This window comes from Schistocerca serialis, chromosome 10, assembly GCF_023864345.2.
Source record: "Schistocerca serialis cubense isolate TAMUIC-IGC-003099 chromosome 10, iqSchSeri2.2, whole genome shotgun sequence".
In the NCBI taxonomy this organism is placed as follows: Eukaryota; Metazoa; Arthropoda; class Insecta; order Orthoptera; family Acrididae; genus Schistocerca; species Schistocerca serialis.
The window spans coordinates 54,944,222-55,016,310 of NC_064647.1; positions in this window are offsets into that span (position 1 = coordinate 54,944,222).

The following is a 72,089-nucleotide window of genomic DNA, read 5'->3' on the forward strand; positions in this document are numbered from 1 at the left end:
TCTTCCCCGATGTCGGCTTCTATCAGTTTTTCCATTCGTCTGTAAAGAATTCGTGTTAGCATTTTTCAGCCGTAAGTTATTACACTGATAGTTCGATAATATTCACATGTGTCAACACCTGCTTTCTTTGGGATTGGAATTATTATATTCTTCATGAAGTCTGAACGTACTTCGCCTGTCTCATACATCTTGCTCGCCAGTTGGTAGAGTTTTGTCAGGGCTGGCTCTCCCAAGCCTATCAGTAGTTCTAATGGAATGTTGTCTACTCCCGGGCCTTGTTTCGACTTAAATCTTTCATTGCTCTGTCAAATTCTTCACGCAGTATCATATCTCCCATTTTACCTTCACCTACGTCTTCTCCTATTTCCATAATATTGCCCTCAAGTACATCGCCCTAGTATAGACCCTCTATATACTCCTTCCACCTTTCTGCTTTCACTTCTTTGCTTAGAAATGGTTTTCCATCTGAGCATTTGATATTCATATAAGTACTGCTCTTTTCTCCAAAGGTCTCTTTGATTTTCCTGTAGGCAGTATATATTTATCCCTAGTGATATATGCCACCACATCCTTACATTAGTCCTCTAGCCTCCCTGCTTGACCATTTAGCACTTCCTGTCAACGTTTGTATTCCTGTTTACCTACTTCATTTACTGCATTTTTATATTTTCTCCTTTTATCAATTAAATTCAATATCTCTTCTGTTACCCATGGATTTTTACTAGCCCTCGTCTTTTATCTACTTGATCCTCTGCTGCCTTCACTACCTCATCTCACAAAGCTACCCATTCTTCTCCTACTGTATTCGTTTCCCCCGTTCTTGTCAATCGTTCCTTAATGCTCTCTCTGAAACTCTCTACACCCTCTGGTTCTTTCAATTTATCCAGGTCCCATCTCCTTAAATTCCTACCTTTATGCAGTTCCTTTAGTTTTAATCTACAGTTCATAACCAATAAATTGTGGTCAGAGTCCACATCTGCCCCTGGAAATGTTTTACAATTTAAAACTTGGTTCCTATATCTCTCTTACCATTATATAATCTATCTGAAACCTTACAGTGTCTCCAGGTTTCTTCCACGCATACAATCTTCTTTCATAATTCATAAACCAAGTGTTAGCTATGATTAAGTTATGCTCTGTGGCTCCTGGCTCAACCTGGTGGCTCCCTTTTTCATTCCTTACCCCCATTCCATATTCACCTACTACTTTTCCTTCTCTTCTTTTTCCTACTGTCAAATTGCAGTTCCCTATGACTATTAAATTTTCGTCTTCCTTCACTATCTGAATAATTTCTTTTATCTCATCATACATTTCTTCAATCTCTTCGTCAGCTGCGGAGCTAGTTGGCATATAAACTAGTACTACTGTGGTAGGCGTGGGCTTCGAGTCTATCGTGGCTACAATAATGCGTTCACTATGCTGTTTGTAGTAGCTTACCCGCACTCCTAGTCTTTTATTCATTATTAAACCTACTCCTGCATTACCCCTATTTGATATTGTATTTATAACCCTGTATTCACCTTACCAAAAGTCTTGTTCCTCCTGCCATCGAACTTCACTAATTCCCACTACATCTAACTTTAACCTACAGTCCAACCCACCTGCCTGATTAAGGGATCTGACATTCCACGCTCCGATTCGTAGAACGCCAGTTTTGTTTCTCCTGATAACGACGCCCTCCTGAGTAGTCCCCGCCCGGAGATCCGAATGGGGGACTATTTTACCTCCGGAATATTTTACCCAAGAGGACGCCATCATCATTTAACCATACAGTAAAGCTGCATGCCCTCGGGAAAAATAATGGCTGTAGTTTCCCCTTGCTTTCAGCTGTTCGCAGTACCAGTACAGCAAGACCGTTTTGGCTAATGTTACAAGGCCAGGTCAGTAAATCATCCAGAATGTTGCCCCCGCAACTACTGAAAAGGCTGCTGCCCCTCTTCAGGAACCACACGTTTGTCTGGCCTCTCAAAAGATACCCCTCCATTGTGGCTGCACCTATGGCACGGCTATCTATATTCCTGAGGCACGATAGCCTCCCCACCAACGGCAAGGTCCATGGTTCATGGGGGGGGAGGGGGGGGGGTCTTAAGCCCATTATTCTCAACAGTTTCTTTTAGGGGTTAATCTGAAGGGTGCTTCGTATTATTTCATTCATTATCCTGTCCCTTATCGCCTCGTAGAAAGTGCATTTCTGTTGTTTGAATTCTGCTGAGATATTTCTTGGTCAAAGTACAAAATTCTTCCTAGATACTTGAAAGTTTCTACATCTTCACTAATTATTCCAGTGTAAGTTACATCCTCAATTTCTTCATTTTTTCCTGCTGATTTTCATTACTTCGCTTTCTGTTAAGCTTATTTCCATGTCTTCTTCTTCAGTTACCCTCTGCCAGGCGTTTAGTTGTTCTTGCAAATTCTGCTTATTTTCTTCCCAAGTCATCACATCATCTGCATGTGCTATGATTTTCACATCATCTGCTGTTGACTCTTGGCGAACTTTCCTCATGATGTTGCCAATGACTAAGCTCTGTTGAGAGCGCACTTTCCTGCCGAACCAGTCTGTCTCTTATAAACCTTTCTTTTTACGTCCGTCATAACACAGTTCAAGCATTTTTTGTACATGCTTCTGAAGAGTCCTGGCTTAGGGCACTTTCACAGTAAGTCAGGTGATCACACTCAGAAATCAGTTATTGACACAATCAGTTTATGATCACAAATTCTGCGATCCGTTAGTAGTTCAAATAAATAAGAAAAGCCTTTCTTGAAAATAACGGATTGAATACATTTTTATTTTACACGTCGAGTTCCGTAGGACCAAATTGAGGAGCAAATCTCCAAGGTCATGGAACGTGTCAGTACATGAAATTTCAACATAAAAGTAATAATAGATAAAATAAAAAAATAAAATGCCATAAGTTTATATAAATGTAGTCAACAATATAACACAGGAATCAGCTAAATTTTTCAAGTAACTCATCGACAGAATAGAAGGAGTGACCCGCGAGCAAAGTCTTGAGCTCAGATTTGAAAGCGCGTGGATTACTGCTAATATTTTTGAATTCTTGTGGTAGTTTATTGAAAACGGATGCTGCATTGTACTGCACACCTTTCTGCACAAGAGTCGAGAAAGTGCGATACAAATGCAGATAGGATTTCTACCTAGTAGTAACAGATTGAAAGCTGCTAATTATTGTAAATAAGCTGATATTGTTAATAGGAAACAACAGTAAAGAATATATACATATTGAGAGGCCACCGTCAAAATACGCAGGCACGTGAACAGGGGTGAACAAAAGGTTCACGAACTCACACCACTTATTGTCCGAACTGCCCATTTCTGAGCCGAAAATATCCTTTAAGAATGGAAAGAGTTATCCCAAAATATAATTCCATACGGCATAAGATAATGAAAATAAACAAAATAGACTACTTTCCGTGTCGACCTATCACTTACTTCAGATACCGTTCGAATAGCAAAAATGGCAGCATTAAGTCTTTGTACAAGACCCTGAACGTGGTCTTTCCACGACAGTTTACTATCTATCTGAACATCAAGAAATTTCAACTGTTCAGTTTCATTAATCGTATGCCCATTCTGTGAAATTAAAACATCGGGGGAAATTCTTTGACAAGTTAAATTTCTTGGAAAACAAACCGCCGTTTGTGTCTCGTACAGATTCCCGTGTGGAGGACATAGTGATAGACATCCCTGGGGTTGTGAAGCAGCTGAATGGGTTGAAAATAAATAAATCGCCAGGTCCTGATGGGATTCCAATTCGGTTTTACAGAGAGTGCTCTACTGCATTGGCTCCTTACTTAGCTTGCATTTATCGCGAATCTCTTGCCCAACGTAAAGTCCCGAGCGACTGGAAAAAAACGCAGGTGACGCCTGTATATAAGAAGAGTAGAAGGACGGATCCTCAAAATTACAGACCAATATCCTTAACATCGGTTTGTTGCAGGATTCTCGAACATATTCCCAGTTCGAATATAATGAATTTCCTTGAGACAGAGAAGTTGCTGTCCATGCATCAGCACGGCTTTAGAAAGCATCGCTCCTGCAAAACGCAACTCGCCTTTTTTCACATTATATCTTGCGAACCATGGATGAAGGGTATCAGACGGATGCCATATTCCTTGACTTCCGGAAAGCGTTTGACTCGGTGCCCCACTGCAGACTCCTAACTAAGGTACGAGCATTTGGTTCCCAAATATGTGAGTGGCTCGAAGACTTCTTAAGTAATAGAACCCAGTACGTTGTCCTCGATGGTGAGTGTTCATCGGAAGTGAGGGTATCATCTGGAGTGCCCCAGGGAAGTGTGGTAGGTCCGCTGTTGTTTTCTATCTACATAAATGACCTTTCGGATAGGGTGGTTAGCAATGTGCGGCTGTTTGCTGATGATGCTGTGGTGTACGGGAAGGTGTCGTCGTTGAGTAACTGTAGGAGGATACAAGATGACTTGGACAGGATTTGTGATTGGTGTAAGGAATGACAGCTAACTCTGAATATAGATAAATGTAAATTAATGCAGATGAATAGGAAAAAGAATCCCGTAATGTTTGAATACTCCATTAGTAGTGTAGCGCTTGACACAGTCACGTCGATTAAATATTTGGGCGTAACACTGCAGAGCGATATGAAGTGGGACAAGCATGTAATGGCAGTTGTGGGGAAGGCGGATAGTCGTCTTCGGTTCATTGGTAGAATTTTGGGAAGATGTGGTTCAACTGTAAAGGAGACCGCTTATAAAACATTAAGCGAGCGTTTGGGATCCCTATCAGGTCGGATTGAGGGAGGACATAGAAGCAGTTCAGAGGTGGGCTGCTAGATTTGTTACTGGTAGGTTTGATCATCACGCGAGTGTTACGGAAATGCTTCAGGAACTCGGATGGGAGTCTCTGCAGGGAAGGAGGCGTTCTTTTCGTGAATCGCTACTGAGGAAATTTAGATAACTAGCATTTGAGGCTCACTGCAGTACCGTTTTACTGCCGTCAACTTATATTTCACGGAAAGACCACAAAGATAAGATAAGAGAGATTAGGGGTCGTACAGAGGCATATAGGCAGTCATTTTTCCCTCGTTCTGTTTGGGAGTGGAACAGGGAGAGAAGATGCTAGTTGTGGTACGGGGTACCCTCCGCCACGCACCGTATGGTGGACTGCGGAGTATGTATGTACATGTAGATGTAGATGAAGTAAATCTCTGCGCGAGACTCTCTTCTGAAAAGTTCTCTTGCAAACGAAACGGACTGTCTTGTTAGACATCAATAGTACGCAGAAAATTTAAGTCCCATCTTACAAACAACACATAGACTTCCAGGCTCAGAATCCACGGCTGGAGCAGATGCGCGGTGGTGCCGGGTTGCAAGGGCGATGTCGGGTCCGGGCGGCGAACTTCTGCTTCTGCTAGCAGAGAAGGCACTGCCTGCTGCTAGCCGGGCGAGGGCGGCTGACTACCAGATAGCTGTCGGTCTAGCAGTGTGTGCTCGGACTGACTGAAGAATATGGAGCCGCGGATGTAGCGAAAGGTCCGTAGATGTGCTTTCTGCAGGTCAGGCGAGGTTCGGTTGACTTCTGTCGATGCGCCTGCCGCGCTGGAGCGATGACCCGCATAGCGACTCTATGTTGCGGGTAGCCGCGTTGCAGGCGGCCCAGGAAACACGCCACGTCTGATTCTACGAGGGCTATCCGGAAAGTAAGGAACGATCGGTCGCGAAATGGAAACCACAGTGAAAATCAAAACTGTTTTATTTGCAACAGTTAGCTACAACTTCCAGCTACTTATCTCCGTAGTCACCGATCCGACTTAGACTTTTAACGTAGCGTTGTACCAACTTTCCAATACCCTCGTTACAGAAGGCAGCCGCCAGTGCTTTCCGCCAATTCTCTACGCCGGCCTACAGCTCATTGTTTGTGCCGAAATGTTGTCTTCATGTGAGCAGACATGAACCTCATGGGGAGACAAAAACAGGCTGCATTGTGGGTAGCGAAACATTTCCAATTGAAAACGATGCAGGATCATCTTCAATGCCCCTGCGGAATGCTGCTGAGAATTGTCTTGAAGAAGAAAACTCACGACACTTATGTAATGTTGGCTGCATAGCTTCAGGCGAAATTTGTCACCAGGTCCTCGTACTTGGCGGGAGACACTATTGTTCTAGGTATCTTTATGTGCTCCCTGTGCGCTCAGAACTAAAAAGAACGACGTAACCCGATCAACCGGCATACTAGGGACACTGCGCAACAACACATCTGTGAAAAAATTCATCGGATTTCCACTGCGGTTTCCATTTTGCGACCGATCGTTCCTTACTTTCCGAACAACCCTCGTAAGTTCCATTCCTTGTGAGAGTTCCAGTCCGTTCAGACGTTACCATGTCTCTGCCTTTCGAAAAATGTCGTAGACCTTTTTTATATCTCTGAATACCACTACGATGTCTTTCTCAAATTACCATTTCTTTTCTACAACCTGTCTGGTAGTAAATACGGCATCTACAGGCGATCTTCCAGCTCGAAATTCTTGTTGTTCCTCTCTTAGTTGTAGTAGTGTCTTATTCCTGATTTTCTGCAAAACTATCATTTCGTGAAACTTCGTGCAGTGGCACAGTAGTACAAACCCTGTAATTCTCACAGAGCGCCTTGTTACCCTTTTTACAGATTGGTACAATAATTGCCTTTTGTTATATTCCTGGCTCTTACCACCAGCATTTTATTTTGCTAGAAGCTCACCTTGATGCAGCTTGATACACGTGAAGTAGCATGTTGTACAAAAGTGGAGTGAGGTACAAGCGACAGATGGTACAGTATGTACCACTCCCGTGGGTGAGTCCGCCAATTGTACTGAACTTGCTTCTGACTGGTCGGCATATTCGGCGCTAGGCGCCAAAACGCCTAACATCTCTTATTGATTACTTATATACTTTTCATTGTACAAGGCCTGTTCAGAAAGTAAGCTCCGATTGATTGCCAAATTGAAACCACAGTGAACATCAGAAATGTTTTACTTGTAACAATTAGCTACACCTTTCAGCTACTTCTCTACGTAGTCGCCGTTCTGACTTAGACTTTTGTCATAGCGTTGTACCAACTTTTCAATAGCCTCATCATAGAAGGCAGCCGCCAGTGCTTTCCGCCAATTCTCCACGCTGGCCTACACCTCGTTGTCTGTGTCAAAATGTTGTCTTCAAAGACAGCGGTTCATGTGACCAGAGATGAAACTCAGGGGGAGACAATTGCGGACTGTATTGTGGGTAATCTAACATTTCCATTTGAAAACGATGCAGGAGCATCTTCATTGCCCCTGCAGAATGCGGCTGAGAATTGTCGTGAAGACGAAACAGCACGACAGTTATGTAATGTTAGCTGCATAGCTTCAGGCGAAATTCCTCACCAGGCCCTCGTACTTGGCGGGAGACACTATTTTCTAGACATCTTTACGCACTCACTGTGAGCTCAGAAATGAGAAGAGCGACGTGATGCTAACTGGGGTTATACTAGAGACACTACCCAACACATCTGTGCAAAGCTTTATCGGATTATCATAGTCGTTTCCATTTCGCGACCGATCGGAGCTTACTTTCTGAACGCCCCTCGTATTTAACCCAGTTTTCAGTATGAAAATCTCTCGTGCTTTTTTTATTAAATTTCACTAGTTTCGAGAAACATAAGGGTAACGATATTGCAACCGAAGTGCTTCGGACACCTTCGGGTCGCTTTGGCGCTCCTGGGAGAAAAAGTACTTCAGCTGCGCTAGTCAGACTGTTTTGTTATACCCTTTATCGGAAATTGTCAGAAAAGTTACTGTACAATTAAGAAAGCTATGTCGACTGTTGTAAAAGACAGTACAAAATGTGTGATTATTTAAAATATAACAAAACAGGATAGCGTAATGTGAAGAGTCGCCTGTCATCATTGTCAGTACTACAGATCTTGCCCTCTGTAGATACGGACACTAAGCTCGGCAGGTGGCATCCCATAAACGCACAATCACAGTTTCACGTTGGCAGCCTAGCAGCCTGCGCCAAAGAAGATCCCACGACTGACGAGCTGTCTTCTGCGCTGGGGACACAACCTTAGAAGGCGACAGGTTGGTGAAAAGAACGGTTAGGGACTCTTATTCAGTCTCTCCAGCTTCCAGATATGACTTCCAAAGGACACGCATAATTTATACTTTGTCCAATCATCAGGAATCTTTCCATACGTCCATACTATCCCCACTGTTCTATACAGCTACTGAATTCCGATAGGTTCTGCGGATTTCATCATTTCCACTATGATGTCATCTACTCCAGCAGCCTTGCCATTTTTCGTTTCTAATACAGCTTTCTGTACGTACAACATCTGCGCATCTGTTTCTCTTTCCTTTGCGATTGTGATATTTCTTTCGTCTCTGTTTCATCCCGTTTTGTTTCATCTCGTTCTTCATATAATTTTTGGCCGTATTTGAACCGTGGCGCGCCTTTTCTGGAACACCAGCTCTTTGGCACGACTATCTGTTACCCGACTGCACTACGACCTTTGCCCCTGTTGTGATCTGGCGGCGGTTATTTGCGGTCGGCGAGATGGTCGTCTACTTCAGACATTTGTCACTACACGATTTGCAATGGACTCAACTAATGTCTGAAGTAGTGCTGGAGGGAACTGGCCCCATGAATCCCGCAGGGCTCTCCCAAAATCCATAAGAGTACGATGGAGACCTCTTCTGAACAGCACGTTGCAAGGCATCCCAGATATGCTCAATACAATTCACGTGCGGTGAGTTTGGTGGCCAGCGGAAGTGTTTAAACTCAGAAGAGTGTTCCTGGACCCACTCTGAGCAATTTTGGACGTGTGGGGTGTCGCATTGTCCTGCTGGAATTGCCCAAGCACGTCGGAATGCGCAATGGACAATAGTGGATGCAGGTGATCAGACAGGATGCTTACGTACGTGTCACCTGTCAGACTCATGTATCTAGACGTATCAGGGGTCTCATATCATTACAACTGCACTTCCCTCACATCATTACAGAGCCTCCACCAGCATGAACAGTCGCCCGCTGACATGCCGGGCCCATAGATTCATGAGGTTGTCTTCTTATCCGTACTCGTCCATCCGCCTGATACAATTTGAAGCGAGACTCGTCCGAGCAGGCAACATGTTTCCAGTCATCAACAGTCCTATGTCGGTTCTGACGGGCCCAGCGACTTCGGAGATTTGATGTTTTACCGGATTCCTGATATTGACGTTACAGTCGTGAAATTGTCGTGCGGGAAAATCTCCACTGCATCGTTACCTCGGAGATGTTGTGTCCCATCACACGTGCGCCGCCTATAACAGAACGTTCAAACTCACTTAAATCTTGATAACCTGCCTTTGTAGCAGCAGCCACCGGTCTAACAACTGCGCCAGACACTTGCTGCCTCGTATAGGCGTCGCCGACCGCAGCGCCGCATTCTGCCTGTTTACATATCTCTGTATTTGAATATGCATGCCTGTACCAGTTCCATTGGCGCTTCAGTGTATAATCTTCCCATCCTCAAAATTCTCTTCTATTTCTTTTCAGAATTTTGCTCAAGGCATTTTCTTAGCCAATACTATCATTTTTCTTGCTTATGTCTCTGTTATGTTCCGTTCTGTGTTTGAGCCATTCTCGTCATCCGTTATTTTATTGACATCCTTAAATCATTTCCCCTTCTGAATGGGGATCGTTAGACCTTCTTTAAATTCGTTGGGGAGAAGTTCATCATTTATTACTTCGTTAAGAATATATGTTAATTTTCAAATGATAATCTGCCAGAGTTTTCGGCGTAATTCTACAGGACTTCGTGTTTTTGTCGATTCTGTCGCAACTAATATTTCTAGTAGGTTCTCACTTTCGAAGCCTATCATGATACCTCTGCTTTCTCCTTCTGGTCCTCGTGTCATGTATCCCATCAAGCGCTTCGTCAACAGATTGCTCGTCGCAAGTACACCCTAAGACAAAGAAAAAAATCGACGAAGTAATAATCCGAATGGGACGGAAATGTGTACATGTGAACTACCTGTGCAGACAAACAAATAATTACAACTTCAGAAAAATTGGACGATTTATTCAAGCGAAAGAGCTTCACAAATTGAGCATGTCAATAACGCGTTGGTCCATCTCTGGCCCTTATACAATCAGTTATTCCGCTTAGCATTGATTGGTAGAGTTTTTGGATGTGCTCCTGAGGGTTATCGTGCGAAATTCTATCCACTTGGCGGATTGAGTCGTCAAAGTCACGAGATGAGTGGAGAGCGCTGCCCATAACGCTCCAAACGTTCTCAGTCGCGGAGAGATGCGGCGACACCTCGCTGGCCAAGGCAGGCGTTGACAAGCACGAGCAGTGGAAACTCTCGCCGTGTGCCGGACGTCGTTATGTTGCTGAAATGCAGCCTCCAAGACGGCTTGCCAAGAAGGGCAACAAAACAGGGCGTCGAATATCGTCGGCGTAGCGCTGTGTTCTAAGGGCACCGCGGATGACAACGAAAGGGGGTTTCTATGAACAGAAATGGCACTCTTTGATAACAGGATCTCAGTTTCATGGTATTCAAGCTAAATTTCTCGCCTTTTCCAATTGCATTTCACGCCAGTTTTCTATTCAATGTTCAGCCACAGACGACCATGAGAAGATTTTACTGAAACATGCCGCCGAAAAAGACTGCGAGGACTCATAGAATATTGTTGGTGCACATGCATGTTTTACTTTTTGAAAGTGTAACAGTTGTATTCAGACTTTTCAAAAGTTCAGAAAAGCGTTAAATGCCGCGCGGGGTAGTCGCGGTGTCCAGAGCACCTTGTCATGGTTCGCGCCTCTCTCCCCGTCATTCTCAATGGAGAGAAGTCTTCCGGAGTGAGAGTGATTTCAGGTGTGCCGCAGGGGAGTGTCATAGGACCGTTGCTATTCACATTATACATAAATGACCTTGTGGATGACATCGGAAGTTCACTGAGGCTTTTCTGCGGATGATGCTGTGGTGTATCGAGAGGTTGTAACAACGGAAAATTGTACTGAAATGCAGCAGAATCTGCAGCGAATTGACGCATGGGGGGAATGGCAATTGAATCTCAATGTAGACATTTGTAATGTGCTGCGAATACATAGAAAGAAAGATCCCTTCTCATTTAGCTACAATATAGCAGGTCAGCAACTGGAAGCAGTTAATCCCATAAATTATCTGGGAGTACGCATAAGGAGTGATTTAAAATGGAATGATCATATAAAGTTGATCGTCAGTAAAGCAGATGCCAGACTGAGATTCATTGGAAGAATCCTAAGCAAATGCAATCCGAAAACAAGGGAAGTAGGTTACAGTACGCTTGTTCACCCACTGCTTGAATACTGCTCAGCGGTGTGGGATCCGTACCAGATAGAGTTGATGGAAGAGATAGAGAAGATCCAACGGAGAGCAGCGAGCTTCGTTACAAGATCATTTAGTAATCGCGAAAGCGTTACGGAGATGATAGATAAACTCCAGTGGAAGACTCTGCAGAAGAAACGCTCAGTACCTCGGTACGGGCTTTTGTTGAAGTTTCGAGAACATACCTTCACCGAGGAGTCAAGCAGTATATTGCTGCCTCCTACGTATATCTCGCGAAGAGACCATGAGGATAAAATCAGAGACATTAGAGCCCACACAGAGGCACACCGACAATCTTTCTTTCCACGAACAATACGAGACTGGAATAGAAGGGAGAACGGATAGAGGTACTCAAGGTACCCTCCGCCACACACCGTCAGATGGCTTGCGGAGTATGGATGTAGATGTAGATGTAGAGGTTCGAGTAGTTCCTCGGGAATGTGTGTGTGTGTGTGTGTGTGTGTGTGTGTGTGTGTGTGTGTGTGTGTGTGTTGTCCTTAGCGTAAATTAGTGTAAGTTAGATTAAGTAGAGTGTAAGCTTATGGACTGATGAGCTCATCAGTTTGGTCCCATAACACTTTACTACAAATTTCCAAAAACGTTAAATAAGACAGTGATTCAATATACATGGGACAGACATGTAAAAATTTCAGGATAAGATACTCAGAACATTTAAGAGAACTGAAAAGTGATAGCACACATTCCACATTTGCAGACCACCACATCAAAAACAACCATCAGGCCTCCAAAAACTAAAACACAGTAACCATCTGTACCAATTTTTAACAATAAAAGAAAAACACCACATCCTGAAAGCTGTCACACAGGACAAAAAAGTTATCAGAGACCAAACAGTACTACGTGACAAAACAGTATTCAGTACTCCAAAGACGGCTGCTGTGGTCGAGCGGTTCTAGATGCTTCAGTCCGGAACCGCGCGACCGCTATTGCCGCAGGTTCGAATCGTGCCTCGGGCACGGATGTGTGTGATGTCCTTAGGTTAGTTAGGTTTAAGTAGTTCTAAGTCTAGGGAACTGATGACCTCACATGTTGAGTCCCATAGTGCTCAGAGCCATTTGAACCGTTTGAAGTACTCCGAAGAACACACATACATACACACAAACACACACACACACACACACACACAGACACACAACGCAGATTGGAAACAGTTCAAAGTTCGCGGATGTCAAACCCAAAGAAAACAGTAAATAAACGATAGTCGGAAGCACGTTAGAGACGTAGATGTGTGCAGTGCAACGCGAGTCCAAGCCACAGCAGCACAACATGGCGCAGTGTTTACATACGAGCAGGGGAAAACGAGAGTAAACACTGTCAAAGTGCGAAACGTAAACCTTGGACAACAAACTACACGAAATAGTTCGCCATACCTAAGCTTTACAAAATTTTTATCGATGTCCGCAGGTTCAGATCAACTACACAAGAACATATTTGGTACATAAAAACAAACTTGTTACAGCTAAGGACGAGCAAAATACTACAATGGTAAGATCGCAAACGTGCAAATGCCACGAATTTCTCCAGAATATAGATTTTAAAGGTTGGATAATAAACAAAAAAAACCAATGCAGACGATTTTCTAATTTGCTTCATGTTTGTAGATGACGTGGTGTCCTAATTTAGACCTGTGGCTGATTTTCGTTGACAGCCGCAGGCCACACACAGTGTAAAGTAAAAGGTTAAGTGCACGTACAGTTTAATGGACAACTAAATGTGACGTATCATATTTCTTATCCCGAAAAAACCTGTATTTCAGGAAAATAATAAAATACCTACTGAGGCTCCCATGGCTGTGCTGCAACATTTAAGTAATAAAAGAAAACAATAATTTGTGTACTTGCAAGGAACCGGATCCATCTTTAACTCATTGTCAAAATGACGTTTTAAGAAGGTTAATTTCAAAAACACAGGCTAGAATGTAACGGCACCGACACTCTTTTTTAAAAAAATAAAGCACTTATCATTATTATAACGCATGTTTTGCAGTACGTTTAGTATATGTTGTACCAGATGTAAGAGAGGACCTTAAAGTTTGTCAAGTCTCTGAAACACTTGAGGACATAGCGATAAATTCTACCATCTTACCAACTCTTGCTGTATTTAACAGGTTTGCCACAAAAGTTCCCATATGTATGGATACTGTATACAAACATTCATAGTGATTTTTAAGTAAAGGTAACAATGAAAGCCGAAAATGTTGCCCTTCAAAAAACATCACTTGACTCTGAAACACAAGTCACAATTTATTTTGCTACCAGGTACTGTAATGATTAACCAAATGGGTTGCAAATGGGGAACTTGATCACTGTTTACATACTAGAATATCGGGAGAGCCGGCCGCTGTGGCCGAGCGGTTCTACTCGCTTCAGCCTGGAACCGCGCGACCGCTACGGTCGCAGGTTCGAATCCTGCCTCGGGCATGGATGTGTGCGATGTCCTTAGGTTAGTTAGGTTTAAGCAATTGTCAGTCTAGGGGACTGATGACCTCACATGTTAAGTCCCATAGTGCTTAGAGCCATTTGAACCATTTGAACCAATATCGGGAAAATATTACCACCTTTTAATCAGCTTTAGAACGAGATGATAAAATTCAAATGGAAAAAAGAAAAAAACAAGAAAGAAAATTAATTCAGAATTACATGTCTAATAAACAAAATAAATACTGATTGTAAATGCTGTCATGAGAATAAATAACAGAGGCAAGAACGTTCCTGGAGATAGCATCAACAGATGTCACAAGATCCTAGGACAGGTTAAAATTTGAGAATTGGGCTGAATCGGGATTGTGAACTTTTATTTATGTATTAGCTGGTGCTGCCTCAAGCACAACACTACGGAAGGCCTGAGTGGAAGGGGGAACAGTGACAGCAGCTTCGATGAGTGCGGGGAGGGGAGTGGCAAACGTGCTGCCAACTGTGGAAATCCATACATCATACTTTGACTTTCTATGAGCATCTACAACGTTTAAAATGTAGTTCGCCTGAATCCATTTGAACTGAGTTTCAAATTTGTACAACTACACAACAACGGAGACGGTAAAAGTCTAGATAAAGGCCAGTGGCGTGCTTATGTGTTGAGTGTAGCAAGGTTGTCGATGCGCTCTGTGAAGTGTGGCGGGAATGGAAAGCTGCTGGTTCTGCGTAGCCAGTGACTGCGTGGCGGGTAGGTGACACATTTGGAGGCAAGGGACATTGTAACATTTCCACATCAGCACAGAAATGAAATCAGATAAGTATTCGGCAAAAACCTAGTATGTTCTCATGTTCCACTGTAACCACAACCTCAAAAATCGCAACGTACTCGGAAGATCCAAATCTCACAAGTGTGTTATTAGGATGGTGGTGGTGATTAAAAATAGTGATATCAAAGACTTAGTAAGCAAAAACGGTAGAGAAGATAAAATTTAATGTAAACAATTTCTCTTCTATAAAAGTTCTCCTCGTATTATCAAAATGTAGAGATACATAGTGTCGATAAAACAGTTTGTAATGTTGACTATGCTCTATATGACGAGAGAAGAGCTCTTGACAGTTGACACAGCCTTGGCGCACGTGCTTTGCGCATCCACAACAGCCAATCACATCGTGGGCTTTTGTTTACGTTGCTGTGGCAACGCCCCAGTGTTGCCATAGTGCTGGGCGACCGCTGCTTTCAGTCAGTTGCGCCACGTGCTACGTTCAGGTTCGTGTGTATACGTGTGCATTCCCCTACTTCTGTGAGTTTCTTGCCATGTGTAGAAGTGGAAAAGTGTGTATAAGTGGAAAAAAATGGTTCAAATGGCTCTGAGCACTATGGGACTTAACATCTATGGTCATCAGTCCCCTAGAACTTAGAACGACTTAAACCTAACTAACCTAAGGACATCACACAACACCCAGTCATCTATGTGGAAAATGGCTGCCTGTAGTGCAGAGAAGAGGGCATTTGGGAAAGGAGCTACGCTGAAGTGCCAAGCACAAGAATTTATATACAGATTGCGTGTTTACATTGAAAGGGAAAGGTACAATGGTGCACCTTTGATATCAGTGAGTAAAGTGATGGACACAGTGGCAGAAGCATTGAACATCTCTACAGCGACTGTGAAGAGAGTCACAAATGATAAAGAGGCTGCCAGTTCAGCTCCAACCCGTGTTATTCTGACGTCTGGAAAGTCAAGGAAGAGATCGTGTCGTGTGACTAAAACAGACAACTTTGACGGAAGTGCAATCAGACAACAACAAAAATGGTTCAAATGGCTCTGAGCACTATGGGAGTTAACATCTGTGGCCATCAGTCCCCTAGGACTTAGAACGACTTAAACCTAACTAAGCTAAGGACATCACACACATCCATGCCCGAAGCAAGATTCGAACCTGCAGTTCTACACTGAAGCGCCTAGAACCGCACAGCCACACCGGCCGTCGCATCGCTGTCGAACAGTGGTTTGTTCACAGGTAGAACGACATGTCTCGCCATTGTTTTGAAAAAAAAATTGGCTTCCGTTGCAAAAAGTTCTCTGGACGAAAGGAATTAATGGAATGCGGAGACATTTTAGCATGGAGATGTCGTTTGCTGCGCGAGTTACTAGCAGTGAGTCAGGAAAACGTAATACGGATTGACGAAATATGCGTCGTCGTGCGTCATACACGTTCCGTCGCAAGGACTATGAGTGTTCCAACTGGTGAAGGAGGGCGACTAATTAGAGTTCATGCTGGCTCTATGAACGGTTTTGTGCTCGGTGCTATGATGATGTTACAGTTAGAAGAAAAAAAAGACTGTCGGCTACGACGAGGACATGAATGCAGTTACATTCAAAAACTGGTTCGTTACTCGTTTGCTACCAAACGTCAGTTCTGGTAGTGTTTTTGTAATGGAGAATGCGCCGTACAATTAAATAAGGCACCAACCGCTGCTGCAAGGAGAGACGAAATAGTCAGCTGGTTGACAGATAATCAAATATTCTTTGAACAGAACATGCGGAAAGTGGAACTTCTGGAATTAGTGAAACGATACAACCCACAGAAGACGCATTATGTGATTGATACATTTAGCAGAGAACCACGGCCTCAAAGTTATACGTCTTCCACCGTATCACTGCCATTACAACGCAATTGAACTCATCTGGGCTCAATTAAAAGCAGATGTTGCGGAGCGAAACAAAACCTTTCCGTTGCGAGACACAGAGATGCTGGTAAATGAGGGTGTGACACGAATAACGCATTCGGGAGGACGACGGTTCAATCCCGCGTCCGGCCATCCTGATTTAGGTTTTCCGCGATTTCCCTAAATCGCTCCAGGCCCTTTGAAAGGGCACGGCCGACTTCCCTCTCTGTCCTTCCCTAATCCGATAGGCCGATGACCTCGCTGTGGTCTCTTCCCCCAAACAACCCAACCCCCAACGAATAACGCCTGAAAATTGGAAGGACGTCGTGAACCACAAAATGGTTCAAATGGCTCTGAGCACTATGGGACTCGACTGCTGAGGTCATTAGTCCCCTAGAACTTAGAACTAGTTAAACCTAACTAACCTAAGGACGTCACAAACATCCATGCCCGAGGCAGGATTCGAACCTGCGACCGTAGCGGTCTTGCGGTTCCAGACTGCAGCGCCTTTAACCGCACGGCCACTTCGGCCGGCCGTGAACCACATGTGAAAAGAGATTACGAGGTCAAACACAGAAGAAGGTGTAAGGGAAGAATCCGTTCATAATATTATAATTTCCTTGTCAGACGATGAGGACAGCATCAGCGAAGATGCCGCAGACTGCGTGGTCGTGACGAGACGTGACCAGTCAGATGACGACGATCTTGGGGTTTCCGTTCTCCCGCACCACAAATAGAGGTAACGTCCTTATTCGATATTTCAAATGTAACATCTGTGCATCTTGATCTACCTTGTTAATGTTGAAAATCTGATTGTGTGTAGTTTTTATTTTGGCTGGAACCACAGTCGTGGTAATTCTTTTAATGGTGATACGGCCGTTTGGCGGTAACAGTTTTTGTTTTATTATTATACGTTCCAGAGTTCGCCGATAGGCCGTTTTCAAGTACAGAAACTTGTTGCAAGAGGTATCAAACTGGTATAAAATACAGAGAAATCTGAACCGTATAACAATAAAATAAAAATTGTTGCCGTCAAATGGCTGCAATATCGTTAAAGAAAATATTTTTATGTGTGTGTAAGGTAACAAACACTGGTAGCGCATGTGAAAAAATATTCCATAAAGGAACACATCGGTCAGCAGAATATCGGTCAGCAGAATGCTGCCCCCACAGGAATGCTGCAACAATGAATGACGCGGCATTGTTAGGTTCTGAACGAGCCGAGTGTTGTCGCGTGCCGAGGGGGGGGGGGGGGGCGGGGAGAAAGGTCTGTCACGCCGCTCCCCGCTTCCCCCCCCCCCTCCCCGCCGCCCACCATCACTGACCGCCCGTGTCGAATACTGGCAACTGCTGTCAGAGCTCTTCTGTCCACGTACGGAGTATAGTCAGGATATGTTAAAAATAAATTTTTCTCAAGGAACCTCTTAAGAAAAGGGGGAAGGGGTAGTCGCTCGTCTTATACTCAAGTAAACACATGGTGTATACACGGAGAAAGAAAAAAATTCCCGGATTTTTTCCGGTTAAAAATACACTTTTACCGGCGTTCTTCCATGTTAAGTCACAGTATACTTTCGATCGGAACTGTAAAACTTAGCATTCTTGTGAATGGTTACGGCCCTAATCTGGTTATGCTAAATAAGCAATAAATAAATACGAGGGACATTCCATAGATAATGCACAGGTTCGTATTACGGTCGATTGTTTGATAAAACAGCAATCAAAATTACGTCAGATATAGGTGGGAGCTTCAGCAAGCAGCACAAGTTTTTGTTTTTTCGCTGTGCACTCTACCATAAAACTGGCGAGAGGTAGAACAGGATTCTGCAGAGGTCTCGGGTACTGTGACTGTTGAAGACCAGAGGTCGTAAATCAACGTCTAAACTTTACACAGCAAAAAGCCGACAGAAGTCCACAGTTGCGCGAAGTGAAGTTTGTGGTGACTTTACAGCAGACCGTAGTACAGTTTCACGTGGGTTAATCGTTTTCGTGGTGAACGTATGAGCATAGACGATAGACCAAGATCCGAAAGGCCAAAAACGTGAAACGAAGTGAGAAAGTTGTAGCATATGTTCTTCAAGAACAACGCAGTGCGACTTTAGAGAAACACTCTGAAGCCACTGAAAATCCTCAACATTAGTATTTCGTGTTCTGAAGAATGATGTGAAGAAGAGAAAAATTCCTACAGTATGGGTCCTACATTGTTTGACTGCTGAAGAGTAGCAGATACGCCTGGAGACTGCAACCTTGGTCAAACAACGGTTCCACCGTGAACGTCAAGGATTCTTTGGTCGATTTATCGCTGTTGATGAAACGTCTATTGCGGACTTTGAACAGGAATTGAAAGCACAGTCCAATGAGTACAAAGCGTCAGATTGTCCACGTCCACAAAAATTTCGACGCGCTCAATCAAATGACGATTTTTGATTATGATCATCAAGGCAGATGGAGTCCAATGTGGAACAAGTGGCACAGCAATGTCACATCGTATCTTCATGGAAAACCTGCGCAGAAAAATGCACAAAACCCGACCTCAGTTGCTCGAGGCTAGGCCATTTATTCTCCGCGACAGTGGTCGCCCGCATATCCGCAATGATGTAGCCCAAAAAAGTGCGCGAATTCGGGTGGGAAGTGTTTTCGCATCCTCCCTACAGAACGGACATAAGTCCACCCGAGTTCGACTTGTTCCCTAAACTGGAAAAGCCTATGTTTGGATGTTGCTATCTTTCTCTGGAAGAGCTTTCAGTCATCATCATCCGAGCCGTTCGACAAATGAATAGAACTTTTTTAACTATTAATTCCTGCACCTAAACGGTGGGGCGGGTTTATGGAGGCCTTGATGCCGCTTAGGAGCGCTGATTTGTTCTTGCGTTCTGTTTCATACCTTATTAGCCAATTAGGGAAGGAGCGTGCATCGCATAATTTACTAGGCTTCCTCAAACTTTCCTTTTTCAGAAGTTACCGTGTATTATCCTATAAGATGAGTGGCTGCACAAGACATTATTTGAAGCGTAATTGCGCGCAACTGACTGCGAGAAATCAGCATTATCGCTGACGCTCTCTCTATTCCTTAAACTAAGAGAAATTTGGTTCGATGTTAACTATTGTGAAAAGATATAGCCTAGCTTCTGATCTTAAGTAGTATGGATGAATGTATCACGACTTAAGAGAGAAGGCATTGTTGCGAGACCACCATTTCTAATTGAAAGGCATTTTTTGATTTTGTGCGAGAATAATAAGCCAATAAACCAATTTTTCGGCAGCATAGAAAAGGTGTGTGTTGCGTAAATTATTCCCCATCTTATGATTTCACATTTTCAGATATTTGTGCACGCCCACGAGACATTTCTTTGGACTGTGTATGCTCGAACCTGCAAACTCTATATGGTCATTAACTCTTTAAGTCTTTAGACTTTTAAACAACTCCACTTCGGCGGACAGGCTTCCATAGAGAGGAGAATTGGGCCGTAGTTAAAGTAGACTACAATTCCTGCAAATCCAGCACGCAGTCCGACGACCGGATGAGACGCGGAGTACAGCTGAGTCAGCGTGCAGGTGCACATCTCCAGTCTACCATGCACAACCCCTGAACACAGACGGCGTCCAGTGAAATCTGTTTCGTTATTTATTCACTTCAAAAATCTACACTCTTTTCTTAGAGACACTGAATACTAAAGAACTAATGCCAGAATGAGATTTTCACTCTGCAGCGGAGTGTGCGCTGATATGAAACTTCCTGGCAGATTAAAACTGTGTGCCGGACCGAGACTCGAACTCGGGACCTTTGCCTTTCGCGAGCAAGTGCTCTATCAACTGAGCTACCCAAGCACGACTCACGGCCCGTCCTCACAGCTTCTGCCAGTATCTCGTCTCCTACCTTCCAAACTGGAAACATCCCCCAGGCTGTGGCTAAACCATGTCTCCGCAATATCCTTTCTTTCAGGAGTGCTAGTCCTGCAAGGTTCGCAGGAGAGCTTCTGTAAAGTTTGGAAGGTAGGAGACGAGGTACTGGCAGAAGTAAAGCTGTGAGTACCGGGCGTGAGTCGTGCTTCGGTAGCTCAGTTGGTAGAGCACTTGCCCGCGGAAGGCAAAGGTCCCGAGTTCGAGTCTTTGAATCAGGGACGGCCGGAGTGGACGAGCTGTTCTAGGCGCTACAGTCTGGAACCGCGCGACCGTTACGGTTGCAGGTTCGAATCCTGCCTCGGGCATGGATGTGTGTGATGTCCTCAGGTTAGTTACGTTTCAGTAGTTCTAAGTTCTAGTCGACTGATGACCTCAGCAGTTAAGTCCCATAGCGCTCAGAACCATTCGAACAATTTTCTTTGAATCAGTAATCACAATAATAATTAAATCAAAGCGGCAATTAAATGAATAATAATAATAATAATAAAAGCAGTTCATCGAGGTTATTTTTTTTCTCTGAAAGGAAATCTTCAACACAAATCTCCATGCAGTAACTGAGTTCAGGGTGAAATAATGGCTCCACTCAGGAAGCATTACATCTCAGTAAAAATATAACAATTTACCTTTCATGTGAGGGGGAGTTACACCTAGATGGCATAAAAGAGTTTCAGAGACGTTGGGATACAATCATAGAGAAGGAGGAAGACAATACTGAAGGACTGTAAAGAGAGACAAAAAAAAAAATAAATGTGCACGTAAAATAATTGTGTACATTAGTTTTGAAATGTCCCTCGTGAATACAGTTGGAAGATAACAGGTGAAGCAGCATAAAGAGCGCTGTCAGTGTAGACAAGTATAGTGCGCTTAAAATTACACTACTGGCCATTAAAACTGCTACACCACGAAGATGACGTGCTACAGACGCGAAATTTTACCGACAGCAAGAAGATGCTGTGATATGCAAATGATTAGCTTTTCAGAGCATTCACACAACGTTGGCGCCGGTGGAGACACCTACAACGTGCCGACATGAGAAAAGTTCCCAACTGATTTCTCATACACAAACAGCAGTTGACAGGCGTTGCCTGCTGAAACGTTGTTGTGATGCCTCGCGTAAGGGGGAGAAATGCGTACCATTACCTTTCCGACTTTGATAAAGGTCGGATTGTAGCCTATCGCGATTGCGGTTTATCGTATCGCGACACTGCTACTCGCGTTGGTCGAGATTCAATGACTGTTAGCAGAATATGGAATCGATGGGTTCAGGAGGGTAATACGGAACGCCGTGCTGGATCCCAACGGCCTCGTATCACTAGCAGTCGAGATGACAGGCATCTTATCTGCATGGCTGAAACGGATCGTGCAGCCACGTCTCGATCCCTGAGTCAATAGATGGGGACGTTTGAAAGACAATAACCATCTGCACTAACAGTTGGACGACATTTGCAACAGCACGGACTATCAGCTCGGGGACCATGGCTGCGGTTACCCTTGACGCTGCATCACAGACAGGAGCGCCTGCGATGGTGTATTCAACGACGAAGCAGACTGCACGAATGGCAAAACGTCATTTTTTCGGATGAATCCAGGTTCTGTTTACAGCAACATGATGGTCGCATCCGTATTTGGCGACATCGCGGTGAACGCACATTGGAAGCGTGTATTTGTCATCGCCATACTGGTGTATCACCCAGCGTGATAGTATAGGGTGCCATTGGTTACAGGCCTCGGTCACCTCTTGTTCGCATTGACGGCACTTTGATCAGTGGACGTTACATTTCAGATGTGTTACCACCTGTGGCTCTACTCTTCATTCGATCCCTGCGAAACGCTACATTTCAGCAGGATAATGCACGACTGCATATTGCAGGTCCTGTACGGGCCTTTCTGGATACAGAAAATGTTCGACTGCAGACCTGGCCAGCACATTCACCAGATCTGTCACCAACTGAAAACGTCTGGTCAATGGTGGCCGAACAACTGGCTCGTCACAATACGCCAGTCATTACTCTTGATGAACTGTGGTATCGTGTTGAAGCTGCATGGGCAGCTGTACCTGTACACGCCATCCAAGCTCTGTTTGACTCACTGCCCAGGCGTGTCAAGGCCGTTATTACGGCCAGAGGTGGTTGTTCTGTGTACTGATTTCTCAGGATGTATGCACCCAAATAGCGTGAAAATGTAATCACATGTCAGTTCTAGTTTAAAATATTCGTCCAATGAATACCCGTTTATCACTTGCATTTCTTCTTGGTGTAGAAATTTTAATGGCCAGTAGTGTAGTTGAGACTTTTGACGCTTGGCACACCAGTGGGGGGCCGGCTCTCCCCGCCACGCTGCCAGCGATTCGGTTGGTTCGGCGCTCCTGGGGCCACGCCCACGTTGTGTCGCACGTTAGATGCTTATCTGCGTTCGTCAGCTCTCACTGTAAAATGGCATTTTCTGGCTTTCAAGTGTTCTGCAGCCGTCAGGTTTTGTGAACATGTGTTTGGTGTTTGCGTTGCATTAATAACAACAGTGCAGCACGTCTGAACCCGAGGTTCGCGCTAAAAGCCGTCGTCCAAAACACGATTACCAGCTGTGAAGATGACGTTCTGCTGCAAAATATTCCTCCGAATTCGACAATAGTAATGGACAATGCGCACACCACTCTGTTGTGCTTCATAAAGCTCCAACAATGCAGTGGACATAAGCGGATATTTTACTGTGGATAGAGAGAAATGTTCCATTGGATAAAGTTGAACGTGGCATGTATAAGACAGAGTGAATGGAAATTGTGGTGCTGCATAAGCCAAATAAATACTCCACTCCACCAGGTCGACGAGCTAACTAATACTAAAGGGCATAGTTTCATCAGTCTTCCTCCGTATTATGCTCCTTTAAATCCTATTCGGGATATATGGCCCTAGGTGAAAAGTAATGTAGCAAAAAACAAGAAGAAATTTACCTTCAGTAAGGCAGTAATACTGACAAAAGAAGCCATTTCAAATGTTACACCACAGGACTGGCCTCGAGTTGTCGACCATATAAAGAAGGTACTTGATAGAGACAGTAATACGTAACTCCCTTTTTGACATGTTAAAACCGGCTTCTTTTGCCGAAAGACAGCACAGCGTCACCAACATTCTAACGCAGTTTATACAGAAATTGAGACAGAATCTTGAAACAGAATAATATTAAACTAGCAATTTAATGCTAGACGATCAATAATTTATGAAAAAGGCCCTTCTCTTTATAAGAATCAACTTGTAAAATCAACGTGCAACTTCTTCACTTATATTTTTGCAAAACACACAAAGCCTCGCTCTACCAGCATCGACGGTCCTTAAAAATTGCATTATTTCACTGAAAAAATCTCTAGCTGCTTGAACATCGTGTCAGGTAGGGAAATTTCACATATTAATCATATGGCAAAATACTCTCCTCCTTGCGTGCTATCATTTGGCAAAATTTTGTTTTGATATCTCAGACCGTTTAAGAGATGTCAGGCATATTCCATTTCCTCGAGACAGATAGCGATACCTTTCACAGTTTAAAGAATACTCAATGTGTTATCTATGTTTCATGCGCAGCAACTTAAGACGTAACATGCACCAAAAGCAAAGTCATAACGACCATTATTTTTGACTGTAAACTTAAGAATTTCATGCACTAGTTTACCTGATATCGAAATATCACAATAACTACACTGAAGAGCGAGAGAAACTATTACACCTGCCTAATGTCGTGCAGGGCCCCCGCGAGCGCGCAGAAGTGCCGCAACACGACGTGCCATCGACTCGACTGATGTCTGAAGTAGTGCTGGAGAGAACTGGAACTGATCCTATGAATCGCTCACGGCTTACCAAAAATCCATAATAGTACGATGGGACGGAGACCTCTTCTGAACATCAAGTTTCAAGGCATCCCAGATATGCTCAACAGACTTTATGTGTGGGGCGTTTGGTGGCCAGCGGAAGTGTTTAAACTCAGAAGAGTGTTCGTGGAGCCACTCTGAGCAATTCTGGACGTGTGGGGTCTCGCATTGTCCTGCTGGAATTGCCTGTCGGAATACACAATGGACATGAATGGCTGCACGTGATCAGATAGGATGCTTACGTACGCTTCACTTGTCAGACTCGTATCTAGTCATATCAGAGATCTCATATTACTCCAACTGCACATGCCCCACACCATTGCAGAGCCTCCACCAGCTTGAACAGTCCCCTGCTCACATGCAGGGTCCGTGGATTCATAGGTTGTCTCCACGTCCGTACATATCAATCCACTCGATAAAATTTGAAACGAAACTCGTCCGACCAGGCAACATGCTTCCAGTCATCAACAGTCCAATGTCGGTGTCGACGGGCCAATCGAGGCGTAAAGCTTCGTGTCGTGCAGTCATCAAGCGTACGCGAGTGGGCCTTCGGCTCCGAAAACCCATATCGGTGATGTTTTGTTGAATGGCTCGCACGCTGACACTTGCTGATTGGCCAGCATTAAAATCTGCAGCAATGTGCGGAAGGGTTGCACTTCTGTCACGTTGAACGATTCTTTTCAGTTTTTATTAGTCCCGTTCTTGCAGGATCTTTTTGCGGCCGCAGTGATATCGGAAATTCGATATTTTACCAGATTCCTGATATTCTCGGTACACTCGTGAAATGGTCGTACGGGAAAATACCCATTTCGTCCCTAACTCGAAGATGCTGTGTCCCTTCGCCCGTTCGCCAAGTATAACGTCTCGTTCAAACTCACTTAAATCTTGATAACCTGTCATTGTAGCAGCAGTAACCGATCTAAGAGCTGCGCCACACACTTGTTGTCTTATGCAGGCGTTGCCGACCGCAGCGTCGTATTCTGCCTGTTCACGTTGAGGCGTAGCGCCGTATAACGATCCTGCCTTGGAGGCGGTAAGTGGGAGATGTGTCTCAGAGCTGGATAGTGACAGATGGTGACGCGAGACTGGACGCACACGTAGTTTATGTATCAGCCGATAGAGGACAGTGTTGGACAGGGGAACTGTGATTTTGGTTTCGATTGTGCCCAGTAGAGTGCTCTAAGGTAATAGAATGTTTTTCATAGACTGTTCTAGTATTTTCATAAAGTGTTATTTGTTCTTTTTGTGTATGTAAAACGTTCTAAATGTGTTTTAGCACTATCAATGATGCGTGAGTGTGGTTAATATGAAGATAATTGTTTAACGAGTTATGTAGTAGGATTTAGTGTGGGAACATTTCGAAGAAGGATGGATATGGACAAAGGGGATTTTTGTAGAATAGATTTGTAAAGTAAGTTTATGGTAAAGGGAAAGTTAATTCAGGTATAAGTAACAATAGTAAATAACTTTATGCATACGCAAAACTTCAGCATATTAGATAATTACGTCGGCAAAAAGTGCAGTCATTAGGTTTACTACTTTGCAATTGGTTATTGGTGAAATGCGCGGACTGAAGCGGGAGAGTGTTGTTTTGCGATTGGGTGTTGAGTAAACAGACCAATGGAAGAGCAGTATTCTTCGCGCGCCTTTCTCTGCTGGTAGAGAAGACAGAGAATTCTAGAGAGGAGTAGCCGGTTGGGGTGGCCGGGCGGTTCTAGGCGCTACAGCCTGGAACCGCGCGACCGCTACGGTCGCAGGTTCGAATCCTGCCTCGGGCATGGATGTTTGTGATGTCCTTAGGTTGCTTAGGTTTAAGTAGTTCTAAGTTCTAGGGGACTGATGACCTTAGAAGTTAAGTCCCATAGCGCTCAGAGCCAATCTAGAGAGGAGTCAGAAGCCTAGCCATGAAAGAGATCGGACATGTGTAGTAGTAGTTCCGATGGAAATGACAAGTTGCCGGATCTATCAGTGTTTCATACATCAAAAGTGTTGGGAAGCGACGGCATAATTATTGCAATGTGTGTGTAGAAATTTCGCAATTTTTAAGTGAATTTTGTGACGAGAAAAGACGTATATTCCGCGTGGCGTATAGAGCAGGTCGGTGGCTAAAAACTGTGACTGCATTAGGTACCGACAGACTTAATATTTGGCGAGCATTCTCAATCAAAAACAATCAGTATTTTTGTAACTATTACGTTTTCGGGAAATGCAACAACATAAACTTGCTAACGTGAGTGAAAGGGATTGCGAGTGACTGTGTTGAGACTAGCGCGGGCTTGGCAGTGATACTTGTTCACCTAAGTTTCAGAATATATTAATTGAGGACAAAACTTCTAACCTTTCATTTCGTGTGAAAACTTTCTCCCGAAACGTAGATTAGTGACTTTAATTGCAGCCTGGTTCACGTCGAAGCACAGTAGGTCTCACTCGGCTTCCCTACTGATGATCTGCTGAGACAATGTTCACAGGTAGGTGCAGGTCCGTCGTAAAGGGACGGAAAGAACCGCACCGCCGCAACGTATCTCTGTATTTGAATAGGCATGCCTATACCAGTTTCTCTGGCGCTTCAGTGTACTTTTAAACGCGCTGTAGAGCTGACCTGGTTGTGGGCGGCGGCGCCTTCCCGCGCCGCGGCGGCGACGCCTGGACGCGCTTGGAGGGCCGCAGCGGCGGGGGCGGCGTCTCGGAGGAAGTGTCGGTGGCGACGCTGCGGCAGCTGACCACCGGCGCCGCCTCCAGCGCGCCGCGCACCGCCTCCAGCTGCCGCCTGGCGTCCTCCAGACGCCGAGCAGCCCCCTCCGCCTCGGGGGGCGGCGTCGGAGGCGACGGGGGCGGGACCGGCGCCCGCGGGGGCGAGAGGGCGCGCACCGCCTCCAGGTCGGCCAGCTGCCGCCGCTGCGCCCGCAGCGCCACCTCGGCCTGCTGCAGGGCCGCCGCCGACAGGCAGCGCGGGGGCGGCGGGGGCGGCCTCGTCTCCTGCGGCACGCCACACAGCCGCCAGTCACTCCAGTGCGCTCCACATTCGCTACGAAATAGGATGTCAAATCAAACACCTTTCAGCCGTCAATTTTCAATCTTATTTTATTTGGCAACCAGTTTCAGCCTTTTACTACGCCATCTTCAGGCTCATGACCGACGCGTTGGAAGAATCTACCTCGGTTGTGATCAAAACAGGGGCCAGCAATACTGGTATTAGTAGATATTTGCTACAGTGATCACTTCAGCCATCATCTACCGACCGTTGGCCCCTTTTTTGATCGCCGGCCGGAGTGGCTGAGCGGTTCTAGGCGCTTCAGTTTGGAACCGCGCGACCGCTACGGCCGCAGGTTCGAATCCTGCCTCGGGCATGGATGTGTGTGATGTCCTCAGAAGTTAAGTCTCATAGTGCTCAGAGCCATTTGAACCATTTATTTTGATCACGACCGAAGTAGATTCTTCCTACACCTCAGTCAGGAGCCTGAAGATGGCCTTAGTACAAGGCTGAAACTGGTTGCCAAATAAAATAACGGTGAAAATTGACGGCTGAGAGATGTTTAATGTGACATCCTCTGTCGAACAGCCGAGTCCCGCAACCATCCTTAATAAGACGGAAATACAGAGACTTGCAACGAATGGCTTAAGTCGCAACGTAAGGCTCACACCATACCATGCGATTTACTCTGATAGATAACATTCGAATAATAGTAGCAAAGGAAACTGCAAAGTTACAAGAAGCGATAAACGATATGGAAGATTAGCGTGTTGAAGAAGGATTCGAAATAAATGTGGCGAAAACAGAAATGATGGTAATCCGAAATCGAGAAAGAACACCTGCATCAGCCGAGATTTTCATACGGGAGGGAAAATTGAAAATCGTACTAGACTTCAAATACCTAGGGGTCACAATACAAACAACTGCAAAATGTTTCACAAAACATGGAACAGAGAAAGCAATGCAAGCAATAATGGCAGTACATGAAATACAAAACATCAGATCGCTTAGCGTAGAGATACCAATGGCACTATCCAGAGCCAAAATCTTCCAAATACTGACGTACGGCATAGAAATTATCGGACCGTGTCTTATAGAGGAAAACCTAACGATCTGCCGGCCGCTGTGACCGGGCGCTTCTAGGCGCTTCAGTCGGGAACCGCGCTGCTGCTACGGTCGCAGGTTCGAATCCTGCCTCGGGCATGGATGTGTGTGATGTCCTTAGCTTAGTTAGGTTTAAGTAGTTCTGAATCTAGGGGACTGATGACCTTAGACGTTAAGCCGGATAATGCTTAGACCCATTTCAACCTAACGATACTAGAAAGAGTGAAGGCGGACTATATAAAGAAAGCAATAGGAATGTCCAAAACAACACGATCCAGACTTGTGCACCTGCTGGCGCGGGAACCTTTCCTCACTGAAGACCTACGGACAAACCTGATGCTACGCATGAGCAGCGCTTTGGAAAGTCTACTTAAAACAATGAAGGAAAAAAGGGAAGACGTACCTCCAGAATTTTACAGCACAGGCTCCATGACTGACCGAACATGGACAAACGACAACTTCAAAATGTGACACGTGACCATCACAACGGCAATCCCATGGTTTCCACCGCCTTATTGGCAACGACACTTCGTATCATGAACTAAATGCAATGTGTGAGTGTTAACTGTGTCATCAAATATGCAAACGTTGCGATATAGAACCCTGTACCAAAAGGACACGGTCAACAAGTGACTGTGCAATTCACAGTATTGTCGCAGAAGAAGCTGAGTAGCAGAGTCACCGTGGTGTAGTGGTTATGATACTACACTGTTGCAGTGTCTCGATATGCTGGCACCATTTTATGAAGTCCTCTGCTGTCGAAACCTCCTTCAGGAGTAGGGCTTGATACATGTCCTCAGGAACACGCTTCATGTGATGTGCATCCTTATCTTCCTCCTTCATCCTAGGATCCACTATTTTACACACCTCCAAGACGTCTTGAATGAAGGATGCTGTAGTTTCTCCTGGACGCTGTGCCTGCACTTTAATTTATCTTCAGCCTTGCACTTCTGTCGTTTAGTGTCGCAGAAATACTTGCGCAGTTCCGCCTGGAACACTTCTCCTCGTTGTTCTTATGCCGTTGTTTGGCAGTGCCCTCCAAGTAGAAAAATACGTTAGCCAGCGCACAGTGTCATCCCATTTGTTACATTTGGCTATACACTCATATACTTTCAGCCACTTGTTTGGGTTTTGGCCATCGTCACCAGAGAACCCGGATGGATGCCTCATGTGGTGGCACACAGATTCTGTCAGCCTAACTTCCTCTTCTTCTTCCGTCTGCAGTAGATTGCGATCTCGGGTTTCTCGCCACGTAAACGGCGGCTCTGTCGTGGCCTGGTGGGAGCCACTGTGTCGTCGATAATGTGCGCTATCACAACTTCCAGTACCCAGCGCCTCCACCACAATAATGTCACGTAGAAGAAGGTGTAATTAGATGAATGACGAACACTAACTTCACTTAACGAAAGCTTATTCAGCTCTTCCACGTACAAGAGCGCGGAGCGAACTGCCTCTGACCAGAATACATAATGTATATATACAGTTACAGAACATTCCAGTACAATGATTCTTGACGTTTTTGGATACTTCTAGAAGGTACTCGAATCGCATATAGAAATTAAAATTTTATAGTTCAGGTGGGTTTTGAACTTACGACCCTCCATGCAACAGTCTAGTATCATAACCACTACACCACAGTGACTATGCTACTCACAAGGCAACTTCCCCATCACACCCCCCTCAGATTTAGTTATAAGTTGGCACAGTGGATAGGCCTTGAAAAACTGAACACAGTTCAATCGAGAAAACAGGAAGAAGTTGTGTAGAACTATAAAAAAATAAGCAAAATATACAAAATGAGTAGTCCATGCGAAGATATGCAACATCAAGGATAATCTGAGCTCAAGAGCGCCGTGGTCCCGTGGTTAGCGTATGCGGCTGCGAAACCGGAGGTCCTTGGTTGAAGTCTCCCCTCAAGTGAAAAATGTTTCTTTATTTTCGCAAAGTTATGATCTGTCCATTCGTTCATTGACGTCTCTGTTCCCTGTAATAAGTTTAGTGTCTGTGTTTTGCGACCGCACCGCAAAACCGTGCGATTAGTAGAAGAAAGGACGTGCCTCTCCAATGGGAACCGAAAACATTTGATCGCAAGGTCATAGGTCAACCGATTCCTCATACAGGAAAACACGTCTGATATATTCTATACGACACTGGTGACGGCATGTGCGTCACATGACAGGAATATGTTGTCGACCCACGTAACTTGTACACTTGGCGAATGGGTAAAAAGATCCTTCTACATTGCCCGATTTAGATTTTCTTGTGGATGTGATAATCACTCCAAAAAAAGTGATGAAAACATAAGAGTTTGTCACATAAACTGCAACAAATAAATCCAACAGTTTCACAGTCGCACAATTTTCCCTGTGCTCTGTCAAAACATGTTTTTAACGTTTTCAAATTTTCCCGTGTGTAGACCGTCAAATCCTGCCTGCATATGTCCAAGCAAATCTGAACATGTCCTGGAATTTTGGAGAGCGAATTTGATTATGTGTGAGTGCCTGAACTTTGATAATTGCCTGAAAATAAAAAATAAAATTTTACGCTCGAAGGAAGACTTGAACCATGGACGTCTCATTCCGTAGCTGCTCACGCTAACCACGGGACCACGGCGCTCCCGATCTCAGATTCATCCTTGATGTTGCCTATCTTCGTATGGGCTACTCAGTTTCTATATTTTGCTTATTTTTTTCATAGTTCCACACAACTTCTTCCTGTTTTCTCGATTGATCTGTGTTTAGTTTTTCAAGGCCTATCCACTGTGCCAACTTATAACTAAATCTGAGGGGGGTGCGATGGAGAGGTTCCCTTGTCAGTTTCTTCTGCATCAATAGGTAAAATTTCTAGTTTCGTTTGTTATTATCACTGTACTTTGCATTTCTATGCCTATTTGGTTGCTATAAACTTATTATAAGAAGCTGACAGGTGGTGCCACACTTCAAACTGCAAGGCCAACGGCCAGTCACATTTATGTGACCAACGCCTATACTCGGCGTCAACGTGCGATAAGCACTCAGAGACAGCAGGCGGCAGCGCTTTTTTTTTTTCCTTTATTGATTTTCAATTCCCCCCGAAGGGGGCGAGCTGGCAGCAGCTTAGTACGCTGTTCTACAGCCTACAGACTTTTATTTTAAAAATGGAAGAAGAAAAGAAACAAGAAAAACAGGCGATAAAACGGTGACGTAAAGTGTAAAATGACGGAAAAATGCGGAAAGTTAAAACAGAAAGCAAAAGGGGTTGGCAACGTTAATAAAAGACACAGGAATCAGACAAGTAACATAGCACACACACAATTAAAAAACACGGCGACAGTCTGGTTTCTGTTCGCAAGAGATAAAAGGCACACTCAGTGACAGTATGATGGCCATTCGCAACACTTCCCAAAAAAAACACAACACCGAACACCCACTGTAAAACACTCATTGTAGAACACTCAACGCAGAACACTGCACGAAAGTGGCGGCACAAAGATGACACTCCCGAGCCAAAGGCAGATGGGGGGGGGGGGGGGACCTGGAGGAGGGGGAAGAACAAGGAGGGAGGAGGGAAAAAAACGAAAAAGGGGGGGAACCAAGGAGGGAGAGGACTAATAAAGGGGGAGAAGGGCAGACGCGAGAGGGAATGAGAGGAGGCAGAGGAGGGAAATGTAAAAGGACTCGGGGGAGAGAAGGGGGCAAAGAGAGGGGAGGTGGGGAAGAAAGAGGATGGAAGGGGGGGAGAGGGAGCCCGGGAAAAGGACAGAGGAAAGGAGGGGGAGTGAGGATCAGAGTTGATAGGAGGGATAACTGGAGGGAGAGAGGGCAGCATCCGGGAGGGGGAGTTGATGGAAGCCACCTTGGGAAAGGAGATGTAGGGTGTAGAGATGGAGGGTAGGGGGGACAGCGGCAGCGCTAGTAGTAGAGGGTATATAAATGAGCCGGGGGACGCGGAAAACACTGCAGTCGTTGCCATAATGCGGTCACGGAGCGATTATCTGTCATCTAAAAGGGTCCGCAGCTCGTGGTCGTGCGGTAGCGTTCTCGCTTCCCACGCCCGGGTTCACGGGTTCGATTCCCGGCGGGGTCAGGGATTTTCTCTGCCTCATGATGACTGGGTGCTGTGTGATGTCCTTAGGTTAGTTAGGTTTAAGTAGTTCTAAGTTCTAGGGGACTGATGACCATAGATTTTAAGCCCCATAGTGCTCAGAGCCATTTGAACCATCTTAAAGGGCACCATCATTCGCTTTTCGGCGAAGGGTAGATGTTCGTAGTAACTGATTGAAAGTCATCGAGTAAAACAAAAGTGATTTCTGGCGTTCCGCAAGGTAGTGTTATAGGCGCTCTTCTGTTCCTCATCTATATAAACGGTTTAGGAGACAATCTGAGCAGCCTTCCAAGGTTGTTTGCATATGATACTGTCGTTTATCGACCAGTAGTCATCAGAGAATCACAACAAGTTGCAAAACCATTTAGAAAAAATACACTACTGCCCATTAGAATTGCTACACCACGAAGATGACGTGCTACAGACGCGAAATTTAAACGACAGGAAGAAGATGCTGTGATAGGCAAATGATTAGCCTTTCAAAGCATTCACACAAAGTTGGCGCCGGTGGCGACACCAACAACGTGCTGACATGAGGAAAGTTTCCAACCGATTACTCATACAGAAACAGCAGTTGACCGGAGTTGCCTGGTGAAACGTTGTTGTGATGCCTCGTGTAAGGAGGTCGGATTGTAGCCTATCGCGATTGCGGTTTATCGTATCGCGACACTGCTACTCGCGTTGGTAGAGATCCAATGACTGTTAGCAGAATATGGAATCGGTGGGTTCAGCAGGGTAATACGGAACGCCGTGCTGGATCCCAACGGCCTCGTATCACTAGCAGTCGAGATGACAGGCATCTTATTCTCATGACTGTAACGGATCTTGCAGCCACGTCTCGATCCCTGAGTCAACAGATGGGGACGTTTGCAAGACAACAACCATCTGCAGGAACAGTTCGACGACGTTTGCAGCAGCATGGATTATCAGCTCGGAGACCATGGCTGCGGTTACCCTTGACGCTGCATCACAGACAGGAGCGCCTGCGATGGTGTACTCAACGACGAACCTAGGTGTACACATGACAAAACTTCATTTTTTCGAATGACTCCAGGTTCTGTTTACAGCATCGTGATGATCGTATCCGTGTTTGGCGGCATCGCGGTGAACGCACATTGGAAGCGTGTATTCGTCATCGCCATACTGGCGTATCACCCGGCGTGATAGTGTGGGGTGTCATTTGTTACACGTCTCGGTCACCTCTTGTTCGCATTGACGGCACTTTGAACAGTCGACGTTACATTTCATATGTGTTACGACGCGTGGCTCTACCCTTCATTCGATCCCTGCGAAACTCTACATTTCAGCAGGATAATGCACGACCGCATGTTGCAGGTCCCGTACGGGCCTTTCTGGATACAGAAAGGCCCGACTGCTGCCCAGCATATTCTCCAGATCTCTCACCAACTGAAACCGTCTGGTCAATGGCGGCCGAGCAACTGCCTCGTCACAATACGCCAGTCACTACTCTTGATGATCTGTGGTATCGTGTTGAAGCTGCATGGGCAGCTGTACCTGTACACGCCATCCAAGCTCTGTTTGACTCAATGCCCAGGCGTACCAAGGCCGTTATTGCGGCCAGAGGTTGTTGTTCTGGGTACTTATTTCTCAGAATCTATGCACCCAAATAGCGTGAAAATGTAATCACATGTCAGTTCTAGTACAATTCATTTGTCTAATAAATACTCGTTTATCATCCTCATTTCTTCTTGGTGTAGCAATTTTAATGGCTAGTAGTGTATCTGTATGATGGGAAGATTGGCAATTGACAGTAGACAATGAAAAGTATGAGATCATCGACGTGAATGCTGAAAGGAATCAATTAAACTTCGTTTATACGTTAAATCAATCAAATCCGAAGGCTGCAAATTCAAATAAATACCTACGAATGACGATTACGAACAAATTATATTGTGACGAACACACAGAAAATGTTGTGGGGAAGGCAAATCAAAGAGTTACATTGGCAGAACACTTAGAAAATGTAACAGATCTACTAAAGAGACTGCCTACGCTACGCTTGTCCGTCCTCTTTTGGAGTACTGCTGCGACGTGTGGGATCCTTACCAGACAGGATTAACGGAGTACAAAGAAGAGCAGGACGTTTCGTATTACCGAGAAATAATGGAGAGAGTGTCACGCGCAAGACACAGTGTTTGTGGTGGACGTCATTAAAACAAAGGCCTTTTTCTTTGCGACGGGATCTTCTCATGAAGTTTCAATCCTCAACTTTCTCCTCCGAATGCGAAAATATTCTGTTGACGCCGACCTGCATAGAGAGGTCATCATAATACAGTAAGGGAAAACGAAGCTCGCACGGAAAGATTCAAATATTCATTTTTTCCGCGCGCTGTTCGACAGTGGAATAACAGAGAACTATTGTGAAGGTGGTTCAAGGAACACTCTGCCAGGCACATAAGGAGGGCAGGACGTCAAACGGGCCGACTTGGAGCAGGAGAGGCACCACAGGACATTTTAATTTCCACAGTCTATACTTTTACAAGTGAATTCATAAAACTTTGTCAGCACGACTAGGAAGGATTCAGGATTCACACTCGTAGCAGCGGAAGTTCAGAAACAAAACAAAATAATTTTTTTTTACATGTGAAATTTCATCATTTGTTTCAGTTACTATTGGCTGCATTTGTTGCTGTAGGTACACTTTTCTTCATAAGTAAAGAGACTGTTCGATGAATTTTGCACAGCATACAAACCATACTTACAGGTGTCTGAAACTCTAGAACCTATTAAATTTATGAAAAAATGAATGAGCTGTTACGTTTTAAACTTTATGTTTAGAAAAAAATCAAATTTTGTAGTTAATTATCTCAATTTTTACCACAGGTTTTAATAGATTTGGTAAATTCTAGAGTTTCATACACCTGTAAGTATGGTTTGTATGCTGTGCAAAATTCATCGAACAGTCTCTTTACTTATGAAGAAAAATGTAACTATAGCAACAAATGCAGCCAACAGTAAGTGAAAAAATGATGAAATTTCATATCGAAAAAAAATTATTTTGTTATGTTTTTGCACTTCCACTGCTATGAGTGTGAGTCCTGAATCCTTCCTGGTCATGCTGACAAAGTTTTATGAATTTTTTTGTAAACGTATAGACAGTGGAAATTAAAATGTCCTGTGGTGCCTCTCCTGCTCCAAGTCGGCCCGTGTGACGTCCTACCCCCCCCCCCCCCCTCTTAAGTGTGATTCGCAGAGTATCCATGTAGGTGTAAATGTAGATGTGGAAGCATTTCCAAAACGGCTGAGTTTGTGAACTGTTCGAGTGCCACTATGGTTAGAGTATACGGCTCGTGGTAAAAGCCGCTATCCAAAATCGGCGCCAAGGCAACTGTGTTTCACAACAGGTGACAGATGAAAAGCTTTAAATGTTTCCGCAGTTACGAATACGAGCAACCATCAGCTGTCTAATGGAATGTGCCGGACTGGGACTCAAACCCAGGGTTCCCGTCTATCTTGAGCGGTCGCCTTACCTTTAGGCTATCCGAGCAAGACTCAGCGCCAGACCCAAACATCCTCATGTCGTCAAACTACATGTCCGTGAGTCGTGTCGGATAGACTAATGGTAAGGCGACCGCTCAAGATAGACGGAAAACCAGAGTTCGAGTCTCCGTCCGACAATTTTGGTACTCGTCGTTCCATTATACAGCTGACGATTCTCCATATTCTCAACTGTGAATACAGTTCACGTCTTACACAATGGACGTAGCCGCTGCGGTGGCTGTTCCTTTACATATGCATGGATGTCCGAACGAACACTGCGCCGTAGTCCTGAACAACAAAGGCATTGCAATACTGTACAGATGACAGGGCTGAACGATGGCTGTGGCCTACGGGCGAACAGTCGTGCAACTGCAGACCAGCTGACTTCCCAGATAAAGCAAGAGGCTGCCAGCAGGGTCTCCCCAACGACCGTTCAGCAAACGTTGCTGTTTATGGGCCACCCCGACGGGCGACTGGTTCGTGCACTGACTGTTGTTCATCGGCGACGAAGGCTGTAATTTGCACGCCAGTGCCGCAAATGAACGTCCACCCAGTAGCGACACGTGACCTTCTCATATGAATCGTGTTTTAGGCTACATCGGACTCTGTAACAATCGTGTCAAGGGCCCAGGCCGCAGGAGGGCGCCTTACGGTCCGGGGAATGCTTTCGCGGAATTCCTTGGGCGATCTCGTCATTCAGGAAAGGACTATGGGCCAAAACGAGCATTAATTCGTCCTCGGGGACCGTGTCCACCACTATATGCAGTCTGTTTCTTCTTGGAATAATGGCATCTACCATCAGGACAACGCAACGTGTCACACAGCTTATAACGTTCGTGCGTTGTTCCCAGCTCAGTTTACGGTACTACCCTGGCCACCAAACTCCCCAGAGTTAAGCCGAATCGAGAATGTGTGTGGCCAGCTGGTTCAGGCTGGTCACGGCCCTGGAGCCGGCGGCTTCCAGCACCTCACTGACCCTCTCCCTGCACGGCTCGCGGCGGTCTGCGCTTCAAAAGGCGGTCACCAGTGTGTGGAAGACCTCCGTCCGGGCCTCTGTGCTTCTCTGCCGGCTCCGCTACTGTTGTGTTGGCAGAAGAGCCAGCACCGTATTACTACAGGAGGCCGAAATGCACGGGTCTTAGCTCATGCAGGCTGGCGTGAGGAGGGAAGAACTATACTGACGTGAGGTCTGGAACATGACAAGGAATGAGAATTCAGAGAGCGGACGTAATTAGTTTGATATTCAACTTTAATTAATAAACGATGAACGTCGCTCTTCACGGTACATGATTCACGATATTATCTGTTTAGAATACATTCTTGAATATAGTAACTGAATATGGCGCCTTGCTAGGTCGTAGCAAATCACGTAGCTGAAGGCTGCAAATGAGAGCGTATGTAGGCAGTGAAACATCGCTAGCAAAGTCGGCTGTACAACTGGCGCGAGTGCTAGGGAGTCTCTCTAGACTGGACCTGCCGTGTGGCGGCGCTCGGTCTGCAATCACTGATAGTGGTGACACGCGGGTCCGACGTATACTAACGGACCGCGGGCGATTTAAAGGGTACCACCTAGCAAGTGTGGTGTCTGGCGGTGACACAACAGCTACCTACCCTGTCACGAGGACCCACCTCGGTGTCACTCTGGCTCTCATATGACTGTCGTCCACGTCTTGCCGGACCGCCCACTTTTAGCCGCTCTGCGGCAGACTTCTAAATTTGCCAGCACCCTACATTCGGTGTTGGGCGGCAATGCCTCAACAGCAGATTTAGTTCTACCTTTTATTCGTGAGCGGGGGTTTTTAACGTACCATCTAAGGGAGGGGTTTTAGCCTTCTCTCTGAGGTCGCCACCTCCCTCCATTTTAACTCTGTCGCACTTTGCATTTGTTTCTCTTTGTGGTCGTCTTTTCCCTACATGTGTTCCCCTCGCCTTGTCTTTTTGGGATGGACATTTTAATGTGTTGCAGAGTGGTTGGCTCATCCTCTTTTATTATTGTGATCAGCCAGCCCAGACCATCTGGTCTCTGGTTTTAATACCTTCTACTTTTCCTTGTGGTGTATGTTTTTCCCATTTTTGTTCATTCCATTCGTTTTCTTTTTACGTGTGGTGTTGGATGTTTTTGTACCTCGAACCTTGCTTGCGTCAGGAAAAAAGGAGAGATGACCCTGTAGTTTGGTGCCTTTACACCCCGAACTAGCCAGCTGGTTACCGTAGATTTCAACTTGGTAGACGAGGACCGCTCACACCTCTAACAAAAGGCGTGAAGAGTCCACGTCTGTCGAGTAGTAGTCAGTGGAAACCAGTTGCATGAACGAGTCCCTTAGTCAGAAGGTGGTTGTTCAGGCGTTCGACTGGTGCTCGTATAAACGTCACTGGGCAGTGTACTATACTCTGTTAGAGTGTAGGATGTGAGGTACTGGCGGAACAAGACTCCACCCAAACAAGCCATGAACCCCAACAGTACCAGTCTCGTAAACTGACATACGCCCAGGAGAGCGGTGTGCTGGCCACATGCCCCACCATATCTGCATCCCGTGACGTCTTTGGGCCCAGGATGACACGGCTGCCGGTCGGCACAGTTGGGGAGAAGAAAAGCTTGAGAAGAATCTGACAGACTAATCAACTGGAGCCGGCCGTTGTGACCGAGCCGTTGTAGGCGGTTCAGTCTGGAACCGCGTGACCGCCTCGGTCGCAGGTTCGAATCCTGCCTCGGGTACGGATGTGTGTGATGTCCTTAGGTTAGTTAGGTTTAAGTAGTTCTAAGTTCTAGTGGACTGACGACCTCAGATGTTAAGTCCCATACTGCTCAGAGCCATTTGAACCATTTTTTAATCAACTGGAGAGCGACTATACGTTTTACATAAATTTTTATGCAACTGTCGTGATGGCCAAAGTTTTTTGAACAAGATTAACGGCTTCGGCTATGGAATAACCATCTTCAGAATCTACAATAGAATTAAAAGACGAAAGCATTACAGTCTACTTGATTAAGAGGTTAAAAAACGAAACAGAAATTATAATATAAACGTAATATACCTCTCATTATGCTGCAGTGTGGCAAGTCATAAAGATGTAGATATCTCAGCAGTTTGGAGGAATTTAAAATTGTGGGCAATAAGAGACAGCATGTAAAGTGGCAACGGCCTTTCACCTTACATGAGTCCATTTAACGTGATACTTTAAGTTTTGTTGGAGTAATACTCTAAATTACGGTGTAGGAAATCTATGTGGAAACGCGTCAGCACGCGAGAATTCAGCGATTTTATAATTATGAGATTTTGCGGAAAGGCAGTGCGCGAGACAGAGCTCGGCCACCTCCCCGGCTAGCCGCCGAAGGCCACAGCCTGACGGTATGAATGGCCAACTGGGGAAGTTCTGTAATCCGTTTAGAGAGGCCACACTGCGGCTGCCAGCCTCTGAGGGACGCGCGGCTGCAGGTGTTTACCAAAACAGAGCAGTGGGTACCTGGACGGGCTTTCCTGTGCTTGCTCTCGCCTGTGTCCCACTAATTTTACGCCTTCGAGTCACTCAAGTAGGGCAGGCCAGGAGTTCCGAATAACAAACTTTCGATGCAAGAATCTGTGTTTGCTACGACGGGGAATCTTGCCGGGAATATCTCGAGTGGTCTCTTGGGAGAAAACTTCCAGTAAACGTGTTATTGGCCACATCTGTAGTTCTTCCCAGCCGGCGAGGGCGGAGTTTACTTGTGAAATTTTGTAGAAATAAAAGATTTGTGGAAAAGAGCTCTGTTCCCAGGCCGTGCATTGGTCGGCACTAGCAAACTGCGTATTTGGAGAGCATGTAGTGATTTCATTCGTTCGGTAAAAGTTGAGGGGAGAAAACAAAAGGTGAAGAGCGATCTTGCTGGACTCTCGGTAGAGGTCTTCCGTTCTGGGCTCTCGTACTAAGAAGACGTCAGCCAAGTCGTCTCCCCTCTCGGTCTTTCGTTCTGAGAGGACGTTAGCCGCGACAGCTCATTGCTCACGGAAACATTGTTGCAATTGGAGAAGTTTATGGACAGCAGACTGTTGTTCGAGTATTGTAGGAGTGTACTTTCCGAGACGCAGCACGCCGACCGTACGGCCGCGCCGTCGCCGTCGGAGACCGCCGCCACAACAGGAACATTACGGTGAGATGGCTCCCGCTTCGGCCTGTGTTAGGAGTAACGTTAAACAGTTGGATCAATTGCAATTGCTGTTTACACAGAGATCAGAGTGGTCCTTCGTATATAAGTTATAAGAGACCGCGTTTTGGACCGATTTTATCACAGTTACTGCCAATGTCAGTTAGGAGGATAATTTGTAAACTGTTCATTGTGTTTTATTCAGCATTGATCTGAAGGTTATAATAAAACTGTTGTGATTCAGTAGAGCCTTTACTTTCAGTACTGGATCCTGAATTCACCTCTTGCTTTATTTTATTTTTGTGTATGTGTCTGAAGTCATGTTTGGAAGTAAAAATAGGTGTGATTTATCGACAACACTACCACCGCAGATTAATTAGGGGTGACAGGGACACATTTAAATCTAGCGTTATCCGTTCTTGCGTACGGTTCCACTCCCAATTTCTCTGTGTTTGTCAGGGGGAACACACGCAAAAACCAGACAAGCAACGGATGGGGTGTTACAAGCATTCCGGTCGTGTCCTTAACGGGCAAAGTGATTTCAACCATTTATTCGGAAATTTTTGAAGAATTTAACTCCTCACGTTTGAGCTCCTAGTGTGAATTGTCAGAGAATGTCGTCGCAGGGTCGCAGAGGTCAACCTCAACTGGCGCGCTGTGTGAGGTCAGGGCGCAGGGGTCAGCGCGCCTCTCCCTGGAAGGACGGCCGCTACGCTGAACGGCACATCAAGCACTGCAGCCGAGATAGACCGGCACGGACCTGCGGGCAGCCCGCGCTATCTACCGATGAACGCTATACTTCACTGTCGTACCACCATAAATTATGCTATCTCCTTTATTTATTTCTTGAAACTTCCCTGTAATTCACTCTTTTCTGTCATTGCACGTCCGATTTCATTTCCATTTTCATTTTTATTACTTATTTTCCTAACCGCAATACGAACTGGAATATGTGAAGCAGACTAATATACGAGGCGTGTGAGAAAAGTAATGAGACTGACTTTCCTATCTGGGAATTTTTTTTAAAGAACAATTCTGCCCCCTTGAAAGTAATTTCTTCCGGCAGCTATACACCGGCAGAATCGTTGTTCCCCGCCTTGGTGGCAGCGCTCAAAGACTTCAGTTCACAGGACCTTTAACATGTCAGTCACAATTTTTGTATGTACTGGATAATTCTAAAGTGGCGTCCTTTTAACAGATCTCTCAGTTTCGGGAAAAGAAAAAAGTTACAGGGACTCAGTTCAGGTGAGTGTAGTAGCTGTGGAACAACAGCTATACCTTTTCAGGTGAAAAATTCCGATGGCAGTGGCCGAATGACATGGGGCGTTGTCACGATTCAGCATCCTCTTGTCTGCAATGTCCGGCCTCACTCGATTCACCCTTTTCCTGGGCCTTTCAAGGACATCTTAGTAAAACGCTTGATTAAGGAGGGTTTACTATTTTTGACCCGAAAAAAGCATGTTCTTTGAGAATTTTTTTCTCGTGATGAGTTATAGATATCAAAGTCAAATTTGGTCAAAATGTTTAATGGTATTTCCTCTACAAACTGGAATTTTTCGAGCGGAAATGTCGAAGAGCAAAGGCAGAAGTGCCGTCGAAACGAAACAAAATTTCGATGTAGACTTCCACGCGCGGTATGTCACAGGTTAGCCGGCTCGTCTGAAATCAGAATTGAGTTGACGTTAGCGAAATCTGTAAGATTCTTTAGGACTTGTACCTCGCTTAAGTTATTTGGACCATAGGAAACAAAATGGCAGCCATTTGAAAAAAATAGGTATTTTTCATCGATTTTTCGACTTCGTCGGCCAAGCAAAAATATTTATAGTTGATGGATCCGAATAAAAGTGGTACAACTCCTAGACAATTTCGTTAACTTCGTCGGAAACTAAGAATCGTGCCAATCGGTTCAGTAGATTTGTAGTTACCATACCGCGCTATAAAAAAAAAAAAAAAAAAAAAAAAAAAAAAAAAAAAAAAAAGAAGAAGAAGAAGAAGAAGAAAGTCATTTTGAGAAAAACGCGTTTGAAGTTTAGACTACATATAAATGCAATATTATGCAACGTACATTCAATCTGCTATTCCGGATCCATAAACTAATCCTTCCTCTTCCTCATAGAGGGCGTTCTGGTCGATCTGGGCCATCCTGCGCTACTCCAGAGCCGCTCGTACGGCCGGTGACAAGCGGTTTTCGGCCGCTTGAATCCGGTGGTCGTCCGAATGCTTGGTGAACTGCGTCGAATAGTCCCATGGTGACGTCCATCGTTGTCATAATCTTCAGAATTGCTGACTATCCTTCGTTGAAGCTGCTCACTGCCAGAAAAGTCGCAATCTCCACAGTCTTCGCACCAGAATGCAAATGCTTGGGGGCTAACTTCCAAACACAAGCGTTCAAACTTTCATTTCAATTTTGTGCGTTTCCTCCCAAGCACCGTTACAATAACTCGTCCTTCGAAAGAAAAAAACTGGTGTATGAAAAAGGCCGATTTCAGGCAGGTGCATTTTTTTGTACAACCGCGAATAACAAACATTTCCGTTCCGTATTCGGAAAAACCGTTTCAGGGGTGGATTCTAAACACTTTTATGGGTCCAAAAATGCAATTTTAAAAAAGTCGATTTTCTGAACCGAAAGATAGTAAACTTCCCCTTAAGAGCACGCACACACACAACGTTTCTTAATTTGAACGTCTCCGTGAGAGAGGTTCATCTTCAGCGTGTTCTCGGCCTTCCAAAACTGATATGTGCCAGTGAAAACTTATGCTCTTGATAAGAAACGTTTCCCATAAGCCTGTTTCAACTTTTCGAAGGTCCCACTAGCGGATTCTCCAAGTTTGGCACAACATTTGATGGCATAACCTTGCTCTAAATTCCACTGTTTCACTTTTATAACATACAACAAAAACACAACTTCACTGATGGCGCACTCAAAAATCACATGACGGCTTTACGGGGCTGAATCTCGGACTGAGCATTTGGAAGGGATGAAGACATCGGTCTACACAAGGAGGACAACATAGGGTTGTCAGTCTCATTACGTTTCTCACACACCTCGTACATGTCCTCGAAGTTTCTTCCCTCTTCTTCCTCTATAAATACCAATTAAAGTCATCACAATGTATGAACAACCACCTGGATTTAGTAGTTTGAAATGCCCTTCGGATTAATAATGACATTGGACCCACTCGCCTCGTCCGTGTTTTCTCTGAATCTGCCCTCCCTAAAGAGGGAGCCCTGATACACCACCATCGACACAAGGTCGAGTCTTCCAGATCCCATCCTCAGTCCTACCTCTGCCAGAACTGCCAACATTACAATGATCACCATACTGCAGATTGAAAAAATCCACCTACTTGTCCACACTGCAAAAATTCTCATTTTCTCAAACACTGGCCTAGCATCCCCTCCTATCCGCAGCACTTGCAACTCCCACCCTACTTAATCTGTGAAATGCAAAGGTAAGCCACAACCTGCCAAATCTGAGCTCACTGTCCCAATCCAGCCCACTGATAGCCACATTGATCCCAACAATTCCCTTCATCCAACTCCCACTGTTGAAGACATTATCAAGCTTATGACAATCGTCATCCAGAACGTCCATCGACTCTGACGTACACACACACACACACACACACACACACACACACACACACACACACACACACACACACACACATACCAAAAAATCTCCCTTGCTGCCTGCCCCATCTTCCATCCCGACACCCAAGCTACCTCCTCTACAACCAAGTCCACTCTGTCTGCAGCCGCCTCGATGCTCTTGTATAAACCTCCTCTAGACCTCACCCACACAAACCAATTTCATCCTTTATCATGGCGCGACAGCACTACAAACTACTCTACCACAACATCCACTCCCTCTTCCTCATCCTTAAGTTCATCCTCAATGAAACGTTCCTCCAACCCTATCACACCATCCAAACCTCTCCTCCAAACAGATAACCTCCTTCCCCTGGCCAGAGGCGGAGATGCAGTTGGCTTCCACAAGAACATCCCTGTTCAGCTGAAACCTTCATACAATACTCCCATCGAAAACCTTATCCTTATCCTCTTCTTAATTCTAACCATTACATGTGCCACCAAATATATCTAACCTAATCATCCCATCCCCTAAGTCTTCCTCAACGACACAAACCATAGCTTTTCCATCTATATTAACGGCGTTGACCTCAACATCGATAGTAGCTCCCCTCAGAACTCCAGCGGTGACGTCAGTTTACCAGCTTCCAGCGAGGCGTCATTTTCCCATCCCACACCACACCTGTCATGAAAGCAACACAACCCCAGATGTCGTTTTAGTATCTCAAAACCTCCTTGGATACCTCACTGCAGAAGTCCTCAGTCTGACTGGAAGAGGCGACCTTCCTGTACTCTTCCAACATCCCTTACACACAGCCTCATGCCCGTGGCCCCATCCCAATCTCTATCCAAGACTTACCAAGACCACTCCCGTGCCAACTGGAATGCTTACCAGGAACCCACAGAAACTATGACTGGAGGACATCCCCTAACCCTCCAGCAACATGCCGATATCTCCCACGCAGCATTCTTCCTGTAGCAGAACTTGTGAGATGCTATACCCACCCACATTCCTACCAAGACCGTGTACTGTCTCTGTCCCCCTCCTCCCCCCCCCCCCCCCACAAGCCCTACCATTCTGCCGAGACTCCCATTCATGTACTGTTCCTTCTTGCAGGCTCAGGATTGGGATATATTCATACACCACCAGCAAATACGGAAACATGTCAGTAATTTATTAAATGTAAAAAAGGTGGGACAGACATGCACCAGTCTCAAAACTACACTCCTCATTAATTCTCCCAAGTACTGGAAAGCATTCCATCTTCTCATTGGCAATAAAACCATACCTCACTACCAGCTTCTCCACAACAATTGTCCCTCAACCATCAACCTGAGCGAAGCTTCTCGTTTTGCATTCTATCTCACCAACATCTTCTCCATCCCTGATGACCCTCATTTTGATTACTCATTTTTCCCCATCATCCATACCGCTGTCACATCCCTGGCTCCCATCTTCCAGTATTTGGACAACATACCATACACAAAATTAAATACACCAACCACAGCACATGACATAAAACAAGTAATCCATAAAAAACGCAACACTTCATCTAGTCATGACTGCATTACTTATCGACACCTTGAAGAATTCCCCATCTCCTTTCTAGTCACCCTAGCAACCCTTTACACTGCTATCATCTCCACAGATTTCTATCCTCAACAATGAAAAACTTCCAAAATCCTACTTTTCATTGAACCGTACAAACCTCCTACTGATACGTTCTCCTACTGCGCCATCTGCCTCACCTCGGTGTTTAGCAAAGTCTCTGAGTCCATCGTCTCCCGACGCATCCATCAACAGCTGAACCAACACCACCTCCTTCCCATTAGCCCGTGTGACTTCCGCCTCCATTTCTCCTCTGATGACGAGCTCCTGCACCTCACCCACTTCCTGCCCTACCAGCGCAACTCTCGTAAATCCGCTATTTTTGTCTCCCTCGACCTAACGACAGCCTTGAACCCCTAGAGCACTCTCGTTTCCTTTTCAGACTCCAGTACATGTTCTTCCCATTAACTATGTCCGCCTTATTGCATCCTTCCTCTCTGTCCACCCATCCTTTGTCACTATTAATAATACCAGCCCCCGCACCTTCCATCTCAGTACAGGAGTTCTCTAAGGCTTTGTCCTCTCTCCTTTCTTTTATCTCCTCTACAGTGCCGATAAGTCCAAACCAAACTTATCAGTTCATCTCTTTCAGTATGCTGATGACATCGTTTCTCTCATCCTCTACCACACACTCCAGAAATCCCAACGATCATTCCAAATTCATCTCAGTTAGTTTATTTCCTGGTATAACCAATGGCTTCTCAGCATGAACTCCGCCAAAACCCAGGCAATAATTATAGGATGAAGTACCTGCACCTTCCCTCTCCATGACTTCTGCCTTACGATTTATGATTGTAGTATCCTGTTAACTAATACGCTAAAATATCTTGGACTAACCCGCAACTGGCTACTAACCAGTGGCGTAGCGTGAGGGGAGACTTAGTCTCCCCTGTATTCGTGCCTAAAAAAGATGCAACAGTAATTCATAACAAAAATATAAACAACTCTCTACTAAGAGCACTGAATGTGCGAAGGCATCAGTTTTGTAGCCCGCGTCGCCGCACTCTCTGAGTATTGGTGTGCCTGCCTGCTTGAGACTCGACTGCTCCCAGTCTCTGCCTCCCTTCCCTTACCTGGCTGTGTGCGCCTGCGCGCTTTAGTGGCTTTCTCGGCTCCCCTCCACCTTCCCTCCTCCACGAAGGCCGGTGCGCTGCACTTGCTAGCAGGTATCGAGACTAGTCTCTGCCGCTTCTATGCTGGCTTTTAACACGGAAGTGAACAGTCGCACAGTTTGTGTTCATAGTCATTCTTGTGTGATTTTAGTGCATATTTTCGTTGTGTCGCCAACATGAGTGAGCCGGCAGCTGAACATCTTATAGAATTTTTATTAAAAACGCCTTTTTCTACATTAACGTACGAAAAAAAGTGCCAATTGAAGGACAAATGACCTACTCCTACAGAACACTCAGTGTAGTCTTAAGTGAAGCCAAACAGAGACGCACTTTTCAGACAGCCTGGTACGAAAAGTATGCTTGGCTGACTGCTAATGCAATTAATAACAAACTATATAATTATACATGTCTTCTGTTTGGTGCTGAAACGGAATGATGCAATGAGGGCATTTGTACAATAAAGAACTTTGACAGGGAAGCACAAAAGCATCAGATTCAAAACATCACCTGCAGAACAAAGAATCATTTCAGTTTTTGGGCAAAAGTAGTACGGAGAGGACATTTGCCACACTTGCTCCTTCGCCAGGTAGCTTGAGTAGCGATCCCTTAGGTAAGGGACGCCTTTCCTCGACCTTCTGTCCGCTTTCAAACCGTCGTCTCCACATCTTACTCGATACAACCAGTACGTAAGGGACCTTCTTCTTCGACATCTTGTCGAAATACGGAGCTTCTTTTCCGAAATCGAAATATTTATAACTTTTGGGAAACGAAAGCAATACCGACGATTATGTCAGTACGTAATTAGTTCTGCCAAGAATAAATACAGATCCCTCTGTCCGTACGGTACCTTCCTTTCACGCTTACTGATTGGGATAGAAACAGTCCATCGGCTGGGGAGCAACAAGAAAGGAACGATGTTAAGAGAATGCGAATGTACGCTAATCATTTCTTTCTGATCACTGCATTTGTGCCTACTTTAATTACTACAACTGCATGCCCAAAAGACAACAAGGAAAGAAGAAGTGGGACTGTGAATGTTTGAAAAGAAGAACGACATACTCAATATTAATTTACTCTCTAAAATCCGATATCCCTTGCGGCGAAATATTAGTTAATAAAGTGTAGCGGGACAATGTTCAAAACATGACTGAAAATACGTTCACTAAATAGAGATAAGAACATGTATGATTGACAAGTCATCTAAAGTCGACGTACAATTTTAAAATGTTAGAAATAAGGAAATGAAGTAGTACAGAACGCTATGCTTGTAACGTACGTTGTTGTTCTACATTGTTCAGCTCTGGTATTTACAGGGTCACAGAGAAAGCATCCTAGGTTCTGGAGGGAAAAGCCGTAATTGTAATGATCTGCACTACAACAGAAACAAGAAGCACAACTTAAGGAAAAATAATGTAATGTGTGTTTCAGCTCACAAGTGACATTGAAGCAGATAGTTCCTGTGACTTAGTATGGGCAGAGGTTATATTGGACAACCGGAATAAATTAATGACTGGCTCCTCTTACCGACCCCTGGTCTCAGATGAAACAGTTGGCAGTGACTTCAACCTACCTTCCGTATGTTGACAAAAATACATTTTCAGACCCTATTGTAGATAGAAAACAACTTCCGTAATTGTTCTAAATACTTTTTTAAATTATTTTGTACAATTAGTTCACGAGACCATTCAAATTGTAAATGGTTACGAAAATACACTTGACCTCTTAGCCACAAATAATCCTGAACATCACGACGGATACAGGGATTATTGAACACACAGTCGTAGCGAGGCTCAATTCCGTAACAAACAAATTCACCAAACTAAACGCGAAATATATCTATTTGTAAAAGCAACCAAAAATTCAGTTCACTTCTTTCTAAGAGACAGTCTCCAATCCTTCCAAACTATGTAAGAGAAGACCATATGTGACTTAAGTTCAAAGAAATAGTATCAACAGCACTCGAGAGATTCATACCAAATAAATTAATAAGAAACGGCACTGATCCCCCATGGTACACAAAACACGACAGAAAGCTGCTGCAGGAGCACCGAAAAAGGCACGTGTAATTTAGACGAACGCAAAATGTCCAAGATTGGCGAACTTTTACTGCGGCTCGAAATTTGGTGCGAATTTGAATGCGAGATTCATTTAATAGTTTCCACAACGAAAGTCTCTCTATAAATGTGGCGGAAAATCCAAAGAGATTCGTGTTAAGTAAACCAGCGGAAAGCTCAGTAAGCGACGGGGAGGAGGAGGAGGGGGAGACAAGGGGCCCAACCCTTCGGAGCAGGTAAAATCGTGGCAAATGTCCGGCGTGGCAAATGTCCGCACACCGAACTGAGCACGCCCTTTCTCAAGCCGCGCGTCTGACGGCAATAAAAAACAACAAACAAGTTGCATCCAGCAGGAGAGTATTGGCTCGTCTTATTCAGGCAATTGTCTTAATTGTCTTTCTTTGTAAACAAGAACCGGCCTTTCGCGGCCACCGAGAAGACGAATCCTCCAGCAACAAAGGTAACTATCTGGGATTGTTGCATTTACTAGCTGAAGGAGAACAGTTAATCCGAGACCATCTGTCATCATCGTCAACCTTTAAAGGAACTTCTCCAGATACACAGAATGATGTAATAGAAATGATAAGTCTGGCAGTTAATGAGAAAATAAAATCTGAAATTCAGAACTGCAATTTCATTTCGATTCAGGCTGATGAAACATTAGACGTGTCATGCAAGAGTCAAATGAGTATAATATTCAGGTACTGTATTGCAGACAACATTGAGGAAATATTTGTTGGATTTTACGATGTTTCTGAAGATAAAACTGCTGAAGGTTTGTCAAACATTATTCATTCAGTATTGAAAGAATGGAGTGTGGAAGGAAAAGTGGTTAGTCAAACATATGATGCCGCTTCAGTAATGACGGGCAGAGAAAAAGGACTACAACGATTGGTGAAGCAGTTCTGTCCCTATGCGTTGCTTATTCATTGTTACGCACACCAACCGAATTTGGTACTGTTACGGCCGTGGGAGAGCCAGTCCTGACAAAACTCTACCATCTGGTGAGCAAGATGTATGAAACAGGCGAAATACCCTCAGACTTCAAGAAGAATATAATCATTCCAATCCCGTCCGCCCCAGTAGCTGAGTGCTCAGCGTGACGGATTGCCGTCCTCTGGGCCCGGGTTCGATTCCCGGCTGGGTCGGAGATTTTCTCCGCTCAGGGACTGGGTGTTGTGTTGTGTTCATCATCATTTCATCCCCATCCGGCGTGCAGGTCGCCCAATGTGGCGCCGAATGTAATAAGACCTGCGATATGGCGGCCGGACCTGCCCCGCGAGGGGCCTCCCGGCCAATGACGCCAAACGCTCATCATCATCATCATTCCAATCCCAAAGAAAGCAGGTGTTGACAGATGTGAAAATTACCGAACTATCAGTTTAATAAGTCACAGCTGTAAAATACTAACACGAATTCTTTACAGACGAATGGAAAAACTAGTAGAAGCCGACCTCGGGGAAGATCAGTTTGGATTCCGTAGAAACACTGGAACACGTGAGGCAATACTGACCTTACGACTTATCTTAGAAGAAAAATTAAGGAGAGGCAAACCTACGTTTCTACCATTTGTAGACTTAGAGAAAGCTTTTGACAATGTTGACTGGAATACTCTCTTTCAAATTCTAAAGGTGGCAGGGGTAAAATACAGGGAGCGAAAGGCTATTTACAATTTGTACAGAAACCAGATGGCAGTTATAAGAGTCGAGGGACATGAAAGGGAAGCAGTGGTTGGGAAGGGAGTAAGACAGGGTTGTAGCCTCTCCCCGATGTTGTTCAATCTGTATATTGAGCAAGCAGTAAAGGAAACAAAAGAAAAATTCGGAGTAGGTATTAAAATCCATGGAGAAGAAATAAAAACTTTGAGGTTCGCCGATGACATTGTAATTCTGTCAGAGACAGCAAAGGATTTGGAAGAGCAGTTGAATGGAATGGGCAGTGTCTTGAAAGGAGGATATAAGATTAACATCAACAAAAGCAAAACAAGTAGAATGGAATGTAGTCGAATTAAGTCGGGTGATGGTGAGGGAATTAGATTAGGAAATGAGGCACTTAAAGTAGTAAAGGAGTTTTGCTATTTGGGGAGCAAAATAACTGATGATGGTCGAAGTAGAGAGGATATAAAATGTAGGCTGGCAATGGCAAGGAAAGCGTTTCTGAAGAAGAGAAATTTGTTAACATCCAGTATTGATTTAAGTGTCAGGAAGTCATTTCTGAAAGTATTCGTATGGAGTGTAGCCATGTATGGAAGTGAAACATGGACGATAAATAGTTTGGACAAGAAGAGAATAGAAGCTTTCGAAATGTGGTGCTACAGAAGAATGCTGAAGATTAGATGGGTAGATCACATAACTAATGAGGAAGTATTGAATAGGATTGGGGAGAAGAGAAGTTTGTGGCACAACTTGACCAGAAGAAGGGATCGGTGGGTAGGACATGTTTTGCGGCATCAAGGGATCACCAATTTAGTATTGGAGGGCAGCGTGGAGGGTAAAAATCGTAGAGGGAGACCAAGAGATGAATACACTAAGCAGATTCAGAAGGATGTAGGTTGCAGTAGGTACTGGGAGATGAAAAAGGTTGCACAGGATAGAGTAGCATGGAGAGCTGCATCAAACCAGTCTCAGGGCTGAAGACCACAACAACAACAACAACATGCATCCAAAATCATAACACAAGTACGCATGTTTGTAAGTGATCTTACTGCATTCTATTCGTTTCTCAGCAAATCATCAAAACGAACTGTATTGCTAACTGAGAAAGGATTTAAAATGCCACATGCAAGCAACACTCGCTGGAACTTTCGTTCCAGGGCAGTTTCAACAACATCTGGTCATGTCTCAGGGCTATACAGTGTTTTTGATCATATATTTGATGATACGGGCTCTCAGTGGGAGCCGGAATCTCTGAGCTGTGCTGTGGGAACGAAACGACGGATGGATGATCCTACGTTTGTCTACTTGCTTTGCTTCTACCGAGGGTGCTTCGTTTATGTTGGTCATCTCTTTAATGTTCTTCAGTCAAAATCTGTCAGTATAACTGCTTGCCACGACGAAATAAGAACTGTTTTGAGAAACTTAAGACAATTAAGAACGGAGACATTCGTTGAGAATGCATGAAATGCAACCTGTGTTTGAATGGCAACTTATCATTCTGTGACAGTCAAAAGACATCTCTCAGGGCACTAACTTACCAGATATTGGATTTGCAAATTGTTCAAACGGAAAGAAGATTTCAAGACTTTCCCCAAATTCAGTTTGTTGAACTTTTGAACGAAAAGTGTTTCCCGAACTATCAAAAAGAATTCCCAAAGTTGAAACTGCTTCAATTATTAGAACAGTGCCCTTTTTTCAAACAAGAACAACTTGAAAATGAACTGTGTAACATATACGCTGATGAGAAAAAGGCACTTATCTCCAAGAATCCTCCTAAAGTACATTGTCAACAATGATTTAGACTCCTGCATTTGGTTTTGACCCTACCCGCAACTACAGCAAGCAGTGAACGAAGCATGAGTGCTCTTAAAAGAGTGAAGAATTATTTAAGGAATTCAATGTCCAATATCCGGCTGTCGTGTTTCAGCACTTTAGCAATAGAAAAGACTACTTGGAAAGCTATCCAGTGATCAGATCTTTGTAGACCGAGTTACAGACTTATTCGTGGAAAGAAAAGACATGCGCATTGCATTTGTGTACAAGAAAATACAAGTGCTTCTTCTCTTGCTGCTGGAGTTCTACAAATTTGTCATCTTTTCTTGAACAAGTTATTATTATTATTATTGGCGGTGGTAGAGGTAGTGGTGGTAGTAGTAGTTGTTGTTGTTTTATTTGATGCATATTGTTTCATTTGTTGAAATTATTGTTTATTGTACTGTTTTGTCTCCCTATAATAACTGCAGAGTCTCCCCAACATTTACAACCACGCTACGCCACTGCTACTGACATGTAAAACTCACCTACTGAACATCCAACAGCAAGCCCACAATAGAATAAAACTACTGAAACTATTAACAGGCTGAACCTGGAGATAATACCCCTTCACTGTCCTCCACACCTACAAAATCCTAACCTGACCATTCTCTACCCTGTAAATGTTGCATCTCCACTCCAACAAAGTTCTACAAATTCCTCCAAATAACCAAATTCCATGCACTCCATCTCGCTTTCCTCATCTGCTTACCTTCTCCCACATGGATACTCTGCCATCTCATCACATTCCCATCCTTCTTCACCGACATTCAACACCTCTGGATCTCCCATACTATTTACAAACTATATTCATGCTGCCACATTTTTATAAGCGTGTCCCACAGTCTCTAAGCCTACCGCCTCTCCATATGCTACCCAAACGCAGCTTCAACCAACTCCCTCTCCCAGACAATGAGACACGCTCCGATGTTTACCCATACTGACAACTACAGCTTTTCCCACCTAACTCCACTCCACATTAGAGCTCCCCCATCTTCCCCCCTCTCCATATCATTCCCATCTGTCCTCCCATGGCCCCGCCCTCCCACCAGACTTCTCCTTCATTTTCGCCTTTCCCAATACCCACCTTACCGCCTACCCTCTTTCTACAGATACGACCTATAAATTTAAAACCAGCATCAGGCAAACGCTTAGTCTCTCTACAGCCAATGCAGCTACTTGAGCTGCTTAGTGAAAGTGCAGCGCTTCTTTTTAACGAACTTTGCAGTTTCATTTTCAGTTTTAAATGTCCATTTTATCTTTACCTGTCAGAGTTTTCATTTCCTTTTAAACTTTCAGCCAAACCCATTCTGTACATATGTAATCAGCTCTACATTGTATTTAAAAGCTTCTCAAATTTTTAATCCATGAATATCTTTGCTAGACTGTACCGCTGGCAGCCCACTCCCGCCCCCTACCCCCTCCCTGATCATATGGGGCGGCGGGGGTGGGGGGGGGATGAAATAACAATAAAGAAAGAATCATGAAATACGCAATGTTAGCATAAATTTTGTAAACAAATTTTACTGTACGAACAATTTGCTACAATGCGATCAGCTATAAACTGTGAGAAAATAATAGCACTTTATATTGTTAGATAGAGAAGTTTTGTGCTTACTTCCATACAACTTAGAACACTTTTAACTGTAACTCTAAATGAATCTTCTTTTAATTATTTTGTACAATTATCTGTACAATATGCATGCTTCAGAGACCTCTATGATTCAGTTTGTATCCTATACAAACTGGTTGAAACATGCACGACAACCCTCGCATGTGTTACTTCTACGTGTTAAGGATTTGTTGCAGTGCATCAGAATGAGAGGTATACCATGTTTATAATTTCTGTTTTGTTTTATTAATCTCTTAATGTAGCAGACAGTAATGTTTTCTTCTCTTACTTCTACTGTAGATTCCGAGGACGAATATTGCATAGCGGAAACTGGTAAGCTTGCTCAAAAAACTTTGCAATCAAGACAGTTGAATAAAAAATAATGAGAAGTAAATCTACGGGAGCGGTCATGAGTCGTGTCTGGGTAGCTCAGCCGGCAGAGCACTTGCCCGAAAGGCATAGGTCCCAGTTTAGAGTCCTTGGCTAGTAGGCAATTCTAATCTGCCAGGATGTTTCAGAAATGGCTCTAGACTGAATAGTTACTGGTGCGAATGTTGCAGCATGTAATGTTGAGGTATGTTCAGGCTTTCCCGACGAAAATGGGTGTGGACCCTTGCTGTCGATCTCGTATGTTAATAACCTAGCACACGATATTAATACTTATCTCTGACTTTTTGTACATGACGCAGACATCTGTGATGAGACACTACCTGAAAAATGCTGAACATATATTAGGCCACATTTTTGTAAGATCTCGAAGTGGATCAAACAGTGGCGCTTTGCCGTAAATGTTCAGCAATGTAGAGTTGTGCACTGCAAAAAAATCACAAAACCAAATATCCTAAGACCACACTATCAAAAGCACGATTGCAGTCAGTAAATTAATACAAATACGAAGGTGTCAAAATTTATGGGGATGTGGAATGGAATAATAACAAAGGCTCACTCATAGATAAAGCAGGTGGCAGACATCACCCCATTGACTGACGCTGCAGCTGGTCTGCATGGATAGCGCTCACAAATCACTTGCGTAGCTCATCTTCGAATACTGCACAATTGTATGGCGCTCATACTAATCGGGACTAAGAGGATATATTGAACGTATATAAAATAAAGACAGCTCGAACGGTGTCACGTTACTCTGACTAACGAACACCTCGCGAATATGCAGAAAACCTGGTTTGGCGGATTTTTTGAGGTAGACACCCAAGATCGAATAAACGCCGTCTTATAAATTTTCAGTGACCAGTAGGGTTGTAGTATCGTCCGAAGATCACGGTGCCACACCACAGTCGGCAATATGTATCAACGGCGTAGACATTAGCAATGTCTCACTCCAATCCATCAATCCCCTGACACAGAGGACAATACAGAGCCGATCATTGAAGCGCTTTGCCCCTCCTCGCAACCTGAGCTGAAGCAGTAAGCCTCATCGAATAGGATTAAAGTGTTATTCAAGACTCAGACGGAAATGTACTTTTGTAAATGTTGAACATTGTACTTCAAGAGAAGTGTTTGTGAACTAACGCATCACGTGCGTTAGTAGTCAATGACAGTTGCGAATTGTCAAGCACTCCTGTGCCAAATGGTTCTGTCAAGTTACGTAAACATTTTTATCATTCATGTAATAAAATGAATTAATATTTCACATTCGCAGTTGCAAATATGAGCTACCTTTAGCTGTATAATGAACCCCAGTTTCCCGCTTATCACGAGCGGCCGCCTTACCATTTGGCTATCCGTACACGACTCACGGCCAGAACCGAACTTCCATACGTCGTCAACCATGTGCCCAATACCTGTACTCGTATATCCATTACGTATATGCCCATACCGGGGAGACATTTTACTTGAAAGCTGCTTGCCCGGTATCGATAGGTAAATACGATGCTGCAGTGCTTGCGTTATTCCGATTTACGATGCAAATTTGCTTCTGACTTGCATTCGGAATAATACAGGCACTGCAATATCGTAATTTTTCATATGTCATATTTCCAATGATCCAACTCCCAGAGTAATCAAAAAAGCCAGAGCTATGGGTGGACTATCGTAGTTTCATGGTCATAACAACGGGCTATTTAGTGAAGAAACTATAGGGAGCGTGGGAATGTCATGCTACCCACAAAGCAGCTTCAGGTTCTAGGAAGGGTAACTGCAATCGTTCTGACGTTGGCTCTGACTTCACATGTAGCAGCTCTCCTTCTGAAACTAAATTCTTCTCCTTTCCAAATGCAAAGCAACACGCAACTAGAAGAAAATCTGGGACCAAAACTGATGGTACGCAATGATTTCCTGCAAAACTTTCTCGCGTTTGTAGTCATCATTTCATCAATGAACAACTCCAGACTGTATAACAATTAGGTTCCTTGCGGAGTATGCTGATACATTAGCTCCATACTTGACAATCATACACAACCGTTCGCTCCACGAAAGATCCGTACCCAAAGACTGGAAAGTTGCAAAGGTCACACCAATATTCAAGGTAGTAGGAGCAATCCACTAAATTACAGGCCCATATCTTTAACGTCGATATGCAGCAGGATTTTAGAACATATATTGTGTTCGAACATTATGAATTACCTCGAAGAAAACTGTGTATTAACACACAGTCAACATGGGTTTAGAAAACATCGTTCCTGTGAAACACAACTAGCTCTTTAATCACATGAAGTGCTGAGTACTATTGACAAGGGATTTCAGATCGATTCCGTATTCCTGGATTTCCGTAAGGCTTTTGACACTGTACCGCACAAGCAGCGCGTAGTAAAATTGCGTGCTTATAGAATATTGTCTCTGTTATGCGGCTGGATTTGCGATTTTCTGTCAGAGACGTCACAGTTCGTAGTAACTGACGGAAAGTCATCGAGTAAAACAGAAGTGATTTCTGGCGTTCCCCAAGGTGGTGTTACAGGCCGTTTGCTGTTTCTTATCTGTATAAACGATTTGGGAGACAATCTGAGCAGCCGTCTTCCGTTGTTTGCAGATGACGCTGTCGTTTATCGACTAATAAAGTCATCAGAAGATCAAAACAAACTGCAAAACGATTTAGAAAAAATATATTAATGGTGCGAAAAGTGGCAGCTGACCCTAAATAACGAAAAGTGTGCGGTCATCCACATGAGTGCGAAAAGGAACTCGTTAAACTTCGGTTACACGATAAATCAGTCGAATATAAAAACTGTAAATTCAACTAAATACCTAGGTATTACAATTACGAACAACTTAAATTGGAAGGAACATGTAGAAAATGTTGTGGGGAAGGATAACCAAACGCTGCGTTTTATTGGCAGGACACTTAGAAAATGTAACAGACCTACGAAGGAGACTGCCTACGCTACGCTTGTCCGTCCTCTTTTAGAATATTGCTGCGCGGCGTGGGATCCTTACCAGGTAGGACTGACGGACTAAACCGAAAAAGTTCAAAGAAAGGAAGTACGTTTTGTATTATCACGAAATATGGGAGAGAGTGTCACAGAAATGATACAGAATTTGGGCTGTAAATCATTAAAAGAAAGGCGTTTTTCATTGCGACGGAAGCTTCTCACGAAATTCCAATCACCAACTTTCTCCTCCGAAAAGATGTTACTGCGAGGCGGAATTGCCAACTCTTTCACAAGTGAGTAGGATATAACCTTACCTTCACTTTCACATACTCCTCGTGACATATGACAAGAGGCACACTCAATTATCTCCTGTTTATTAAGACTGCTGATCCGTTGCTGAAAATTGAATAGACTGTGTGTGTTCTATAACCGTTTCGCCTTCGTAGTACAAGCTGCAGTGAGAGCGGCCTAGATTCTCACATTGTTCCAAAACGGTTGTTTAAAAAAATTCTCTTTCACTATTAATGAAGCAGTAAAATGCAGCAATATGTTTACAGCGTCCGACAGGCTGCTTTACACTCACATTCGCCTTCGATTACCTTTCTTTTGCAGCTTTTCTGGAAAAAGTGAGATATTGCGCGTACCGCTTATTAACGTTCTACAGATAACATTCTCATCTTACACAATTACAACGAACGTATCTCGGAAATTTACTCTGCTTTTAATCGCAAAAGGAGGCTACTTAACGCTAGTTTTTGTTAAAAACTTGTGGGACACTTCCTCCCCCAATATTTCCTTAACTTCAAAAACATGGTTACTGTTTCGAAGGTTTATGCCTTTCTTTATGTCGGAACATCTGAAATACGATGACTCGCATTTCACATTCTGGAAGCTTACATGAATTAGACTCGTTGTATCGAATGCCATAGGGTAGGTGGGAGTGAAGCCCCGCAATTCTCGCTTTTCTAATATTTTGGTAAATGAGGAGAAGATTTTCCCCTCGATTTCAAATTAAAGTCATAGTTTCGGTTGTTACCCATAATACCTCCAGATGCCAGCTCTGTACGATTAATTCTCAACGAGATATTTACAATTTAGCTAAAACAAAAATTGCGGGATTTTACCCCACAAAATAGAGAAAAGACCCTCTTTGGCGGTCTGTGCCACAATTGAGATAAAGGTCAATAAAATGGAAAAAAACCTTGAAATGGAGCTCTGTAGCACTGTTGTATTGCAGCCAAAAGTTAGCCAACACAGCACTGAACTGAAATGTCTTGTAAATTTGATTATAATGCTTAAAAGTACTTGCACAAAAACAGTGCTTTCTTCTCCACGAAAGGACGATTAGTAAGGTACAATCACAGAGACTAAGCAATCTAGGTCCCTAGTAAATAGCGTGCTTTTTTAGCTCCTCTGATTCTTAGTTGATGTCCTAGGCTACTGTTCTTCTTCGGATACTTCCTCGCCAAAGAATAAGTCCATATCTGCAGGGTGACAATTATTAAACAATATGAAATAAAATCGCCATAACTTCCGAACGGTTTGCGTTAGGACGTTCAAACTGCACGGTTGGTCGCGGGGTATGACGAAAATTAGTACGCACATTGTTGTTTGGCTTAGTGATGAAGCCCACTTCCATTTGGATGGGTTCGTCAACAACTAAACTGGTGCATTTGGGGGACTGAGAATCCGCATCTCGCGTCCGAGAAGTCTCTTCACCCTCAACAGGTGACTGTGTGGAGTGCGGTGTCCAGTCACGGAATAATGAGTGGGGCATTCCTTGATGGTATGGCGACTACCGAACCGTATGTGAAAGTTTTGGAAGATGATTTCATCCCCATTATCGAAAGCGACCCTAATTTCCACAAGACGTGGTTCATGCTAGACGGAGCTCGACCCCATCGAAGCAGGAGAGTGTTTGCTGTCCTGGAGGAGCACTTGGGGAACCGCATTCTGGCTCTGGGACGCCCAGAGGCCACTGGCATGGGTCTCCATTGGCCGCCATATCCTCCGGATCTGAACACTTGCGAGTCCTTTTTATGAGGCCATGTTAAAGACGTCGGCAGCTCGTGGTCTCGCGGTAGCGTCCTCGCTTCCCGAGCACGGGCTCCCGGGTTCGATTCCCTGCGGAATCAGGGATTTTCACCTGCCCCGAGGTGACTGGGTGTTGTTGTGTCGCCTTCATCATCACCATTCATCCCCATTACGGTCGGAGCAAGGCAACGGCAAACCACCTCCATTAGGGCCTTGCCAAGTACGATGGTGCGGGTCTCCGGCATCGTTCCCCTACACTCCGTCAAGAGCATGGGACTTCATTTCCATTCAATGTTAAAGACAAGGTATACAGCAATAACCCTAAAACCATTGTTGAGCTGAAAACAGCCATTCAGGAAGTCATCCACAGCATCGATGTTCTGACACTTCAACGGGCCATGCAGAATTGTTCGTCTGCGTCACATCATCGCCAATGACGACAGGCATATCGAACACGTCATAACCTAAATCCGAATACCTGTAGTGACGATTACATATTGAATAAAGTGTGTGCCCCGTAGTTTGTAGCTAATTTGAGTTTTTTCTCATATAGTTCAGTAACTGTCACCCAGTATATCTGAGCTACTCTTATGGCGTGCTAAGTGTGGATCTGACTCCGGAAAAAAAATCAACTGCCTGTTTGATCTGTTTTCTTCCTGTTTTGGCGTTGATGTAACGAAATCTAGCTTACGTTATTTTGTTTCTATATGACACTCTTCCTTTCTTTGGTACGTCTTCCCTTCACAGTAGCCGGCCGGGGTGGCCGAGCGGTTCTAGGCGCTACAGTGTGGAGCCGCGCGACCGCTACGGTCGCAGGTTCGAATCCTGCCTCGGGCATGGATGTGTATGATGTCCTTAGGTTAATTAGGTTTAAGTAGTTCTAAGTTCTAGGGGACTGATGATCTCACATGTTAAGTCCCATAGTGCTCAGAGCCATTTGAACCCTTTCAGTAGCAATCTTTTCCTTTCCCATGCATCCTTCTTCCTTTCTTTCTTTCTTGGGTAACGATGTTGGAAGCACAGATTTCAATGGTTCGCTAGAAAGCTTTATTTTCGACAGCCGAATCATATCTTCAGGTGAAATAATCTCGCGCAGTGTGTACTGAATGTTATTTTTCGCGTGTTTTATCATTGAAGAATTGTCGTCGCTTTACTGGAACTGAGGGGATTTAGTCCAGAACACCTACAGGTATTTTGCAACATTTAGCCATTCTGTGATAAAAGCATCGTTGTTAATTTTGGAGACGAAACGGAACAATTATTTTATGCGAAAGTGAAGCTTAAATGGAGTAGTGTAAACGAGTAATTCACTGATCCCTCTTTTCAAACCATTCATCACAGAATGTTCAAGTAAAACATCATAAAAGTAGTAAGAAACAGACTTACTTCATTTCCTCACCTCTGCAGCGACCTACCGAGGAAATTTCATAGAACAATAAGTTATAACAAGACAAACCCAAAGTATTGCACAATCAGCTTAACGGCTCACGCATCCAAGTTGCTGACAAGTATGATATACAGAATAATGGAAAAGAAAACTAAGGATATGTTAGATGAATATCAGTTTGACTTTCGAAAAGGTAAAGACACCAGAGAGCCAATTCTGACGTTGCGGTTGATAATGGAAGCAAGATTGAAGAAAAATCGAGACACGTTCATAGGATTTGTCGATCTATAAAAAGCGTTCGACAATGTAAAATCGTGCAAGATGTTCGAAATTCTGAGAAAAACAGGGGCAAGCTATAGGGAGAGACGAGTATTACACAACATGTGTAAGAGCCAAATGGGAATAATTAGAGTGGACGACGAAGAACGAAGCGCTCGGATTAAGTAGTCTGTCACCCCTACTGTTCAATCTGTACAGCATAGAAGCAATGATGGAAATAAAAGAAAGATTAAGGAGTGGAATTAAAATTCAGCGAGGGAGGCTATCAATGATACGTTTCGCTGATGACACTGTTGTTTTGAGTGAAAGTGAAGAAGAATACATGATCTGTTGAATGGAATGGACAAGCTAACGAGTACAGAATAAGGATTGCGATCAAATCGAAGAAAGACTAAAGTAATGAGAAGTAGTAGAAATGAGAACAACGAGAAACGTAACATCACGATTGATGGTCACGAAGTAGATGAAGTCGAGGAATTCTGCTACTTAGGCAGCAGAATAACCGATGACGGACGGAGCAAATAGGACTTCAAAACCAGACTAGCACTGGCAAAGAGGGAATTCCTGGCCAAGAGAAGTCTACTAGTGTGAAACATAGGCCTTAATTTGAGAAATAAATTTCTGAGAATGTACGTTTGTAGCACAGAATTGTATGCTTGTGAAACATGGCCTGTGGGAACACCGGAAGAGAAGAGAATCTAAGCATTTGAGATGTGGTGCTGCAGACGAATGCTGAAAATTAGGTGGGCTGGTAAGGTATGTAATGAGAGGATTCTGTGCAGAATCGCAGAGCAAAGGAGTATGTGGAAGCCGGCCGGAGTGGCCGTGCGGTTGTAGACGCCACAGTCTGGAACCGAGCGACCGCTACGGTCGCAGGTTCGAATCCTGCGTCGGGCATGGATGTGTGTGATGTCCTTAGTTAGTTAGGTTTAAGTACTTCAAAGTTCTAGGAGACTGATGACCTCAGAAGTTAAGTCGCATAGTGCTCAGAGCCATTTTTGAATATGTGGAGAACACTGACAAGGAGAAGGTACAGGATGATAGCGCATCCGTTAAGACATGAGGGAAAGACTTCCAGAAGACGGAGATTAGAAAACATCCGGCAAATAATTGAAGACGTAGCCTGATGTTTTACTTGAACATTCTGTAATGAATGGTTTGAAAAGAAGGGTCAACGAATTATTCGTTGACACTACTGGATTTAAGCTGTGGTGCGGTAAGGTGAGTGACTGTAGGAAAACGCAAGCTCACTTAGGCAAAATTTCTAGTTGGTGTGATGAAAAGCAGCTAGCTCTAAATGTGGGAAAATGAGGGTTAGTACGGATGACAGAAAATCCTAGGAAGTTCTGGTCTTACGTTAAATCAGTAAGTGGCTCGAAACAGCATATCCAGACACTCCGGGATGATGATGGCATTGAAACAGAGGATGACACGACTAAAGCTGAAATACTAAACACCTTTTTCCAAAGCTGTTTCACAGAGGAAGACCGCACTGCAGTTCCTTCTCTAAATTCTCGCACAAACGAAAAATGGCTGACATCGAAATAAGTGTCCAAGGAATAGAAAAGCAGCTGGAATCACTCAACAGAGGAAAGTCCACTGGACCTGACGGGATACCAATTCGATTCTACACAGAGTACGCGAAAGAACTTGCCCCCCTTCTAACAGCCGTGTACCGCAAGTTTCTAGAGGAACGGAAGGTTCCAAATGATTGGAAAAGAGCACAGGTAGTCCCAGTCTTCAAGAAGGGTCGTCGAGCAGATGCGCAAACTATAGACCTATATCTCTGACGTCGATCTGTTATAGAATTTTAGAACATGTTTTTTGCTCGAGTATCATGTCGTTTTTGGAAACCCAGAATCTACTATGTAGGAATCAACATGGATTCCGGAAACAGCGATCGTGTGAGACCCAACTCGCTTTATTTGTTCATGAGACCCAGAAAATATTAGATACAGGCTCCCAGGTAGATGCTATTTTTCTTGACTTCCGGAAGGCGTTCGATACAGTTACGCACTGTCGCCTGATAAACAAAGTAAGAGCCTACGGAATATCAGACCACCTGTGTGGCTGGATTGAAGAGTTTTTAGCAAACAGAACACAGCATGTTGTTATCAATGGAGAGACGTCTACAGACGTTAAAGTAACCTCTGGCGTGCCAGAGGGGAGTGTTATGGGACCATTGCTTTTCACAATACATATAAATTACCTAGTAGATAGTGTCGGAAGTCCCATGCGGCTTTTCGCGGATGATGCTGTAGTATAAAGAGAAGTTGCAGCATTAGAAAATTGTAGCGAAATGCAGGAAGATCTGCAGCGGATAGGCACTTGGTGCAGGGAGTGGCAACTGACCCTTAGAATTGACAAATGTAATGTATTGCGAATACATAGAAAGAAGGATCCTTTATTGTATGATTATATGATAGCGGAACAAACACTGGTTGCAGTTACTTCTGTAAAATATCTGGGAGTATGCGTGCGGAACGATTTGAAGTGGAATGATCAGATAAAATTAATTGTTGGTAAGGCGGGTACCAGGTTGAGATTCATTGGGAGAGTGCTTAGAAAATGTAGTCCATCAACAAAGGAGGTGGCTTACAAAACACTCGTTCGACCTATACTTGAGTATTGCTCATCAGTGTGGGATCCGTACCAGATCGGGTTGACGGAGGAGATAGAGAAGATCCAAAGAAGAGCGGCGCGTTTCGTCACCGGGTTATTTGGTGACCGTGATAGCGTTAGCGTTACGGAGATGTTTAGCAAACTCAAGTGGCAGACTCTGCAAGAGAGGCGCTCTGCATCGCGGTGTAGCTTGCTCGCCAGGTTTCGAGAGTGTGCGTTTCTGGATGAGGTATCAAATATATTGCTTCCCCCTACTTATACCTCACGAGGAGATCACGAATGTAAAATTAGGGAGATTAGAGCGCGCACGGAGGCTTTCAGACAGTCGTTCTTCCCGCGAACCATACGCGACTGGAACAGGAAAGGGAGGTGATGAGAGTGGCACGTAAAGTGCCCTCCGCCACACACCGTTGGGTGGCTTGCGGAGTATAAATGTAGATGTAGATGTAGATGTAGATGAGTAGGAACAAAAAATCTGTAATGTTCTAATGCTGCATTACTAGTGTCCTGCTTGACACAGTGAAGTCATTTAAATATCTGGTCATAACGTTGCAAGGCGATATGAAATGGAACGCTTATGTGAGAAATGTGGTAGGGGAGGCGAATGGTCGACTGTGGTTTATTGGGTGAATTTTGGGAAAGAGTGGTTCACCTGTAAAGGAGACAGCATATACAAGGCTAATGCGACCTATTCGTGAGTACTGCTCGAGTAAATTGCTGCCCAACCCGTCCCACAAAACATTTATGTGAATAGAGAACTACAGCGATTCTGTCACACGTCCCTGTAACTCTCCGCCGCGCAGGATTAGCCGAGCGGTCTAGGGCGCTGCAGTCATGGACTGTGCGGCTGATCCCGGCGGAGGTTCGAGTCCTCCCTCGGCCATGGGTGTGTGTGTTTGTCCTTACGACAATTTAAGTTAAGTGGTGGGTAAGCTTAGGGACTGATGACCTTAGCAGTTAAGTCCCATAAGATTTTCGGAACTCTCCTCACGATACCTTTGTCCCTGGTGAACACTCGCCTTCTAGGACCACATGCTGGGTTGTATTACTTAAGAAGTCTTCGAGCCTCTCACATGCCTGTGAACTTATTCCATGTGCTCGTACCTTTGTTAACACCCTGCAGTGGGGCACCGTGCCAAACGCCTTCCAGAAATCTGGAAACACGGCATCTGTCTGTTGCGCTCCACTCACTCTGCACATCCACTTCACAGTGGCTAGTGAAATGTAGATGCACATGCAGATGCAGATCTAGAATCTAGATGCACCACCATTATTCGAAATCTTCACGACCTATCGCTGCTCTTGTGCTTAAAAATACAAGGGCCGGCAGAAAAACCTCCCCTTTAAGGAAAGCTAATAAAAACAAAAACAAATAAGGTAGAACAACTTTATTTATACTAAATAAAAGTACATATTATGCCATTTTAGAAAATACTCTTATGGTCTTACTTTTTAAATAAAACATCCCTTAAATGGCTTCCTGCACTGTCGACACACTGTTTGAGTCTTTCCCTGAAGTTATTCATTACTCTTTGAGTCATTTCAGGTGGAATAGCTTCAACCTCTTGTGTAATTGCTTCTTTCAGGGCTCGTAAAGATTGTGGACGTTGTTCATAAACTTTTGCTTTTAAATAGCCCCAAAGACAGAAATCACAGGGCGTTAAGTCCGGCGATCGTGGGGGCCAGCCAATGTCTCCACACAATGAGATCACATGTCCAGGAAACATTTCCTTCACCAATGCCAGTGACTGCCACGCTGTGTGGGCAGTAGCACCATCTTGCTGGAACCACACGTTCTCTATTTCACCAAAAAGCTCCCTTAGTTGCGGTTGGAGAAAGTCGCGGAGCATGGCACAATAGCGTTCACTGTTGACGGTTAAATTCCTGTCATTTTCTTCGAAAAAGTAAGGACCGATCACTCCGGAATTGTAAACAGCACACCATACTGTTACTTTAGGGCTATGAAGTGGTCGTTGATGAAGTTCTTGGGGATTGTGTTCACACCAGTACCTGCAATTTTGGCTGTTCACTGTTCCGGCAAGGTGAAAGTGTGCTTCATCAGAAAAAATCACAATATCGTTGGGACGAATGTTCCGAAGAAGGTCTTGGCACAAACTTACACGGACACCACAGTCTCGTTCACTCAGTTCCTGCGTAGTTACAATTTTGTAAGGATGTATTTTAAGATCTCGATGCAAGATTCTTCTCACACTTCGATCAGATATCCGTAATGCTGCCGCATGCTTTTTAGCGGATCGTCGAGGAGATTGTTGAACTGAAGCTCTAACTGCATCAACATTTCCGGGTCCTGTTGCAGTCCGTGGTCGTCCAGGTGGTTTCCTTTTTAATGCGGAACCTGTCTCACGAAAGTTAGCAACCCAAGAATAAATTGTTTTCTTATCGGGAACAGGGTCCCGTCGTCCGAGCGCAAAGCGAACGCGAAAAGCACGTTGAGTATTAATAGGCGATTCGCCATTTTGAATAAAATCTTCCACTACGAAGGCACGATGTTCACCAGACCACGCCATGGCGTACACTGAAAACGGCACGTAGGCAGCTACTTAACGACGCGCCCCCCACCACTCTGCTCCTTCTACTGTCCGCTGCACGTTACTTTGTAATCGGGGAGTTTTTTATGCCGGACCCTGTATGTCAGAAAAGTTAAAAACTTGGCCTGCGGACATTCTGATGACATTAAACATCAGGGTGGCCCGAAAAATAATGTCTCCAAATTTTTCCCCTGAAAACATTAAAAATTTCTTAAACAAAACAAACGTTATGAACACTCTACATACTTACTCCTTCTTGACGTCCACCTACTTACTTCTCAACATAGTCAACCTGGCGACGAGTACGCGGCTTCTAACGATGTACCAGCTTATTGACATCGTCATTGTAGACTCTTTGTTCTACATCTACATGTACATGATTGCTATGAAATTCATAATTAAGTACCTTCAAGCTAATTCTCTACCGTTTCACACTCTGACGGATGCGCAGGTAATACGAACACTGCGATCTTCCCGTGCGAGCTTCGATTTCTGTTATTTTGTTACAACGATCATTTTTCCATATTTAGATAGAAGCCAACAAAATGTTTACACACACTGAGGACAAAGTTGGTGATTGAAATTTCATGATAAAATACTGTCGCAACGGAAAAGAGTTGTGTTTTAATGACTGCCATCCCAGTTCACGTATCATATGCGTCGCACTCTTTCCCCTATTTGGCGACAGTAAAAAAACGCTGACCTTATATTGACTTTTTCGACCTCCTCCATCAGTCCCATGTGATACAGATCCCACGACGCACAGCAGTACTTCAGAAGAGAACGGACAAACGTAATGCAAGCAGTCTCTTTAGTAGAGCTGTTGCATTTTTTAAGTGTTCTGGCTATGAATTGCAGTCTTTGGTTTGCCATCCCACAGCATTATCTATGCTGTACTGGTGTCCAAAATTAAAGCAAGAAACGGAAATTTTGCAAAGCTGCGTTTATTTTGCCACAAAACAGTATAAACAGGTGGTGGTAAAGTTGAAACAACATAAAGGATACAGAACGTACACACTGCAACATACATAACAGCAGACGAAAAAGTTCTTCACTTTTTCCAACTTTACAAATTTGCACGCACATTGCGACAACTGGTTAATGCGCTCGCTGTGGGGATGTGAACATCTCTGGCAGCAATACAGACCTGACAACGACGGACAGCGTCATTTGTGTCATGTTGGGGCAATAATGCCCATTCGTCCTGCGGAGCTGCTCGCAAGCCTAGTGCATCGCAGACATGCTCTATGGGATTTAAATCGGGAGGGCGAGCAGGCCACGCCATGCGTGCAGTATGTTCGTTTCCAAGAAAACATCAACCTCTCGTTCTCTACGAGGTCGAGTACTATCGTCCACCATTACGAAGTGTGGGTGCACAGCACCTCGTGACAAGCATACTTGAAGTCCCAAGACCTCATCACGAACCTGACATCAGTTAAACATTTCCGATTCACCCACACGATTTCATGAAGGGCTGTTCGAGTGGTCAACACAATGTCTGCCGACACCATTAGCGTTCCTCCTCGATGTCGGTCTTCTTCCACAATGTTTGGGACAATGTTGACGACTCCACTCCCGACGTTTTCTTCTCTGAAGACGCGTCAGAGGCACACATACAGCAGGTCTCCGACAATGTTGTTGTTGCGGTCTTCAGTCCAGAGACTGGTTTGATGCAGCTCTTCACGCTACTCTATCCTGTGGAAGCTTCTTCATCTCCCAGTACCCACTTCAGCCTACATCCTTCTGAATCTGCTTAGTGTATTCATCTCTTGGTCTCCCTCTACTATTTTTACCCTCCACCCTGCCCTCCAATACTAAATTGGTGATATCTTGATGCCTCAGAACGTGTCCTACGAACCGATCCCTTCTTCTAGTCTAGTTGTGCCACAACTTCCTCTTCTCCCCAGTTCTATTCAACACCTCCTCATTTGTTATGTGATCTACCCATCTAATCTTCAGCATTCTTCAGTAGCACCACATTTCGAAAGCTTCTATTCTCTTCGTGTCCAAACTATTTATCGTCCACGTTTCACTTACATACATGGCCACACTCCATACAAATACTTTCAGAAACGACTTCCTGACACTTAAGTCTATACTCGATATTAACAAATTTCTGTTCTTCAGAAACGCTTTCCTTGCCATTGCCAGTCTACATTTTATCTCCTCTCTACTTCGACCATCATCAGTTATCTAAAGGCCATTCTGTCGAAGTCTCCTCCGGTACCGAGCGCCGCGGGTTTCGAATCCGCGCCAGGAGGCATGGAGTTCGATGACCACTAGAGGTCTCGGCTGCAGTCGCGCCGTAAACCGTGACTGCGCGTGCTCCTGGCCCCGAGTCCAACGTGAGGGCGCCACTGTGGAGCACGTGGTCCCAGCCACCAATAGCGACACACCCTGTCGTGTATTTAGGCTGCTGCCTCTCATTCAGTGAGGTTTGACCGTCACCTCACCTGGATCCCTCATCTCTGCTCCATCCAATCCAAAGCCCACAACCGCTTCCGACTCCTCAAACTCTTCTCTGGCCGGACATGGGGGTCGCACCCCTCTACCATCCTCCACACCTACAAATCCTTAATCCATCCCATCCTCTGTTTTGCCAGTCCCGCCTGGATATCCGACCTTCCCCACCCCCATATTCTATAAGTCCCTCCAGATCCTTGAGCATCATGCACTCCACCTCGCCTTCCGTATACGCCTTCCGTCCCCCACGCAGATCCTCTATGACCTCATTCCTTTCCCCCATCTGCTCCTATTCCTCGAACATATCCGCATACTCTACACCTCCCTCCACCTTGATTCCCCTCACCCCCTGGTTGCTCCTCTCATCTCCCATCCCCACCCCCTGCCACGCCTTCACTGTTGTGTCCCCCATACCCTCCATCTCTACACCCTTCACCTCCTTTCCCAAGGTGGCTTCCTTCAACTCCCCCTCCCCAATGATGCCCCCTCTCCCTCCATTTATCCCTCCTATAAACTCTGATTCTCACCCCCCCTCCTTTCCTCCATCCTTTTCCCAGGCTCCCTCTCCCCCCTTCCATCCTCTTTTTTCCCCACCTACCCTCTCTCTGTGCCCCTTCTCTCGCCCGAGTCCTTTTACATTCCCCTCCTGAGCCTTTTCCCATCCCCTCTCGCGTCTGCCCTGCCCCTCGCCTTCGTTCCCCCCCCTTTCGTTTTTCCTCTCCTCCCTCCTTGTTTTTCCCCTCATCTGTCCAGATCCATCGCCCCCCCCCCCCCATCTGCTCTCTTTGTGCCGACATTTTAGTGCAGTGTATACAGTGAGTGATCAGTGTTGTGAGTCTTTTCCAAAGTGTTGCGAACGGACATCATACTGTCGGTGGGTGCGATTTTTATATCTCTTGCGAACAGAAACCAGACTGTCACCACGTTTTTTAATTGTATGTCTACTATGTTACCTGTCTGCTTCCTGTGTCTTTTATTAGCATTGCCAACCCTTTGTTTTATGTTTTAACTTTCCACACTTGAAACTTCCTGGCAGATTAAAACTGTGTGCCCGACCGAGACTCGAACTCGGGACAGTTTTAATCTGCCAGGAAGCTTCATATCAGCGCACACTCCGCTGCAGAGTGAAAATCTCATTCTTTCCACACTTTTCCGCCATTTTACAATTTAAGTCACTGTTTTATCGCCTGCTTTTTTTTGTTTCTTATCTTCTTCTTACGTTTTAAAAAGTCTGTAGGCTGCAGAGCAGCGTTCTAAGCTGCTGCCAGCCGGCTCCCTTAGGGGGGACTCGAAATTCAATAAAGGAAAAAAAAACCTCAGTGAGGCAGTCTGGTATTCGTGCTGAGTCGGTTGATATCTCGCTTATAGACATTCTGTTTACGTGGCGTGTGCTTACTTCCCGTTTACGAGTGGCCGTTGTTTTGATTTCGTGAGGTTATCTCTTGTGACCTCGTTGCTTAATACTTTGTTGTTAGCGTCTTGCTCGCTTGTCTCTCGTCGTGCTTGCCCTTCCATTCCCGTTCGTTCGGTTGTTCGTTCGCGGGCCGCTCCCGTTCGGTGCCGCCGCGTTTTCGTTAGCGGCAACCCCGCGCCCGTTCCTGCCGCTGTTTCGGCACCTGCTTTACACCGCTTGCCTCGATGCACCACGGCCAGTGGACGGTGCGAGCTCAGACGCCAGCTGCTGTGCAGTACTCAGGTGGAACTGAAGCGCCCTTACAGCCCCTCTTTCTGGTGTCGCAAGTGGTCGGCCCTGCCATGACCTTCGGGGTACAGTTTCGGTCTCCATAACCTGTCGCCACATACGAGAAACGACAGAACGATTCACATTAAGCCATTAGGCCACACGAGTTTGCGACTGTCCTGCTTCCATTCTTCTTACGGCCCACCAGCACAGAGAGTCTGGTAGGCGTCTTCTTTGTGCCATATTGCACCATCTGTGACTGCGTGTCCAGCGATTGTGGATGTGGGACTACCGGCAAACACTACTCCTTTTGATAGGTGCCCTGACGTCATCACTGACGCGGTTTTCAGTTGACCGAACTGACACCATCCATGCAGAATGCGATCATACAGACATCTGTTCACAGTTTGTATGAATACATCATTAATTAGATACAGGACGAGGAAATAGCGGTTTGTTGCTTTAATTTTGTACAACAGTATATCTCTCCTGGGGAGATGCTTGATAAGCAGTAGTAAGACATAGGTGAACAAAAAGAAGGATTTATTACGACCACAGTAGAGAGATTTTCTTCTGGCGTATGCTGTCGCCAGCAAACCAGTCGGGAAAGACGTAGCAGGAAGATCAACAGCAGGTGCTGTATCGAGCGCACCTATCACGACAGAGGCCATAGACACACCCACAGGCAACACGCCGCCAACGCCCGCTCGACAGCACGTATTTAGGTCCCCGTCGCTGACCAGAGCGCCTCACTTACTCACCCGGGCTACGACAGGGCACAGCAACCAGATCGAGACTAGCAGCGAGACTAAAAGTTTGTAATAGTAAGATTACCCATATTGTCTGCAAGACAACTATTACGGATGAGCTTGTACCACAACACATGGACGCTATTAAAGTTAAGTAGCAGCTATCTGTTCATGTAAATAAAGAACTGTGTTAATCTATGTGGGCATTTCTGTTGTAGAAAGAGGATACTGTAAGTGGGCTGCTTTTGTGTTGGCGGCGCTGTGTAGCGCTTTGCATTGGATCTCTGACTGCGCTTTCTTTGTGAGAGACTCTGTGGCTGGTTGGACTCGTTGTTGGAAGTTAGTAGCCAGTACTGTCGGACAGTTGGAAGTTAGTAGCCAGCAGTGATAGAAGTACTGTTGCGCAGTTGGAGGTGAACAGCTAGCAGTAATGGATGTTACATGTGGGAAGTTAGCATTGATGGAGGGTAGAGGTCTGAAGTGTTAGCGTAGGATAACGATCTGGAAGTATCCGACTTGGAGATTGAAAATTATTCATGATTATATATCTTTGTACTGGATGTCAGTGACGATTCGTATTCGTGTTTGAACTGGATGTCTCATTATTATGGTAAAAAATACATTATTTGGTTTGCAATAAAATCTTTCCTTTGCTAACCACTCGCCTATTAGGCTAGGTACTTTTATTTAGCTGCCAGTACTGACGCTCGCTGTATTGCAGAAGTTCGCGTAATGAAGATTTTTGTGAGGTAAGCGCTTAATGAAATGCATATGTTATTGTTAATAATTCTTTTTAGTCACGGCCATACTTTTGAATGAATCATTTGAAGTCAGGTTGCGATTTTTTTGAACAGTCAGATTGCGTTGTGCTAGAATATTGTAGGTCAGTGTAGACATGATAAGAAAAAGTAAAGAGAAAATAGGCTCAGTACGTTCAGTTTTACACAGCTGTTTCAGAATCAAATAACGCAGAAGTCTCATCTTCACAGTCATTCTTGAATTTAAGTACAGAAACACTCACTTAAATAAAGAAGTTTCAATACTGGCAAAGCATAATAACACCCTCTCCCTTGCTTCCTACTGTACAAGACTCTACATATTTAATAGCAAAGGAACAACTCTTCTCAATAAAAGGCCGGCCGCTGTGGCTGAGCGGTTATAGGCGCTTCAGGCCGGAACCGCGCTGCTGCTACGGTCACAGGATCGAATCCTGCCTCGGGCATGGATGTGTCTGACGTCCTTAGGTTGGTTAGGTTTAAGTAGCTCGGAGTCTAGGAGACTTATGACCTCAGATGTTAAGTCCCATAGTGCTTAGAGCCATTTAAAACATTTTTCTCAATAAAAATAATAGAACTTCTCAGACACCAACAGCCATACGCCTGGAAGACACAGTAAATAAACGTAGTGGAGTATGAAGACTATGCCACTGATAATCCATAACGAATGCTGCTGCTGATGATGATGATGTTTGGTTTGTGGGGCACTCAACTGCGCGGTTATCAGCGACAGAGGTTGAGGGTTCAGCATAGATGGCTGACAAGTGTAGTATGTCATAAAAAC